Source organism: Gymnoscopelus braueri, assembly GCF_963280865.1.
Source record: "Gymnoscopelus braueri genome assembly, chromosome: 19".
NCBI classification, from domain to species: domain Eukaryota; kingdom Metazoa; phylum Chordata; class Actinopteri; order Myctophiformes; family Myctophidae; genus Gymnoscopelus; species Gymnoscopelus braueri.
In genome coordinates this window covers 16,406,611-16,478,699 of record NC_137621.1, presented here as the reverse complement: position 1 = coordinate 16,478,699, position 72,089 = coordinate 16,406,611, and the positions used below count along the sequence as shown (strand labels likewise).

Genomic DNA, 72,089 nt, shown 5'->3' with positions numbered 1-72,089 from the left:
TTTACAGAATCAAGCTTCCTGAACAATGTATTACCCCTGGTAACATGGGGCCACACACACTGCATAGGAAAATGCAATGTTCATTGATTGTGATATGTGACTCATAGGGCATGCAGTGTACCAGTGGTTCCCAGTGGTTTTATTTTTCAAATATCTCCATGACTCTGAGAGTGTACAAATGGAACCAACCCTACGGTTCCATTTGGTTCTCCAATTGTACACTCTCAGAGTTGCAGACCCGTGAGGGTCCATTTGGAACCCCTGTCGGGTCCCTCGACCAAACTTTGAGAACCACTGCATACGGAAAAGACCATGGAATGTTTTCTAAACTTAAAGGGGAAACCATTTTGAACATAACGGTACACCCGATATCACGATATGACAACGCTGTAGGCACATGCCATCAGCTTTCCGTATACACTTCCGCATTTCGTGCCGAAAAACACAGAAGACATAGGGTATTTCCCCCCCCCCCCCCCCCCCCGACACTATAAAGTATATGATCTCCTAACATCAAAATATGCAAAATTTCCCTTCAACTGTGGAAAAAAAGTCTTCTTTTAACAAAGCTTTCGGTTTCAGCTAATTGTTACGGTGTAGCCAAAACAGTGCAAAGTGTTCAAAAAAAAAGAAGCGATTAGACCAACAGGAAATCCAAGCAGCCAAATGCAGAGTCGTATCCAAGCATGTGTTCTTGTTTAGCTGCACTCTATTTGTGAGTCTTATACCTAAAGAGAGTTGGGGATTAACGTTAATTTCTGTGCCACTATACGGCCAAGTCGGATGTCAACACACATCAAAGTCTCGCGAAAGCGAATTCCTAAACAAATCTCAAATCTTTGATGAATGAGCTTGAAGTTAATGTGATTTGTGTTTTGATTGTACACACAGTCTAAAGCTCCCGAAAATGGAAAATGTGGCACGCATGCAGCGAACTGAACTGGTGAATGGCTGCGTCGCTCCCAGCATGCTGAACAAATTGCGTTGAGTCGAGTAAAATTTGGCCGTTAACATTTGGCACCGTATTAAAGATACGCTGATTACCAAAGGGAATTCCGCTGTGGTACATAGGCTAAATTGTGTAAGAAAAAGGGCTTTAAAAATGCTTTGCAAGGTCACACCCCTCTGAGAGAGACAGAATGGAAGGAATAAGTATGCATCAATAAAGGGTTTGTATTATTTGATGTGCTACTTTGTCGTCAACATGCAATAGCATTGCACAGACAACTATATAGGCTGCAACTATCCTTTATCTTCGTAGCGATTATTCCATCGATTCGTTTTCTGATTAATTGAAAAACCAAGAACCGTGTTTTATATATATATATATGTACTGTATATGCACTGTAAACAAATTAGATTTAGACAATGAATTGACTAAATTGATTAGTCTGATTAACCAATTTTTATTTTATACTATGAAAATAGCTGATCTACGCGTTGTGAGCTTGCAGATCTGCTATCTTCGCTATGTTGGAAAGAATTGTGAAAGAAAAAAAGTAAAACTTTAAGAATGCTCCTCCAAATTATATTATGTTTATCCAAATCGATTAAAAATAAATAATCAATTAAATCGATCAGTTCAATTAACCGTTGCACGCACACGCGCGCACACACACACACACACACACACACACACACACACACACACACACACACACACACACACACACACACACACACACACACACACACACACACACACACACACACACACACACACACACACACACACACACACACACACACACACACACACACACACACCTGCTGCTAAGTGCTAACTAAAACCTTGTCTGTTGGGAGGCATGTAGACATTTCCTCACATGCAGACAGAATAGCTGGAGGAGACAAACGTGGGATTCTCTTGTCGATCCCCGGAGAGACAGCCAGCGTGTGCAGGCTTCAGCTTTACCGTAAAGCAAACCCTCGTAACATGAAAACCCATGAGTTATCCCTCCACCACCGGAGGAAAAACCTTGTTCTGAGCGGGGTGGAGAGAGCACAACTCCAACAGAGGGGGGGGGGGCTTTCCTGGTACTCTTAAAGGGTGACGACCCAATATTTCACCTCCCCCTTTCGGAGAAAGATTTACGAGTCAGAGATTGGAGAACCCCCCCGCCCCCCAAAAAGAGTTCCCCCCAAGACAAACTCAGCAGTGGCGACATCAGGAGCACATGGCAGGCAGTACACACCTTGACAGACTGCAAAACAAGAACCAGAAGCGAGGTGAACCCGCCTGCCTCCCTCCCCAACGAACTGAACACTTTCTACGGCCGGTTTGAGATCAGCTCCAACCGCGGCAGCCAAGCGGGGCCATCAGCAGCACCAGCAGAGGAGAACCCTCCTCTAACCATCTCGGAGAGAGAAGTGCGTACAGCCTTCACACGGGTCAACATCCACAAGGCAGCCGGACCTGATGGGATTCCAGGCCGGGTCCTTAAGACATGTGCAGACCAGCTGGCGGGTGTCTTCGCTGACATCTTTAACCTCTCCCTCTCCCTGGCTGTGGTCCCTGCAGGGTTCAAAATGTCAACCATTGTGCCCATTCCCAAAAAGGCCAAAGTGACATGCCTGAACGACTGGAGACCTGTTGCTCTCACCCCGATCGTCAGCAAGTGTTTCGAGAAACTGGTGAGGGAATACATCAGCTCCACGCTACCTGCCTCGCTGGATCCGTGGCAGTATGCATACCGCAAAAACAGATCCACCGACGACGCTATTGCCATGGCTCTCCACACCGTCCTCTCGCACATGGACAACAAGCTGCTGAAGGACAAATATGTACGTATGCTGTTCGTGGACTACAGCTCAGCATTCAACACCATTGTCCCAGCAATACTTGACAAAAAGCTCAGACACCTAGGGCTACACCCAAGCATGTGCGACTGGATACAGGACTTCTTGTCCAACCGACATCAGGTGGTGAGAATGGGCAGCATCACATCCGACCCCCTGACCCTCAACACCGGAGCACCCCAGGGATGCGTGCTGAGCCCTCTCCTCTACTCCCTGTACACGTATGACTGCATAGCCACACATGTCTCCAACACCATCATAAAGTACGCGGACGACACGACAGTGATAGGCCGAATCGTCAACAACGACGAGTCTGACTACAGAGAGGAGATCAAATCACTGGCACACTGGTGCCGTGAGAACAACCTCTCTCTTAACGTCGACAAGACCAAAGAACTGATCGTGGACTTCAGGAGGCCGCGGAGAGACCATGCGCCCATCCTCATCGACGGTGCTGCAGTGGAAAGGGTCAGCGAGTTCAAGTTCCTCGGAGTACACATCGAGGAGGACCTCAAATGGGAGACGCACTCCACACACGTGAGGAAAAAGGCTCAGCAGCGACTGTACTGGCTCCGCCGCCTGAAGAAGCTCGGAGTAGGACGTCGCATCCTCAGGCTGTACTACAACAGTTCTGTCGAAGGCATCCTAACAGGCTGTGTCACGGCCTGGTACGGGAACTGCACTGCCCGAGAAAAGGTCAGCCTACAACGAGTAGTGCGATCGGCAGAGCGGATAATGGGAATCGAGCTCCCAGCGCTCCAGGAACTGTACAAAAAGCGGTGCGTGGTCAAAGCCAAGCGCATCATCAAGGACAAGCACCACCCAAGTCATAGACTGTTCAACCCCCTACAACGACCGCTATCTTGTCTATCATGCACAGTATAAGTATAACATGCACAGTACAATACATTGCTGCTATGCTCAGGCACCTTAGTTTAGTTTTTTTAGTTTTATTTATTATCTCAGGTAATTTGTAAATATGTAGATAACTTGTCTGGCCTTCTGTTGCTCTCTTGTTTTTGATCTCCTTCCCACCTGCCCCCCACCCTCTTCTTCTCCCCCCCCCCCTCTTCTTTCTATGGAAACTAACGTTGCGATGGGAACGATGTACAAAAAAGAATTTCACCCACTTTTTTACCTTGTAAACCTGTGATGTGACAATAAAACTGATTCTGATTCTGATTCTGATTCTGAGTGGAAAATTCCTCAATTTCGGGCATGTTCCAGTAAATCCGATGGGGTGTTCAACCAGTTTGTGTTTCATGTGCTATATTTGGGATTCTCCTCCATTTTTATGGCACGCTCGAGTCTCGTGTTCGTTTTCCACCGAGCGGCTCTCCCCCTCACCCACCGTGTGCAACATTGTTATGCGGCCAAAAGCTGCATAATATGATTTCAAGATATTCAGTCGGATAAGGATTATTGTGGAAATTCTCTGTCCATATGGGCACCATGTGGTTTGATACTTAATCATTGATATGTACAATAGTACAGTGGTTCTCAAACGTTGTCACGTCAAGGACCCCCAAATTGATATGTATTTGGCCTCGGAAAGAAATGCATTAAAACGGATCATTAAACCGCTTTTCAAGATTTTTGTTTCAAAAATAGCAGATCTGCAAGCTCGGTGTGATGCACCGTGAGCTTGTAGATCGGCTACTTTTGAATTAGCTGATGCTATATTAACTCATTTTTCTGGGGACCCCCTGGAACCCCCCCTCAAGGAACCCTGGGGATCCCCGGACCCCACTTTGGGGTCCTTCTAAAGCTGCAATCTGTATAATGTCATGTCCTATATACTTGGGATTGGAACCTGCGCGTCTTCACCATGGGAGACCAAGCATATACGACTCAGGCCAGAGGGAATCCCCACTTGGTCAGGGGAGATATTGTGCTCATTAGCTTCAGGCAGTACTACTTGTCAACCAGTGGGTGTCCTACCCAACACCAGGGTCTACATGTTTCAATGGGAGACCGCTAATTATATTATATTGTATTAACGTACCATGTCTTGTATAAGATCTACAGTACATGCTAACTACAAGTATGCATCGCATCACAATGCATTATGAGCTAGCCTACCGGAGCTAATTCAGGCAGACAATAATTTTGAATTTATTCTTTTTACACAAATCTTCTCTTCTGCGGGTCCCATGGCATAAAACATGTTCAGATGGGGGTGCCAGATATATACTTTTGGGAGTCCTTGATATGAAACCGTTTGAGAACCACGGGCAGTGGTGTAAAGTAACTAAGTACACTTACTCAAGTAATGTACTTACGTAACATTTTTAGGTACTTTTACTTTACTGGAGTATTTCCAGTTTTCAGTACTTTTACTTCTACTCCACCACATCTCAGAGGCAAATATTGTACTTTCACTCCATTACAATTATTTGAAAACTGCAGTTACTAGTTACTTCGCAGATATACAATATTACATTATAAAACATACATTAACCACTTTAGCCCTATTTTATACATAGGCTATTTTCAAACATTTTAGTACTTTTACTTTTGGTATTTCAAGTACATTTTGATACCAATACTTTTGTACTTTTACTCAAGTAAATTTTAAATTCCGGACTTTTGCTTGTAACGGAGTACTTCTACATTGCAGTATTGATACTTTTACGTAAGTAAAACATTTGAGTATACTTTTTACACCACTGACCACGGGTGTAACAAACAAAACGGAGTATTGTGGGCCGGCTGTCAGACCATGACAACAGCACTGAGACCATGTCAGTGAAACATCTGCTCCTGTGTTGCCGTATCCAACTAAACAAATAAGTGCAAAGTGATACATGGTCCCACAGAGACACATTAGACTGGGTGCTGCGATGACTTCACCGTTCACTACATGCATGCTGACCACGATGCAACCAGTGCAGAGGTCATCTACACACGGCTTGATCTATGAACCACTGGAATCCATCCTTTCACACTTAATAATATGCTTATTCATGGACATACGGGAAGGCCAGATCAATCTATGTCAGGCTATGGATAGTCAGGTCAGGAGAAGGCTACTCCATTCCAACAGATCTAGTCACAAATAACACCTGTTTTGTGTGTGTGTGTGTGTGTGTGTGTGTGTGTGTGTGTGTGTGTGTGTGTGTGTGTGTGTGTAGGGAATTAGTGGTGCATTTGTTAATCGAACTAATCAATTATAGAAAATAATCAATAATCGATCACTTAATGAAATAACCGATTCAAAATCGATCTCTATCTTTTCTTTAAATCCTTGAAGTATAGACCCCTTAACAGACGACGTCACACTGATGAGAACCGGTATGCGTGCAACCAGTATGCGTGCAATGAAACCCATTCTATCAGGTCTCGCTAGGACGCGCCTCACCAGCCAACACACAAGAGGGGGTTGGGGTGTGCTGAAACCAGCGCAACCGAAACAAAAGGGTTGAGAATTGATTGCATGAAACAATCACCTGTGCATCCAGTCTCAATGTTGGTAAACAAATAATTGGTCCATTAGTTTTCATTGTTATACTAATACATACAATTTATATAGCGCTTTTCTAGGTACTCAAAGTCGCTTAAATACTGATAATTCTCTGAAAATGAACCGGTTTTCAAGCGGGCCCTGATCCTGAAAAGGTTGAGAACCACTGATTTACAATACATTTTGAGGCAGGTAAGCAAACCAATCTATCGGCTATAATAAATTAGATTGATTGCCGGTGACATTGACGCTGTAAAGTCCCTGTAACCACAAACCGTACACTGTGCATGTACTGTACTGTGTGTGGTAGAAGCCAACTGACATCTGCTGCATATGGGGCGATAGGGAAATGATTTAAATGATTGCAACAGCAGTAATACTTGAACACTCTCGAGTATATCCATTTGAGTTGACAGTCGACAGCTCCGACAGTCCACTGGATAGTAAGCACTTTCTCGTAAGCCCGGTTCAGCCTGTTGGGCCAATTTCATTACACTTGCTAAAACAGAGGTTGTCAAAAGTGGGGTCCAGGGACCCCCTCAAGGGTTCCTTTAGGCTTTAGGGGCTTCCAAAGGGACACTTACGGGTCTGTAACTCTGAGAGCGTACAAATGGAACCCAAATGGACCCTGTGCACTCTCATTTTAGCATAGTGGTTCTCACGTTGAGAACCACTATGCTAAAATGATCCCTTAGCATACGACGTGATAACTCATGTTCATCCACACAGATAGAGGTGCACACACATGGGAGCGTTCGGCTCCATTTACATCCTAGCATTTCCTGATCCACCCCCCGCAGCTTGAAGCAGTGGCGGCAGGGTGAGCGTAGTGTGAGCCGAAAGGCAAATGGATGATAGATTTTCAAGATGTACTGTAGGAGCTACAACCAGTAGTCAGCAATTCCTCTTTAATTGATCTCCAAGCTGCTATAGTAAAGCCCTCACAGGCCTCAGCTGGAATCCTTGTTCATGTTAGAAATCATCTTGCGTGTAAAAGCCTGATTTATACTTCTGCTGTAAATTAGCAGATCTACAAGTTCACAGCACGCCACAGACACGCCACACACACACATGCATTGTGAGCTTGTTGATCTGCTAATTTCCGGCACGCTATACATGATGGAGTATCGCAATTAAGTATGACTTGGTGTGGGCTTTTCTTTTTTTGTGGGCTGTTCTGTGCTAATCCAATGTATAATGTTGTACTGATGTGTGTCTGTAACTTTGAGTTGCTTTGTTGGCCAGATCTCTCTTTTTTTACACAATGAATTTTTTAATCGCCAGATTAGATAAAATACAAATGAAATCCACCAAAGCCAGGACAAAGTGTGAGCACATTCCCAGACACCAGCAATGGCTTCTGTGACTCCTAGAAGAAGCACTGGCTTTGCCAATTTAGATTTAAAGCAGGGCCATGCAAGTGATACAGTCAGCGGATAGTTCCAAAAGGACAGAATGAAAGGTGAGTGTGGTTGACGGGAGTTTCCTGTCCATGTCACAGCAGACAAGTCGGAGAGAATATTCTCAACACAAAGCAATCATCTTGCAGGAGTAGAGACTATACCTCTGGAGAACGATCCATTTTGTCTATGTTGTATTATATCTCTGTGCCATATGGCAAAACAAACTGATTTTTGAACAGAAATTCATTCATTTGACGCTATACGGCCTGTGGGTCTTTGGCACTCCTTTAGCCACTGCCTGGAAGAAGTAGCGCAACAGACATTAAATAAAGAGAAGAGTTCTCTTTATAAAGAGCAAAACGAAGATAATAAAACAACTGTCGTTAATTAGCAAGCCCCACTGTGAACCTGACAAGACTTCGTAAGAGGCTGGTTTCCAAGAGGCAAAGCAGTGGAAATGATTGAAGATGGCACCCTCCCCAGAAACCCAGTGGACATTGTTCCACACAGAGAACTACTTTGAATAAACAATAAATATTGCACGCTACATTTAGAGAGCTTGGGAAAAGGATGCCAAAATAGTGAGAAGCAATCAAAAGTTTTAAAAAAAGCCCACAGAATTGGGCAAAGCGCATGCAGTTTCACTTCTTTTGCCGTGGAACTCCCAGAAAAAACTAGCAGGTCTGCAACAGCTCTGAGTTCTTTCAAATCAAAGCCGAGGACTGTTCCGTTTGCCGCCGCCTTTTGTTGAGTTTTATGATTAATTACTCGCACTGAACCGTAACTTTCTCTAGTATTCTTGCTTTCTATTCTCTTAACTCTTCAACCCGTTCAATTCGGGGTACGCATCTCGTGTCATTCTAGGTTTCTTTGGGCTGTTCAAAAATAGCAGATATACAAGCTCATAGCGCGGCACCGAGTGCCGCGCTATGAGCTTGTAGATCTGCTATTTTTTTTGAAAAATCGTGAAAATTAAGTGCAAATCTTTAAAGGTAGGGTAAGTGATATTTTTTGGTTAAAACAAAAAGTATTTTGTTAAAAGGTTCAAATACTATATTCTGATAGTAATCATTGCTATAGAGTGTTTTTTCAGTAACAGATGTCTCCCTGTCTCTCCAGCTCTTTAATAAACAGAAAATACATTTTTTGGTAGGTGTCAAAATCTCAGCCAATCAGGAGAAAGTACCCATTTTTAAGCTTAATTTGTATAGTGTTCCAGTTCCAATTTTGCATGCTCATTTCTTAGTGTCATCACTTCCAATTTCACTTGTTTAATCTGTATCCTGATTGAGTTCTCTGTCCTGGTTGGATAAAATTGGAAATGAAACTGAAACTGAAACGAAAATGCATTTTCTGTTTAATAAAGAGGTGGAGAGACAAGGAGACTCCTAATACTGAACAAACACTCTATAGCAATGAGTACTATCAGAATATAGAGCTATTTAACTATTATTTTAACCAACGCAAATCACTTACCCTACCTTTAAATATATATTTTTTAAAAGCAAACATTTGTAAAATATTTTGTACCAGGGACCCCCAGAGGCAAACATTTGAGTTACAAATGTTCACTTAAAAAAAATATATATATATATAAGATTTGCACACATTTTCACGATTTAAAAAAAAATTTGCAGATCTACAAGCTCATAGCGCCGCGCTATGTTATTTTTGAATAGCCAAAGAAATCTAAAATGACAGATGCGTCCCCGGACTGAATGGGGTAATAACTATATTTTCTGATCGCAAAATGTCCTTTTATAATGTTTCTTGTGATTTGTTGTTGAAATGTTCTTGCTATAGCTGCAAATAAACGTGCCTTGCCTTACATTGCTTTGCCTTGCATTGAATCTTTGTGGACAGAATGGGTGAAAACCAAGTTTAACTGCATGCTCATGCAGGGCTATATATCTTCAGTAGTTCAGTAAATTGCAGTTCTGAGAAACCTCTCGTATGTCAAAACGGGAGAACGGGAAACACGTGAGAGACAGAGAGAGACAACTTGAATGGTGTACATACTGTATATGAGCCCTGAATTCCCAGGATGGTAACTGTTTAACGCATTAAGACCTGAGGCCCATTCTAAGAATGTTTTCTGAAAAACTGATCTTGCCATCGGTGGTGCTCAAACTTTTTCATGTCAAGGACCCCCAAAATTATACGCATTTGGCCGCCGACCCACATCTCAAAGATATTTAAGTTCCAAGGACCCCCAGAAGCAAAGATTTGAGTTAAAAATGTTCACTTTAAAACATGTATTTAACCAAAGATTTGCATACATTTTCACGATTGTTCAAAAATAACAACAAATAATGCTATATATACAAATGACACAGTTGTTTTCCCAGTGTTTATGGGTTAAGTGTCAAGTATAACCTGCAGCTTGGGGGCAAATCTCCACAATAAATCTACGGGAAAATATTGGAAAACGCCACCTGGTTCTGCTGAGCAGAAACATCTGCAAGAATGCGAGGTATTCCACCGATAGCCGCTTTTTTTTTTTGCCCCCAAAACCTGGGATTTGGTGTCATAAAAATATTTGAATCAGTGGCTACTGTATGAATTACAACGTTGTTTGCTCAGTGACGGCAGAGACAGGCCAGACACTTAAGAAGCACAGACTGCTGCACGCCTGCAGGCAGTAATAAAGCTTGGAAGTAGGTCAGTCACGTGCCACTAACCATGGAGGAGAACGTGAGCGACACCACCTCACCTCCGACAGACCCCTCCTCCCTCCTAGGCTAGTGGCGGTGGTGGAGAAGAAGTACTCAAGATGTTTTACTTAAGTAAAAGTACGGATACCACAAGTAAGAGAGGCCTGTATTCAACGTTTTGCTTGAGTGAAAGTACACACACACACAAGTATTTGCATACATAATTACAGTAACAAGTAAAAGTACTCAAATGTTTCTAAATTTGTCAAAAAATCACAATGCGTCACAATGCCAATAGCATATCCAAAGTATAAAATAGAGCTGAAGTGGTTCATGCATGTTTTGTGATAACAAATCTAAATCTGCAAAGTAACTAGTAGTAAGTAAAGTTTTCAAGTTATTGCGGAGGAGGAGGAGTAAATATTACAATATTTGCCTCCAATATTTGCCTCCGCCGATTGTATGACGTTCTGTATAGTAGTGTGTATATCTGTCTGTCTTTTATATGTCATCATGATTTGTGTGCATGGGGATCTCATCTTAAACAAGCTTAGTGCTTTATGAGTCTTCCAGTTTAGTAGACCTTGTATTGTGAATTTGTACTTCCATGTACTGTTGTTCTCATGTCTTACTAAATAAAGTACATCGATCAATCAATCAATCCGGATGTAGCGGAGGAGAGGGATAAAGTACTAAGAAATGAACATTCTCAAGTAAAGTACCTCAGTACAATAAATGTACTGAGGTACTTACTTACGTTACTTTCCACCACTGACCCTATACAATAGGGAGAGGTGTGTGTGTGTGTGTGGGGGGGGGGATCCTATAGTTCAATCCTATAGTCTCAGTGGGAGATTCTCTCTGATCTCCTGGCCTAAATAATAAAGAATATGCTTCCTGTACATGAGCGATGATATTTTTCCGAGCATGTTTCCCAGGTTGATTTGTGCACGCCCCCGTAAACGTGAAGCACACGTGATGCGAGGAGGTAAATCCTGACACCTGGGATGAAAGGGGATCCCTGGGACGGCCTCTCGGACGGCCGTGGAATGCAAAGCTCTGGGACTCTGAGAGCGTGTACGAATGGAACCCCACGGACCCTTGCAGGTCCGTTGGGTTCCATTTGAACGCTGTCAGGGCTGAATTAACACTCAGGCTTTCACTGTGTGGCTGTATAACCGGCGGTCCTTGAGCACTTCCTTTCAAACTGAACCGTGTGTGACTTATGTGCACGTATACATGATGCATGGGCTCTGTATAAGCCTGTTCTTCTCCAAAGAGAGACATGTATGGATGGAATGGGTGTATCGTAAGGGACGCGCCACTGCGAAAGATTCATGTTTCCTAATTCTGTCAATGGCATGATGCATACGTTTTCCATCGCCTGCACTTCCATAAATTTAAATCCACGACGTCGACCTGCCTATATACTTTATATGCTGATGTCACGTAATGGAACAGAAATTACTTGCAAAAAGGCTGTTTTATTGCTTTTTTCTGCATGGGAGAAAGTAGATCTTTAAGATTATAACAGAGAGGCAAAACCTGCAACAACAAAAAAAAAGGTTATTTGTAATGATACCATTGGGGGAATTCCTTCTTTTTTTTTGCATTTGACTTAAAGGGTAAGACCACTTTGGTAGAGCTTTGGGTTGTGTATTTACCTTGCCATGATGTAACTCCAAAGGTGGACAAGAAATTAAAAAAAAAATCTCCAGTGATTAGAAATTGATAATTCAAAATATGCTCCCCATTGACTTACATTGTACACTGAAACAGCTCTCAAAGTCACTCTTTTAGCACATAAACGAACACAAACAAAGCTGATTCAGACATTATAGAACATCACCAAACCCAGTACTTTTTTTTTTTTAAATAAAAAATGTAACTTCCTGTTGATTTTACTATTTGGAGATCCGGATCCGGATCCACTGATCCAGTCCGGGTTTTCTTCCAAATCAAAATGGCAAAATCAACATGAAGTTGACATTTTTATAAAAAAAAAAAACAGTACTGGGTTTGGTGATGTTCTATTTTGTCTGAATTAACTTTATTTGCGTTTGTTTATGTGCTATAAGAGTGACTTTGAGAGCTGTTTCAGCGTACAATGTAAGTCAATGAGGAGCATATTTTGAATTATCAATTTCTAATCACTGGAGAAATTATTTTTGCTTTCTTGTCCACCTTTGGAGTTACATCATGGCAAGGTAACTACACAACCCAAACCTCTACCAAAGTGGTCTTGCCCTTTAAGCAGTGTGCTGCTCAGAGTGATTGCAAGGGGGAGCAGTTAGGTGTTAAAGGGATAGTTCACCCAAAAAAATACTTTTTTCAATCGATTAGTGACCCTATGGAGGCTTGAATTCATGGAGATTTTTTTGTTTTTGTTGCATTCCTAAGCCAATAATCTGATGACCGACGGCGGCTCCGGTAGGAGACACGAAGTGTCAACTTTGCCTCTCCTACCGGAGACATTAGCATCTTTCCGCCGGTCATCAAATTATTGGCTTAGGAATGCTACAAAAACAAAAGAAAATCCATGAATTCAAGGTGTGTAATTGATAGAAAATAAATCCTTTTTAGGGTGAACTATCCTTTTAAGTGTCTTGCTCACGGGCACTTCGACACGAAGCCCGGAGGAGCCGAGGATCAAACCCGGGGGAAAGTATACCGACCAAACCTCCGACTCCCAGGCGGCCGATCCTGAGCCTCTGGCCGCACCAGGGAAAAAAACGGCACTGCCTGCACGACCTCCCTGCTCACATTCAAACAGAAACTAGGTCAAGGGGTTGCATAGTTTAGTCCACATATAAATTATATTTGATTTCATCCAGAGCACGGTGCTGCCGTAAAGGGCCCAATGAAAAGCAATGGAAGTTGTTTAAGTCGTACTGTAGCAGTGCTGAGCGGCAGCTCACTCCGTCCTGGAGGAGTCATAACCAGATCCGTTGAGTGACTTTGACACAGAGCTAAAAACCTCTACATCAGCAGTATGATGTCATGGGAATGATGCAGGGACTGGCACACGGACGGTGGAGTGCCATGCTTTTAAATGGGTGCTTTGTGTCTGGTGGTGACAACATGGAGAGCTCCATTCTGTTTGACTGCTGCACAAGCATGGGTCTATCACAGTCTACAGTACACAGTAAAAATGCTCAGTGTTAATTTGTCCTTTTGTTTTTGCAATTTTTATTTATGTATTTTTTTGGTGAATGGTCTCAGACCTCAGATCCACCGTCCTGCTGATAGAACATATCTACATATCTACATCTGGGGAAAGTTACAATGCATTCCCTCCTTTTTTTGTTTGTTTGTTTTAGTTTTTTTAGTGAGATATTGGTAGTTGGTAGTCATGGCTCTCAGTTCCCACCTGATATTATGTGGGAGTTCTGACCACTTCAGACCGTACTGAATAACTGCTAGCTTGCATAACGTCTTAAGACTAGGACTTAAGTCCAATATGTGTAGGTTATTGGATGTTACTTCAAAGAGGATGCCACGATCTCCCACCATGCGACAGCGCATACCCTTTGAGGATGGGCCTTTCCCCTTGGGTTTAACTCTCTTCAAGGAGAAGGTCTCTGGATTGAATTTCCACAGATCATTGAAATTCTGGTCCTCGCTATCGCCACCAAATATGTCCTCGCTACCACCATATATGTACAGCTCTCCATTGTAGGCAAAGGCTGAATGACTCCAGTGTACTCCTGGAAGGCGTTGTGCAGAAGGTGTGCTCAGCCAGCTATTGGTCTCTGTGTCAAACACTCTGATGTTGCTGTACCAGTCCTCCTGGTACCCAAAGCCCCCAAATACAAACATCTTTGTCCCGATGATGGTGGCAGAGTGACATAGTGAAGCAGGGGGCAGAGTACCTCTGGTGTTAATTGAAGACCAGACCATTGTGGTGGTGTCCAGCTTGTAGATGTCATTATCAGGAGAATCCAAAAAGTGCCCGGAGACTCCTCCATGGATATACATGACCTTCCCCACGACACAGGCTGCGTGGCTCCACCTCGCCATTGGAACAGTCCCAGAAATCCTTGGCTTGAACCATCTGTGGGTGTCGATATCAAATGCATAAAGGGTGTTGTTGTTCAAACGGCGATGTATCATTCCGCCCCAGATGTAGATATGTTCTATCAGCACAGCTGTGTGGTTCTCAAGGTTGGAGGGAACCTTACGGTGACGTTCCCCTCTCACAGTTGTCACTTGGGGCAGCTTCCTCCAGTGTAAAGTCACTGTGTTGAAGACGTTCCCAGCCATCTGAAATGGCTGTTTTCCAAAACAGTACAACTCATGTCCCACAACAACAGCAGAATGTTTTATTTCCAGTTCCCAGAATGGTATTCTCTCCCATTCTTCTTTTTTGAGATGAACGGTCCACTTCAACATTTCACACACCTGCACCACTGTTGTGTCAAACTGGATAATTTCACTCTCGCTCTGAAAAAGAATGGATTCCACGTGTGTTTAACAGCCTAGCACAAATAGGGAGATATCCTTCTACAATGTGTTTAACATTGGCAATGCAGTCCGTCAATGCAGTGCTATTGTGTGTGTAATCACTTATATTGTTACAGCGTCACAAACATCATGGAACACTCGGCCAATCAACGAAGCCGATGACTAATTGTTTTCCCATATAATGGTGAATGGATCGCCATGGCAACCCCAGCCCAGACAGACTCTGGAAATCCCAGTGTTACGCAGCAGACAGACTCTTCATCAGTGAAGACTACGATGTTTCTCAATGTCAGATTCGGGGACCACCATCAGGGGGTCCAAATGGAGTGGGTCCACTTGGTTCCATTTGTATAGTTGCAGAGTTAAACTAGAAAAAGTGCTCCTCGGAGCACAGGTCTTCGTCAGGTCAGGTAGGTTATTGTGGCCTCCTGGTGGCGCTATAATAGGCCATGTGAAAAGGGTGCCATTTCTTCTTACGCAATCGGATGCTGCATTCATGATTTGAGGCATTTTGTTCAAAAAAAAATGTTTTGCAAAAGTTGACCTGCTGGTGGCAAACGAGAGTGAACAAGGGTAACCAGCAGGGTTGCGTTGGTCATGGGACGGGCTAACACGCCGTGCAACCGCTATTTTGAGCAGGAGCACGCGCACACAGCAGATGCATAGACAACCTTAAATTCACACCTCAACAAAGTTAACAAAGGCTACCGACTGCCGATTGTCACACCAGCATGAATTAACATAGGATTAAGATAGGAATGAGCCTAGATGCATATCAATTGTTCATTGTGTGACCTGTAGTGTGTGTGTTAAGCGACCTGCATGTGACGTCATTAAAATAGAGTGCAACCGCTTTCCAAATCAGCTATGCAACCCTGGTAACCAGGGTTGAAAAATCATGCTTCCAGTGTTGGAAGCTTGAGCTACGTTGGTCGGCTATTTTCGAATAGGTGAAGAATAGATAATAAAAATCTACAAAGTAACTAGTAACTAAAGTTACCAAGAAGCTGCAGTGGAGTAAGAAGTAAAACATTTGGCTCTGAGACATAGTGGAGAGTAGAAGTATCAAGACATGGAAATACTCAAGTAAAATAAAGGTTAAGTGGTACTTACGTAAAGTACTTGAGTAAATGTACTTAAAAGCTACTTCCCACCACTGGTGTGTATACAGTACATGTTGAGAATCTCGCACACTTCCTCAAATCAATGTGGAGCTCTGGAGGGGAGACGGGCCAAGAAAAGCAGGGCAGCGGAGCAAACCAAACTGGAAGTGTGTGTGTGGGTGTGTGTGTGTGTGTGTGTGTGTGTGTGTGTGTGTGTGTGTGTGTGTGTGTGTGTGTGAGAGAGAGAGAGAGATATAGTGCTGTTGACCTTTGGTTTCTTCTGTAAACCCCAATACACACACACACAACCATCAGACGAGCATTTACTCTGCTATACAAATCTGTGTTGCCAGCTTCCTATTGTGGAATTGTGGGAGCGACAGGCTCTGATGGTGTTCCGTAGTGAGCTGTGCAACGGGTTCTCTCCTCAGCAACCTCACCGCTTCGACCATGGAGGTGTTTCACTCCAATAAAATTGCTCATAATAATCGGTTGTGAGTTGTAAGCTTATATACGCCAGTGGTTCTCAAACTTTTTCATGTCAAGGACCCCCCAAATTGACACTTATTAGCCCGCGGACCCCCATTTGAAAAGATATGCCTCAGGGACCCCATAAGAGAAGATTTGTTACGGCTCTAGCAGTGATTCTCAACCATTTTAATTTCAAAGGATCCTCAGTTTTACATGCACTATAGCTACGGACCCCCATTTAATGGCATTTCTACCTCTGGGACCCCAATTTATATTGTAAAATCAATGTTAATTTAACGGGTCCATTTGGTTCCATTTGTACACTCTCTGAGTTACAGACCCATAAGGGTCAATTTGGTTCCTAACTATCATTTAGTTGGGGACCCCCTGGAACTCCCTCAAGGACCCCTGGGGGTCCCCGGACCCCACTTTGAGAACCATTGTTATACGCAACCCTCTGGTGGTTCTCTGCTCGCACAATCAGCAGTCAATCTGTTTCAAAAACAGTGGAAGATAAGACGTATTTCTTCAGGATATTGTGTATTTTACAGCGTTACTGGGATACGTTCCGAACAAAATCGATGATTCCAGCTGAAAGCATCCCCAGTTCCTGTCAGTGACCAAATTACGCATACTGTGTGCTTTACCGAGCGTGATACAGCTCCTACTTGCTGCCGAACATTTCCATTTGACCCGATCGTAAGTCATGTTCGACAGTAAATGACGATGATGGTAATACTTTTTTTTTTCGGTCGGTTTTCCAAAAAAAAAAGGCTCATGTTTATTGTGAGATGCGGCATGTGGACGACAGCTGACTGTTCCAAGGCGTGATTCAGCTCCGCCATTAACGTCATCAACACCTCCAAAAAAGGGGAAATCCACCAAACCCGCCTGAACGACAAGAGAATTATACTGTACGGGGTTCCATGTCCATGCATGTGACGTGGCAATTATCAGTGAACACGGACAGTTCCCTGGATTAGGACATTAAGAAAATAAGCAAGACGAGATCAAACGTGAATTGGTAATCAATTCTGAGGACTATAGTGGAATGTCTCATTTCGGGTGCAGTGTAAAGGAATCGTTAACCCGTTAAGACCGGGGAACGCATCTGTGTGTCATTTTAAGATTTCTTTGGGGCTATTCAAAAATAGCAGAAATACAAGCTCATAGCGCGGCACCGAGTGCCGCACTATGAGCTTGTAGATCTGCTATTTTCTTTGAAAAATCGTGGAAAATTTGTGCAAATCTTTGAATATATATATTTTTTTAAAGCGAACATTTTTAACTCTTGTTACAACTTCTGGGGGTCCCCTGGAACAAAATATTTTGAGATGGGGGTCCCACGACCAAATACATTTTTTTTTAAAAACTACACTACAAATGTTATAAAATATATATATATTCAAAGATTTGCACAGATTTTCCACGATTTTTCAAAGAAAATAGCAGATCTACAAGCTCGTAGCGCGGGCTATGAGCTTGTAGATCTGCTATTTTTGAATAGCCCCCAAAAAAAATCAAAAAATGACACAGATGTGTTCCCGGTTTGAATTGGTTAATGTGCCCCATACTCCCTGAAAACCACCCTGCATAATGAAGTCCTGATGTCTACACGGTCTCCTGTTCACCGTCAGTAGAGCAGCTCCTGTTTCTTTTCTCTCTTCCAGATATTATCAAGGGTCTTTGTGTACACACTAGCTCTCCCTGCCCTATTGCTTCTACTCCAACCCTTACTGTTTATAATGATAGCCTCAAAATGATATCATGTAAACTGCTTTAGATAGACTTTTATCTCCATGTCCAATCATCCACACAGCTGGTGTTGTTGACCTTCTTGTCTTATCTACGTGTTCATTTAACTCTACGAGGGTAAAATTTACAATCTACAAGCTCACGGCGCGTCACTTCGTGCCACGCTGCGAGCTTGTACATCTGCTATTTTTGAGAACCACTGTTCTAAATCCTAAGAGTTTGGTGGTGGAAAAAGTACTCAAATGTTTTAAAATAAAGGTATCAATACTGCAACGTAGAAATACTCTGTTACAAGTAAAAGTCAGAAATTCAGAATTTACTTGAGTGAAAGTACAAAGGCATTGGTATCAAAATGTACTTAAAGTACCAAAAGTAAAAGTACAAAAATGTTTGAAAATAGCAGATCTACAAGCTCATCGCGACACGTTGTGAGCTTGTAGATCGGCTATTTTCAAATAGCCCCTTTTCAAATAGCCTGGCACCAAACAATTTCAGATAGGGGGGTCACGCCGCCAAATACATATTATTTTGGGGGTCCTTGACACAAAAAGGTTTGAGAACTACTGATTAAGAATGCATTTGTAGAATTGGCCTCAGGTCTTAATGGGTTAAAATGTGGTTCCATTTGTACATTCTAAAGAGTTATGGGGGTCATTGAGCGTAAAACCTTTAAGAACCACTGCTCTAAAGGAACACTGTGCAGATGACAGCATGGCGGCATTCAGTGGTGCAAAGTAACTAAGTACATTCACTCAAGTACTGTACTTAAGTAACATTTTGAGGTATTTGTTTTACTTCACAGGAGTATTTCCATTTATCTGTACTTTGAAAAATAGTAAACTTTTACTCCACGATAATTTTTTGAAATCTTTAGTTACTAGTTACTTTGTAGATTTTGATTATAGTTACAAAACACACTAACCACTTCAGCCCTATATACAGTACATTTCAGCCATTTGAAAATGGCATTGTGAGCTTGTAGATCTGCTATTTTCAAAAGATTTTTATACATAATTATTATACATATGAAAACTTGAAATGGGACATTCTGCATAACGACTATACTTTCCACTTTTGGTACTTCAAGTACATTTTGATGCCAATACTTTTGTACTTGTACTCAACTACACTTTGAATTCCGGACGTTTACTTGTAGAGTATTTCTACATGGCAGCATTGGTCTTATTTTACTTAAGCACAAAATGTGAGTACTATTCCCCACCACTGGCGGTATTACTATGCTTTTTAAACAGTGGCACCATGTTCACGTACGGGTCCTTTCAAACAATGTCCACTATCCATAAGTCATTATCCACATGTGTGGTCGTTGCAAAGCTTCTATGCGATGACACCTCTCGTTGGCTGACATCTTGTAATGGCTCCATGAAGTGCATTCACAAACCACACTGTCTCTCACTCTCGCGTGTCTCTTTCAAAAAGACCTTTAACATTCCTGGCTACAGTTTTCCCCCCGAGGGCTGAGTGACATGTGGTTTGTCAGGTCATTAGTCAAAAGGTGTGCATTTAGCTGGAGCGCTACCAGTTACTGCACACAGTCACTGGCACACGAGCTCTTCATCCATTATCCTCGTCACTCACCAAATGTGAGGGTTCCGTGCGTGTAGTATACTGTAGTTGGCGTGCAAGGAGCACCACGGATGAGCCGGTGTCTGTCCGTAAACACTATGAGCGAAGACGAGCCTTTCGGAGCGAAGCGAAGTCCGTCCAACATAATCAGACTGTGACATCACTTGCCGGAACATGAGAGCAGAGTCACTGAAACGTATTAATCATCTTCTTTCCCACATTTTGTACATCCGAGGACATTTCTTTGCAAAATATCACCCCATTTTTTATATAGAGCTTGTGTGGTCATGTGCAATTGCTTCAACGTTTCCCTCGAAATATGTTCATGCACACGTTTCCCCATGTGCATGAACATGTACTGGAGCACCAAGATTTTAATACTTAACATGCTGGAAACAATGTGCAAAAGTGCAAGAAGATCCTGCATGTAGATATTGTACAGATGGACAAACGACATACAGTGTTTTTAAAAATCACAGTTTAACCATGGACTGCAGGTTCTCATAATGCTATTTCATAGTACATCATTTCCACCAAGCTATGTCAGCCTTAAAGCCACTGGTAACATCCATATTTCCCTCTTTAGCCTCTGGAGACCAGGCAGGGATTACCATCAATGATTTACCATGGCCACAGTGCTTCAAATTCATTTCAGGGTTCTGGCGTGTTATAAAACACAAACAGCTGAACAGAAAAAAACTGTTAGGCCAAGTCTGGCAAAACAACGGTCTTTAATTCCCCTCATAAATGAAGACTGCCGATTCCCAAACATCTATGGCAGGTCATACAGTACAAGCAAATCTGGCAGATAGGAAAGCGAGTGACTGATACTTTGACTCTGTGCTCCAAATCTATCTGGCCAACTAGGATTTGATATGGGAAAGGACAAGTACTTTGGCCATTACCGTCTTTGATTGCATGACCCCTTTTTTGGGTCATGCAACCTTTTTTATGGGTCACGAGTAAATATCCCCTTTTTTAAAGGTTGTTAAAAGGTATTATTTCAATAGATCTTTTCGCACGCACACGCGCGCTCACACACACAATTACAAAAATCTAAAAGTTCCATCAATTTTAAAAAGTTTTAAGAAATCGTGAAAATAGCACATCTACATCTTTTGGGTCTTAAGCCGAAACGTTTTGGGAATCTCTGATCTAGAAAGGTTGTCGTGGGGACCACCAGGGGTCCTTGAGGGCGTTCCAGGGGGTCCCCAGTAAAATGATTGAATGGACCCTTACAGTAACTCTGAGTGTACTAATGGAACCAAATGGAGCCTTAAGGGTCCATTTGGTTCCATTTCTTCACTCTCAAGAGTTATGGTGGTTCCGTGCAGTAATGCATAACCACACTGGGGGTCCTTGAAATTAAAAACAAGTTTGAGAACCATTGATCCAGAACACAGCGTTGGACTGACACATGTTGCATTCGATGTGTTGATGGTTTCACAATGGCCTGTTCCTTTGTCACTGAGTCATGTTCTTTAGGACTCAGTGTTCCGCTTAGAAGACATGAAGACCTCTTACTCAATAGCACAGTAATTTTTTCCCAAGGGATGACAAGCAGGAGATCAATCCCTCAGGCTGTTTCGAGGAAGAGAGAGTGATTTATAATGTGTAGATGGAGGAGGATACAGGACGGCCTCCGAGCCAAAACAAAGTTGTGAATAATACGTACACTGGCAGTGTTGCCATGTTCGCTAATTATAAGAGACTTTGGGCTTGTGTTTCTGTATAGTCGCTTGTAAATATTGGTAGTTGCGTTATTTTTGCGGGTTGTGGTTTCTAAAGTGTAGTTGCTAACTGGGGCTTGCTTTCTAAACGTTGTTTAAACCAGTGGTTCTCAAACATTTTTGTGTCAAGGACCCCCAAATTAATATGTAATTGTCCACGTATCCCCATCTGAAAACATGTTGTGCCAGGGACCCCCGTACCAGATTTGTGTTGTTAAAATGTTTCCAAAATATTTCAAATGTGTCACTTTTTCCCCCCAAGATTTTTTGGAAAATAGCAGATCTACAAGCTCACAGCGTTGAGAGCTTGTAGATCGGCTATTTTCAAATAACCGATGTGTATAGGTTTTTGGTTAAAAATGTTTTTAACCAAAGTCGGTTCATCAAGTCGGTATAGGTTTGAAGTGCTCACGTGTTATTCGCTTCTTTTGGACTTGCTTTCATAGACCTGGTTGCTAATTTCTCTCGCAAAAATCTGGCAACACCGACTGTACACTGGCCTTCGAGGCGTGGCTCTATTCGCGAGAAATGGTTTATTATAGCTGCAGGGGGACATGGATCGATTCCATCCATGGCTTGTGTTGGTGTAGGGAGTGAAAATGTTCCCTCTCTTACTCACAGTGCCTCCCATGCCTCCAGGGTGAAGGGTGAGACCGGTGCGTTGCCGGTGCGTTATTGCTCGCCTGCGCTGTCTAATCGGACCAATAAATTATAACCTACATCAGTTTCAGTTCCAGTTCAGTTTACGGCCTCCGGTCTGTCATAATGTGAGTGAAGTAGCTTAGCAGAAAACCCAGTAAAAAAGTCTAGAAATGGGTCATATGGCTCCGGGGGGGGACTGAAATCAAGGGGTGACATAAAGTGTCCAGACTTTTTGGACCCGTGCAGTATAAATAGAAAAGTTTAATTCAGTCTCACTTTTGCCAGCACAGGAAATCTATGAACTGTACTATTTCTATGTAATAACGTTAATACAAAATAGCAGTAATACAGCACAGTACTATGATTCTAACCAGTGTTGATTTCGTCGACTAAAACCATGACAAAAGATGTTCGTCGACTACTAAAACTAAGACTAAATATATTGACAGTTTTGTCAACAAATAAAAACTAGACTAAATGTTAGTGAGGGTTGAGTGGGCGTTGTGAGGTTGTAGATCTGCTATTTTCAGCATGATGCAACCAAGTGTAAAATCAGCCATTATGATGCCATCAAGGCCCGCCGAAATACATTTTGGTCGACTAAATCAACTGTAGACTTAGTCGACTAAAGTCTTATACTTAGTCGACTAAAACTAGACAAAAACTAAAACATTTCATATGCCAAAAATATGACTAAAAACTAAATCAAAGTTTGCAGTCAAAACCAACACTGATTCTAACTACAAATGATGGCGCATAATCCATGTTATAGTTGTTGGCTGTATACATTAGGTATACTGTATGTTTATATTAGTAACAGATGTGCACATACGCCCGCATAGCAGCCATACAGCATGCAGCCATTCGCTCCTATTGAACTATAATCCATCCCCTGCAAACAAACGGTGGATGGATGATCTGCTATATTATTCCCCTCAGCAGATTACTTCATCGTGGAGAGACCGTTTTGACCCACTTGTGTCAAGGTATATAGGCTAATAATTAATCTGCTAAACTGCTTAGCCTCCACCTGCATAAAGCATAAACTTTTACATATAAATGGTACCGGTATGGAATGTTTATTTAAGATGTCTTGATGTATCGCCCCCTCTTAGCAGTATTTGATTCATGGACTGCTTGATGTTTAGGAATGGCTGAGATGTACGCTATATGAGATAAATGGATGGTGTCAGTGGGAACTAGGGGATTTCTGTTTTGGAACACAGGCCCGAGACGGACTGCACAATCTGGAGTGTTCATTTGACTCTTGGTTCCATTTGCACACTCTGAGTTAAATTAACACCTTTACATTTGTTGTACAATTTTCATCTTACTGACAATTGCAAAACATGTCCACAACATGTCCACAAAATTACCGGATTACCTGGTTTAGTCACCATTATTAGGAAACGTGCCCATTATCAATCACATGTGTCTGCTTGCTCGTACATAGGTTAACATGAGTTTAACATGGAAGGTTAAGAGAACAGAATAAGGGCAACCATGGGAAAGGAATAGATCAGTAGTAAATCTTTTTTGATCTCTGGACCACTATATCTCACTTAAATAATAACTGTTAAGGGCTTGATTTAATTCACCTCGAATTAACAAACTAAATTAAACGGTCATTATTTAATTTCAAGCTTTTTTAACCCCACACCACACCCATATCCCCCCTCCCAACACCACAGAGGTCCCCAGGTTGATTCTCAGTCAGGGTGGTGGTCCCTGGTTCATAGTCAGTTGAAAGCCCCTGAAGTAGCGTGTTACACACGACAGTTTTTCTAACAAAAAAGTTAAGAATATGGAGATTTAGGCCTACGGTTTCTGCCCCGACAGCGACAATATCAAACTGGGGGAGGCTTGAAACAAAAAAAGATTGATCATTCTGCAATCAGTGTAGATCGGTGTCCAAAAGATTTTTTTTTTTTAACATTTTTGTCCATTTGGACGCCTGGGTGGGGACGTTGAGAAACAGTGAGTTTAACACTCCAGGTTTTTTTCTGTAGGTCTACTGTATGCACAGCAAGTGCAGAAGTGCAGCAAAGGAATTCCCGAAGGGAGACTGACCACAGAAACCCTCCTGTCTGCCTGCCTGCTGCCAGCCCACCCACATCACATCAGAGTGTACTTACTATCTATGGGCTGTTTCCGCTGGAGTTCCTTGGCTCTGTTTGGGGGCATATTCGTCAGAGTTTCTCGGCCCAACCCACTCGCACTTCTGTGCACTCCACTCCCTCATGTACCTGTCAACCGACACACATACACACACACCTACGCTGTGAGGTCACAAGCAAACGTACATAGAGACATGCCTGGTCACATCTTCCTATATGTTAGCCAAGTTTCCTACAACGTATAGCAAGCCCATCATCAATCACGACCTTACTTTCAACCTGGCAGCCCCATTTTGGCTTTTTTTTTTTACATTAAATTCAGTAAGAAAATATATACCCTATATATATAATGTGATTTTTAGAAGGAAAAAAAAAATATATATATATATATATATATATATATATATATATATATATTTTATAATAATATAATGTGGTATTTTTTTTAACAAATTTAACAAATTTCAAAAATAGAAAAATATTGGATCAAAGAGCTCACAAAGCATTGCATTGCGACCATATTTTCTGTTGAAATTAAATGATCAATAAGTTTCCAATGAAATGGCATCTTGAAAGTGTCAAGAGGATCGGCAGGTGGGACAGAACGTTGGGAGGAATTTCATTTGAGCGTAGAAAAGTGGCCATGCCATAACCAACAGAGAATTACCATTAAAAGTTTAAGACTGATTGACGGGTGGATGTCATCACCATAATTATTGACCATAATTATTGGCTTAAGCTGCTTGGTTCAAGCAGGCCTGTGTGAGCACATGTCATATTTTGTTTTACAGAAAGAAAACATGATTGTATTTTGATATAAGGATACAAAGAACTGCATTTTATTTTGTATTTTTTGGCATGTATTGTTGACCTTCGGTTAGCATATTGCCATGGTGAGTGTTGAGTAGGACCCAAATGCAGAAGACTGTGGCATAACAGTTCAATGTCTTTTGATAAAAACTAAACTAAAAGTTGTCCCTAAATAAGCCAGATCAATGCAGAAAACAGACAGCTTAGAACACACAGGTACTCACAACTAACAGAGTTTATGGACCAACCAGTTAGTCCAATCGGAAACAGAGGAGTATATATAGATAGGGACCTAACTGGCCACAGGTGAACTCAAAAGTACAATCAACACAAGGATTGGCTGGGGCGAACAGGGCACAGGTGACCAGAGTCAACAACAATCAGGGTGGTTAGATAAGACAGGTGTGAACAGCTACATGGGGAGACAGGAAAGCACAAGAACATCACTACAAAATAAGATACACAACACCTGGGGAAGAACAGAACAAACAGAAATATAAGACCTAGTAACACTAAATAATGAATGAACCGAACAGAGAGCTACAGAACTAAACACTCAGGAAACCATAACTTATAACACCAAAACACATGAGAAATAAATGTGACAGAATACAGTCAAAGTCCAAAAGCTGAGGAGCAGGCCGTGACAGATATGACCTGGGATGTGATCTAAAAACGACCAGCGGTTATTTTAATTGTTATAACTCTGAGAGTGTACAAATGGACGGGTCAATTCGGTTCCATTTGTACACTCTCAAGAGTTGCGGACCTGTGTGTGAGGGTCCATTTGGAACCCCTCCCCCCCCCCCAAGGAACCCTGAGAGTCCCTCGACCGCCGTTTGAGAAGCACCGATCCACGACTTTATAACTTCCAGTAACTCAAGGTGAGTGGGCCAACTACACGCAGTAAATCCTATAGACTATGGCGTATATACGCACATTCCAACGGTCTGTACACTGTTCCTGAAGAACAGCTGTCCAGATGTTGTGTCTTATCACCACGGGTCCACACATCTATAACCTATTTTTAGACGCCATCACTATTTTAGGGTGTAAGTCATCACAGTGTGTAGGCGGTGATGTGCTCTTGTGTTTCTCTCGCCCCCAGAATTTTTTTGTCACAAAAACAATTTGCTCCCCTTTCCCAGAGAGTTGCTGCTCCACATCCACACATCTGGTTGCTGGTTGTATTCCAAGCATTAGCTAACAGTGATGTTGGATGACAAAGGAGGCAAGTGGTTGTACCTCCGGCCAGGAGGTGAAACGCAGAGCAAAGTCTTTGTTAAGAGATGATGTGAGAGTATATGTCGTCATGACACGGCCCTGCTCTTCTGGAGGGGGCTGCTTGCTTTAATTGTTAGCACTGTTAAGAGGAACACCAGATGGAATGGTTGAGAGACATAGGAGATGCAGTGAATATATATATGAGAGAGAGAGAGAGAGAGAGAGAGAGAGAGAGAGAGAGCGAGAGAGAGAGAGAGAGAGAGAGAGAGATGGGGGTGACTCATAGCTTAAACCTTAAATGACAGTCCATCCACTTTCACTAGCTTGGTGGAATCATTACAAAGTTACAAGGAAAGAATCTAAGCAAGTTTAATTGTTGATCAAATATTTACATTGAACATTGTGGAAAATGCATCACTTCTATGTGCCTATACAAAATCAAAATGTTCATAAATGTTCAATAATTAGTTACTTACAGTACATCTATTATCTATCTGTGTGTGCGTGTGCGTGTGAGAGAGAGAGAGAGAGAGAGAGAGAGAGAGAGAGAGAGAGAATGTTGTCATAGTATATTAACTGACAGTAGATTCTAATGGAATGGAATGGATCACTCCAACTCATTCATTCTGAACAGGTTTGAGCCAAAGCTCAATGACGCCCCTGGTGGTTACATTCATAATTGCAAGATGAGAGGCTCTGTCTCCATAATAGAAGTGGCCTCACAATGCTATATAGAGCCTATATTACATTTATAGCCTGACCTGTTATTATAAACAATACATACATCACATACAAACATTTTGTGTTGGTTACATAATATAGTTGCATTTTAATGAGTCTAAGAAAACAGATGTAATTTTGTGTGTGTGTGTGTGTGTGTGTGTGTGTGTGTGTGTGTGTGTGTGTGTGTGTGTGTGTGTGTGTGTGTGTGTGTGTGTGTGTGTGTGTGTGTGTGTGTGTGTGTGTGTGTGTGTGTGTGTGTGTGTTTGTTTTTATATTCTGTGACTCACTAATGTAGGCTATTTTTGCCCACAATAAAACATAAAACTATTTATATAGAAAGCAACATTACAGAATGGAGAATATTTAACTAACAACCAAAGTTTACAGGAAACGACCCTTTGGCTCCAGTGCGTCTATGACATATTTCTCCGGTGATGGAAACCCAGCTCTGGAATGCATTTTTTCCTCTGTGTGATATTACTGAGACTAGATGTGTTGCCAGATCGAGTGAGAGAAACAAGCAACCATGCAGGTCTATGAAAAGAAGCCCAAAATAAGCAACTATTAGGCCACACGAGCACTTTAAACCTTTATACATCGGCTATTTGAAAATAGCAGATCTACAACCTCACAACGCGTCGCGTTGTGAGCTTGTAGATCTGCTATTTAAAAAAAATCTTCAAATAAAATGTGGAATATTTGGAAGATATTTGAAACATTTTCAGATGGGGGGGATAGGGACAAATACATATTAATGTGGGCGTCCATGACATGAAAGAAAATATTGAGAACCACTGGTTTTAATAATTAAGAAATTATGAAGCATGCCAAAATAAGCAACCACACTTTAAAAACAAGCCCAAATAAGCGACCACGCTTTAGAAACAAGCCTGAATAAGCGACCACACTTTAGAAAAAAGCCCAAATAAGCAACCACACTTTAGAAACAAGCCCCAAAAAACGCAACCAGCAACTATCGATATTTCTTTACAAACAACTTTACAGAAAAAAACAAGCCCAAAGTCGCTTATAATAAGTGGACATGGCAACCCCGGTGACTGTCTGTGAGGTCAGAGGATAAGTGCGTCCCTTCTCTCCTCCAGGCAGCTGATTGGCTGAGCCGTCGCTCTCAGGAATGCAATGAAAAAGTATTTAAACAGCCGCTATGTCTGGAGGTTCAGTAGAACAATCCCATCAGAGGAATAAAGACATACAGAGCAACTAAAGAGTTTCTCCGCGGAAAAGAAAAGAATAGAAACGTGATAGTGATAACTTGTTCAACCGCAAAGGGATTTCTGAATGGGAAAGAAGACAATTGGACAAAAATATCAAGGATAAAGCGAGGACTTTCTTCAAGACGAAATACTTTTAAATATTTTTTTTTTTTTTTTTTTCGCCAAGAGGTGTTTATTATTCATAAGGTTTGTAGCTTAACTTTATTAGGATTTTTTTTTTTTTTTTTTCTTGGATGGACATTTTAACCGTTTTAGATGCTGCTTGATAGCCTTTGGATCAAGACTATCATAGATATGTAGTCTATTTCATCGATTTTGACATTTGTATAACAAGTAAAAAGTCAGACTAGATAAAATACATCTACGATAGTCTTGATCCAAGGCTACTGTTGATGATGATGTCTGTAGCCATATTATTATTACTATTTTTTAAATGTCTCATTCTTTTTTGCTTTGAAATAAAGCAGATATATTCGGGCTTTGAAGATGATGATGCTGTGCGGCATCTTTCTGGTGCAACTGATGCTTTGGACGAGTTGTGAAGGCGCAAGACCAAGACTGGCAGGTGAGCAAGACAATCATATGGAAGAAATACTTTCAAAGAGCCATAATTACATGTTTAAACTGTCCTTGGTTCTCAAAGTGGGGTCCGGGGACCCCCAGGGGTCCCTGGGGGGGTTCCAGGGGGTCCCCAGCAAAATGTGTTAATTTAGCTTCACAATCATTTTAACCTTTTATACTTTGGCGATTCAAAAATAGCAGATCTACAAGCTCATAGCTATGAGCTTGTAGATCTGATATTTTTTAAACATAACATTTTGTGCAAATATTTGAATATATGTATTTTTTAAGCGAACATTTGAACTCAAATCTTTGCTTCTGGGGGTCCCTGGAACAACATATTTGAGATGGGGGTCCGCGACAAAATGCATATCATTTTGGGGGTCCTTGCGTGATAAAGTTTGAGAACAACTGGTTTAAATTGTCTTGGTTGAGTTTTCTATGTCATATTTAGGCTACTGTAACATCCTAACTCAGAGAGTGTACAAAATAACCAAATGGAGTTAAATGAACAGATTAGCCTATTTTACATGCAGTGGTGTGAAGTAACTATAAGTACATTTACAAGTTTGAGGTACTTTACTGGAGTATTTCCAATTCTCTGTACTTTTACTTCTACTCCACTACATCTCAGAGTCAAATATTGTACTTTTACTCCACTACAATTATTTGAAAACTTTAGTTACTATAGTAACTTTGTGGATTTTGATTATTATTTAAAAAAAACATACATTAACCACTTCAGCCCTATACATTTTGGGCATTTGCAAATAGCAGATGTACAAGCTCACAATGCGTCACATCTGCTATTTTCAAAAGATTTTTTGGACATTTCATACATTTGAAAACTTGTGAAATGGGACATTCTGCACGAGTACTTTCTTCTTTTTGTACTTTAAGTACATTTTGATACCAATACTTTTGTTCTCAAACATCTACATTGACCCTTACAAGTCTGTAACTCTGTGGCAGTGTACAAATGGAACCAAATGGTTCCATTTGTACACTGCCAGAGTTAATGAGGGTCCTTGAAATACAAATGTTTGAGAACTAGGCAGTGGTGGGAAAAGTACTAAAATTCTTTACTTAAGTAAAAGTACCAATACTGCAATGTAGAAATACTCTGTTACAAGTAAAAGTCCGGAATTCAAAATTTACTTGAGTAAAAGTACAAAAGTATTGGCATCAAAATATACTAAAATACAAAAAGTACAAACACGTTGTGAGCTTGTAGATCGGCTATTTTCAAATAGCCCAGGTATAAAATAGGGCTGAAGTGGTTAATGTATGTTTCATAATGTAATAATTTATATCTGAAAAGTAACTAGTAACTAAAGTGTTCATATAATTGTAGTGGAGTAAAAAGTACAATATTTGCCTCTGAGATGTAGTGCAGTAGGCCTAGAAGTAAAAGTATTGGAAATTGGAAATGCTCAAGCAAAGTACAAATACCTCAAAATTGTACTTAAGTACAGTACTTGAGTACATGTACTTAGTTACTTTACACCACTGGCCTATAGGCGTGTAGCGGTGAGCCCTTTTTAACGACCGTCTGCCTGTCTTGTTTATGATCACGTCATTATACAGAGAGCAGCGACATTGACAACGATGTGTACGACCTCTTCGAGCACGCGCGGGTCAAGAAGCGCGACCACGGCGTGACCCTGGTGAAGGGCTCCGACCCCTACAGCCCCGCCTACAAGATCCTGAACGCCGACCTGATCCCGCCCGTGCCCGACGCATCCTTCAGGGACCTGGTGGACTCCATCCAGGCCGAGCGGGGCTTTCTCCTCCTCGTCAACTTCAAGCAGTTCAAGAGGTTAGAGATTCAGTTCTATACTGCTGTATGCCATCACAAAATGTGGACCAACAGTCCACAGTGGTGGAAAGTAACTAAGTACCTAATGTACTCAAGTACTGTACTTAAGTACAATTGAGTTATTTGTACTTTACTTGAGTATTTCCAGTTTTCAGTACTTTTTATTTCTACTCCACTACATCTCAGGGGCAAATATTGCACTTTTACTCCACTACAATTATTTGAAAACTTTAGTTACTAGTTACTTTGCAGGTATAAATTATTACATTATAAAACATACATTAACCACTTTAGCCCTATTTCAAACGTAGGCTATTTGAAAATAGCCGATGTACAAGCTCACAACGTGTCGCATCGCGTTGTGAGCTTGTAGATCTGCTATTTTCAATTTTAGTACTTTTACTTTTGGTACTTTAAGTTCATTTTGATTCCAATACTTTTGTACTTTTACTCAAGTAACATTTTGAACACGGGCCTTTTACTTGTAACAGAGTACTTCTACATTGCAGCATTGATACTTTTACTTAAGTAGAAAACGTGAGTACTTTTTCCAACACTGTTGAATACACATGGACCCCAATGGAAACCAGCCACAGTGCTTTCTTGGGTTTTAATCGTTTTTAGCATCCTTTTGTATAGAACTGTCCTTTCTGTGCTTTTTTTTTTGGCGAACTGTCAATAAAGTATTCAATCAATCAATCAATCAAATCAATCCATCAATCAGGACCCGCGGCAGCCTGCTGACGGTGGAGCGGACCGACGGCTCCGGGCCCGTGTTCGAGGTGGTGTCCAATGGCAAGGCCAACACGCTGGACCTGGTCTACTCCACCGGAGACGGCAGCGGCCCGGACCACCGGCGCCAGCAGGTGGTCTCCATCGAGGACGCCAACCTGGCCACGGGCCACTGGAAGAACATCACGCTGTTCGTGCAGGACGACCGTGCCCAGCTGTTCGTGGGCTGCGAGGAGGTGAACGTGGCCGAGCTGGACCTGCCCATCTACAAGGTGCTGTCCCAGGAGATCACCGACAGCAGCCGGCTGAGGATCGGCAAGGGCGCTCTGAAGGACAGGTTCATGGTGAGTTTTTAATTGATCATGATGGAGCTTTTAATTGAAAACAGCTATAACCTATTATCAGGCTTATTACACTCACGTCAAAGTAGATTTAACCATTTATTGCAAAAAATGGAATACAGTTAAGTTTGACGAAAAAGGCTCCGCTCTTGGAGATGTTCCCAGAATTTTGTCGAAGCAGCATGCTAAGCAAAAACAGGGAATGCTAAGCCAAACCCCCATAGGGATACAATAGCAAACAATAAGCAATACATTGGAGTATGAAAGTGCGATGTAATGACCAGCAGCGCTGTGAATGGGGAATAGAAATTTGATGTTCACATCAGCTGACTGACAGCTTGTGTGTCCTGCATGAACTAACGCTATGCTTCATTTAGTTGCTTTAATTCATTATCGTTTTATGATGATGAGGCTATTATCATTGTTATTTTAACTTTCAAGTATTATTTTTGTTTTGTATGTTAACTTAAATCTTGCTGTGATTTGAGCGCTTGATCAAGGTTGAATGGTTTGAATTAAACTAGCCTATGTTGTTCCATTTAGGGAGTGCTTCAGAACGTTCGCTTTGTCTTTGGGACGACTCTGGACGCCATTCTGAGAAATAAGGGCTGTCAGAGTGGAGGTGAGTCTTGTTATGAAAGGTTGATTTAGATCAGATTAAAAAAAAACACTAAAATGTTTATTAATAGTTAGAGTTCACATTTCTGTGAGGTATATGGTATATAAAGTCAGTGGTTCTCAAAGTGGGGTCCTGGGACCCACAGGGGTCCTTGAGTTGGGTTCCAAATGGACCCTTACAGGTCTGTAACTCTGAGAGTGTACACATGGAACCAAATGGACCCGTAAGGGTCCATTTGGTTCCATGTGTACACTCTCAAGAGTTATGGGGGGTCCTTGAAATGTTTGTTTTTGTGATAACCACTGCCATAAAGCACAACATAATTGTGACAACGGATTGACAGTGATGTTAATGAATTAGTGTGTGTGTCTCTTCTGCCCTGCAGCCACTCTGACCGACGTGATGACCCTGGACAACCCTGTCAACGGCTCCAGACCCGCAATTAGGACTGATTACACCGGCCACAAAGCCAAAGGTGAGCCTCCCCTCCTCTCCTCACCTCACCTTCAGGGGTCACAGGGTTCACTGACCCTCCTCTGTGAGGCCTGTCCATTTGCAGTGGTGGAAAAACTATAACCAAGGAGCCCACATTTACTCAAGTACCTTACTTTTTTTTAAGTACAATTTGAGCATTTCTATTTGTTTGACACTTTACTCTTCTACTCCACTACTATCTCATGAGGCAGATATTGTACTTTTTTTTTACCCCTCTACAGTTCATTGAAAGCTTTAGTTACTTTTTACTTTGTAGATTTAGATTTTTATATTACAAAACATACATTAGCCACTTAAGCCCTATTTTACACTGCCGCCGTAGGAAAATAGTGATGATCTACAAGCTCACAACACGACGTGACGCGAGGCGTTGTGTGCTTGTGGATTGGCAATTTTCTTTTCTTTTCTTACATCTAAGTACTTTCAATTCGGTACTGTATCTTTTGATCCCAATGTCTTTGTAATTTGTACCCAAGTCAAATATTGAATACACACCTTTTACTTAGTATCTGAGTGTTTCTACATGGTGGTATTTCTACTTTTACTTAAAAAAAATAAAAGAATCTGAGTACTTCTTCCACCACTGGTAGGCGGTGAGGTAATTGACCTTTCCGGGCCTTTTCTCTCCATTTCTCTCTCTCTCTCTCAGATCTGCAGACAGTCTGTGGCTTCTCCTGTGAGGACATCGCTGGCATGTTCAAAGAGCTCAAAGGACTCGGCGTGGTCGTCAAGCAGCTGTCCGGCGAGCTGCGTAAAGTGGTAAGGAAGGGAAGGGGGGGGGGCCATCTGGGGTCTGCACTCTGTCATCTTTTCACTCTCTCTCTCTCTCTCTTCTCTTCCATCTTTCTTTTCCCCCCATGCCTCCAGTTTCACGTGTCTCTCCCCTCCCTGTGCTGCTGCAACACCCAGCCACTTGCTGCCGTAATGACAGTCAAATGGCCAAGTCCTCCTTAATGAGACCCATGTGAATACACAAAATATGTTTGGCTGTCGCCGTGCTTCTCTGTAACTGCTTCAGTAGAGTCAGAGTCAATGTCTTAATCACGGTGTCAGCCTGTGATTCATATGTATTGGAACCTTGGCAACCAGAATGTTTTCCATCCTCGTGTCTGAACGCCCCCCGCTCCCCCGCCCCCCCCACCCCCTCCCTCTCTCGCTCTCTCTCTCTCTCTCCAGATTCCAGATTTCAATCTTTAAACTTTTATTGTGCGTCGTCACATAGCGGTAGAAACTTGTCTTTTAGTTATGCCCGAGCTCCCAGACTTACATAAAAATTAACATAAATGCACTCATGAAAGACTCACATAAAATGACACTGAATCTCTCTCTCTCTCTCTCTTCTTTGTTTCTCTCCTTATAGTCTGAGGACAGCGAGCTCATTAAGAACCAGATGAAGATCCACGCCGGGGTGTGCATCCACAACGGCATGGTGCACAACGACAAGGACGAGTGGACCGTGGACGGATGCACCGAGTGTACCTGTCAGGTAATTATTCAGCCCATTCTCCAGGACCCCCCCCCCCCCCCCCGAACGACCCGAACGACCTGCTTGATCACACTACGGCGTCACGCAAAAGCATCAGATCTACAAGCTCAAAACGCGCCGCGTTTCGAGCTTGTCGATCTGATGCTTTTGATGCTTTTTTAATTTGAACCCTGAAAACTAACAGTTTTGGACATAATGAAGTTTCCGCCCGACAGAGACGATATGCATTAGACCACGGATCCCCCCTTTCGATACCATTTGTATCCCCGGGGACCCCGATCTTACACCGCAAAATCCTCAGTGTTAATTTAACTTTGAGAGTGTAACAATACGGGTCCATTCGGTTACATTTGAACCCTCCCAAGAGTTACAGAGCCGATTGAGGGTCCAACCTGGACCCCCCCGGTGGTCCCCGGACCCCCAACGTTGAGAAACAGTTGGGGGTCCCCCAGATGGACCCCCTCAGGGCTCTATACCTTTCTGTATTTTCTGTATTTTCAGTTTTGTGTTATTGTGGGGGAAAGCGTTCTCTGAAAATATCCACGGAAATCTGGATTTCTGTCGTGTGTACCGTTCAGCCTCGGTTTATACTTCGCCGTGCAACGGCGTTGCGCACGCTGAAAATAGCCCCCCGATCTACGAGGTCACGGAGCTCGTGGATTTGTCTGTTTTCCACCCATGCGTCACTGTCGCATGACAGAGTAATGCGTAAAGTTAAGTATTACGCTCCGATTGTCTGTTTCCATTTCCTAATGAGGTGATAATAGGCTCTGGTATTTACGTTTACCCTCGCATAACATCTGTCTGGCGGGGCCGGCGAGTGACCTTCCAATCTATCAGCGAAAGCAGCATGGGATGGAGGCTTCTCTTTTTTTTTTCCATTTGACCGTCAAAAACACCTACTAAGGGTGTTCATGTTTTGAAAGGAGATTTTTTTTATTTTCCATCAGCACACAGCAGGACCTCCCCCCCCCCCGTACGACTGATACAGATCGCCTCATTGTTAGGAAACATAGCAATTAGGCTTGGCACGGTCCTCAGCAACACTTCACTGCAGTGCATTTTTTCCAGTTGTGTAATCAGGCGGTCGGTCGGTTTCGGGTCCGATTCATTGGGCCTCGTTGTCAGTGGCGGAAAAAGTACTCAAATGTTTTACTTAAGTAAAAGTATCAATACTGCAATGTAGAAGTAGTCTACTCTGTTACAAGTAAAAGTCTGGAATTAAAATTTGACTTGAGTAAAAGTACAAAAGTATTGGCATCATAATGTACTTAAAGTACCAAAAGTAAAAGTACTAAAATGTTTGAAATTAGCAGATCTACAAGCTCACAACGCGTCGCGTTGTGAGCTTGTAGATCAGCTATTTTCAAATAGCCTATGTATAAAATAGGGCTGAAGTGGTGAATGTATGTTTCATAATATAATGATTTATATCTGCAAAGTAACTGGTAACTAAAGTTTTCAAATAATTGTAGCGAAGTAAAAGTACAATATTTGCCTCTGAGATGTAGTGGAGTAGAAGTAAAAGAACTGAAAACTGGAAATACTCCAGTAAAGTAAAAAAATACCAAAAAATGGTACTTAAGTACGGTACTTGAGTAAATATACTTAGTTACTTTCCACCACTGCTTGTCGTACTAATTCAACCGTTTCCCTCTCTGCACACAGAACTCTGCTACTATTTGTCGCAAGATCTCCTGCCCTCTGATCCCCTGTGCCAACGCCACGGTGCCCGACGGAGAGTGCTGCCCGCGCTGTGGAACCCGTAAGTTGTTGCATCGTTTTGGCAAACTTTCTTTGCCAAGCATATTCGTTATTATCTGATCGATGGTTTTCTGTGTGTAATATAGGCCTCAATTTAACTCATTTAAATTAAGTCGCATGGCCACGACACGATGTGAGCTTGTAGATCTGCTATTTAAAAAAATGATGTGCATGACACCATATAAAATAAAGTATAAACAAAGCAATAAAATAATGCTTAAGTGGTTAATTGATTTGTTGACATAGATACACACACACACACACGTCTTGATTATTTGATTAATTGAACACGTAATCTACAGAATAACTGCTAAGAAAATAATCGATAGTTGTAGGCCTAGGTTGTATAGCCCTCACTCATAACGTATGTCTCGTCTCTCCGCAGCGAGCGACTACGCAGAAGACGGATGGTCCCCCTGGTCTGAATGGACGCCTTGTTCGGTGACCTGTGGGCGGGGCATCCAGCAGCGTGGACGGTCCTGCGACCGCATCAACAGCAACTGTGAGGGCACCTCTGTGCAGACGCGTGACTGCTACCCCAAAGAATGTGACAAACGCTGTAAGTCATACTTTCACATTCTTTTAACAAGTCCCATTGTCATAATAATAATAAGTTCTCAGTGTGACCACGTCATAAATCATGGATGAATCATAAAAATCGCTGAAATAATCGGGGACTGAATGTGTCCATTTTTTTTCTTTCTCTACAGTCAAGCAGGACGGCGGTTGGAGCCACTGGTCTCCCTGGTCCTCGTGCTCGGTGACGTGCGGCGAGGGCGTCATCACCCGCATCCGTCTCTGTAACTCCCCCACGCCCCAGATGGGCGGCATGGACTGCCAGGGACAGGGACGTCAAACCGAGATCTGCCAGAAGTCGCCTTGTCCTAGTGAGTTTTGAGCTGCAAAGTATAGTGTTGACATGAGAGTATTAAAAAAAAATACATTGGTCTTAAAAATGCTTATTCTAAAATGGCATTGCGTCCTTCTTTCATAGTCAACGGCGGCTGGGGACCCTGGTCCCTCTGGGACACCTGCACGGTCACCTGCGGCGGAGGAATCCAGACCCGCAAACGTCTCTGCACCGACCCCGCCCCCAGATACGGAGGGAAGGAGTGCGTCGGTGGCGGCGCCATGTCTCAAGTGTGCAACAAGCAGGACTGCCCCGTCGGTAAGCACAGGCACATTCAACAGTTGTTAAAACAAGAAATGATTTTAATACCAGGTTGCTCTCTCCAGCGTCCCCGCACGGAACCAAATGGACCCGTGGTCCTGTACCCTTTTGCTCGCGAAGTAACAAATCGATGTTGGAGGCGGCGCTGTGTGTGTGTGTGTATGAGGAGTCAAGTCAATAGTTTGTTTGGTGGCGACGACGACCACAACCGTTTTTTTTTTATAGTTTGTTTGGTGGCGACGACCACACTTTTGTTTTTGTTCTGGGCTATGATCCCATAGCATGGGAGGACGCCCGTCGTTCAGAGTATGGGGAAGTCTCGGTGAAGTCTCCCCATTGGCTTAAAGGATTGAAGGACAGCCAATGATGAAAAGGTCGCTAGAAAGTGTCGAGAAAGTGTCGAGAAAGTGTTGAGTAGTTGATGCAGTCTCTTCCTAGACCAGGCTGCAAGCAACCTGGTAAAAAGCAAGCTACTCCGACTCCATAACTGTTCAGCCGTTTTAAACACAATCCCTGTTTCCCTCGCTCGCTCTACAGACGGCTGTCTCTCCAGCCCCTGCTTCCCCGGAGCCAGGTGCACCAGCTTCCAGGACGGCACCTTCAAGTGCGGCCGGTGCCCCGTCGGCTACAGCGGGAACGGCGTGGCCTGCAGGGACATCGACGAGTGCAAAGAGGTGCCCGACGCCTGCTTCACGGTCAACGGCGTCCACCGCTGCGAGAACACGGAGCCCGGTTACAACTGCCTGCCCTGCCCCGCCCGCTACTCCGGTCCCCAGCCCTTCGGGAGAGGCGTGGAACAGGCCACCGCCAAGAAACAGGTTAGGGGGAATTTTAACTGTCTCGTTGTTATTGTTAGTGCAAGTGTTGTACATGCATGCAGTTGATGCTAATGTGCTAGGCCAGTGTCTATCAACCTTTTTTGTGCCAAGGCACACCTGGCATAGCCAAAAAATCCCAGGGAACACCTAGATATACGGTATATATATATATATAGAAAAAAAGCAAATGCAAACAAATATTTCTGTTTTTGCATTATTCAGACATGCAAACTTGTAGCTTTTCAGCTTCCACTAGCCGTTTTTAATCCAAATAGGGCAATAGTGTGACACCTGACCCGAAAAAAACAGCATGTTGTCACCCTTTTCACCTCGGGGCTGTTTGCATGCCTGATTATTATTATTGTTAAAATTGTTAAAAAAAAAAAAAAAATTTTTTTTTTTTTTTTTTTTTTTTTCAAAATTATATTTTTTCAAACCTTCTTCAAACGGCGCGGCACACCTCAGCAGTAGCCCCGGCCCAAAATTGGGACGTTTGCCAGGGTTGATATACACTGTGCTAGGCGCTAGCGTTTCCTAAATCGTGTGTACCGTGTTGTTGTTCTATAGGTCTGCACGCCTCGTAACCCGTGCTTGGACGGCAGCCACGACTGCAACAAGAACGCCAACTGCATCTACCTGGGCATCTTCTCCGACGCGCTGTTCCGCTGCGAGTGCAAGCCGGGCTACGCCGGGAACGGCTACATCTGCGGGGAGGACTCGGACCTGGACGGAGTGCCCAACAAGGACCTGCTCTGTGTGGAGAACGCCACCTACCACTGCAAGAAGGTTAGCCAGACCCCCAGTGTGGTGTAAAGTCACTCAAGTACATTCACTCAAGTACTGTACTTATAAGTACGATTCTGAGTTGTTGTTTTTTACTCCACTTCATCTACAGAGGCAGATGTTGTACTTTTTACTCCACTACAATTATTTGAAAACTTTAGTTACTAGTTACTTATATACTTATAGTTACTTATATTACTGTATACTGTATTTATATTATTATTACAAAAACATGCATTAACCACTTCAGCCCTATGTTGTATGCTTTGGCTATTTAAAAATAGCCGATCTACAAGCTTGTAGATCTGCTATTTTCAAAAGATTTTTATACATTTAAAAACTTGTGAAATTGGGCATTCTGCATAATGAATACTCTTACTTTTGGTACTTTTAGTATATTCTGATGCGAATACTTATATACTTTTACTCAAGTACATTTTGATTACCGGACTTTTACTTGCAACAGAGCATTTCTACATTTCAGTATTGCTACTTTTACTTAAGTAACAAATGTGAGTACTTCTTCCACCCCTGGGCCCGACCCCACATGGCCAGATGTTCTTCTAGAAGGCCATTATCACTCATCTCCTCTCTCTCTGCATTGTTGTTGTTAATTGCCCCCCTAGGCTAACCATAACGTTTGGTTTCTTTATAGGATAACTGTCCTTCACTGCCCAACTCCGGCCAGGAAGACCACGACAAAGATGGCTTTGGTGACGAATGTGACCAGGATGATGACAACGATGGGATCCCTGATGACAGGGTGAGTCATCACAAAGGCATTTTTTTACTTCCCCAGATCTTGGGTTTCCTTTAGCGGCCAGACATAGCAATCAGGAGTCAAAACCTCTTCCCTCCGAATAGCGACAGCGATCCTCCAGTGTCTGCGTCTATCTCTCTGTTTTCCAGTGGTGTAAAGTAACCAAGTACATTTACTCAAGTATACTGTACTTAAGTACAGTTTTGAGGTACTTTTGCTTTACTGGAGTATTTCCGATTGTCTTTACTTTTACTTCTACTCCACTACATCGCGGAGGCAAATATTGTACTTTTTACTCCACTGCAATTACTTGAAAACTTGAGTTACTAGTTACTTTGCAGGTATAAATTATTACATCATAAAACATACATTAACCACTTTAGCCCTATTTTACACCAAGGCTATTTGAAAATAGCCGATGTACAAGCTCGCAACGCGACGCGTTGTGAGCTTGTAGATCTGCTATTTTCAAACATTTTAGTACTTTTACTTTTGGTACTTTAAGTTCAATTGGATACCAATACTTTTGTTCTTTCACTCAAGTACATTTTGAATTGCGGACTTTTACTTGTAACAGAGCACTTCTACATTGCAGTATTGATACTTTTACTTAAGTAAAACATTTGAGTACTTTTTTCCCACCACTGCTGTTTTCCACCAGAGACACCCACTGGAAAGCCAGTATAGCAGCGTATAAATAGGATAATATCATTTTGGGGGGGCGTGGCGTGGAGCCAGGCGCTCAGGACAACGTGGCTCGTTGCCCCGTAATTCATAGTGTGGATGGAGAGAGTCAGGGAAGAAAACCGCTGTGGTGGTGAGGAAATGTTAGGTTCTCACAGGGGAAGATCACGTTTCAGCGCAAAGGCCATAATGTTGCTGCTGTCGGGCAGAAACCTCTTATCTCCATATTCTAACTTTTTGTGTTTTTTTTGTCATTTAACGCCCTACTTGATCACACTACAGCGTCGCACAGAAGCATCAAAAGTAAGCAGATCGCGATGCGTTTCGAGTTTGTAGATCTGCTACTTTTGATACTTTTGAATTTGAATCCTGAAAAGTAACAGTTTTGGACATATGAGGTTTTCCACCCGACAGAGACCATATCCAAACCCCGCCATGAATTACCTTCCCTATGACTAGAGACTCCCAACCTGTGGGTCGGGGCGCGCTGTTGGGCCGTGAGAATATTGCAAGTGGGGCCCCCACATAATTGGCAAAACGCAAAGATTTTAATGAAAAAATATAACTTTTATGTAAAAAGAAATATGTAAAAAAAAATGATATGGATAAATAGGAGTACACTCGATTGATTTATCATTAACCCATTAAGACCTGAAGCCGATTCTACAAATGTCTTCTAAATCCCAACAGTTTTCTAAAAAACATATATGTTGCTATATCAGTGGTTCTCAAACTTTTTCATAATAGCCAAGGACCCCCAAAATTATATGTATTTGGCAGCGGACCCCCATCTCAAAATATGTTGTTCCAGGGACCCCCAGGAGCAAAGATTTGAGTAAAAAAAACTGCTTTGAAAGAATATATATTCAAAGATTTGCACACATTTTCAAGATTTTTTAAAAATAGCAGATCTACAAGCTCATAGCGCGGCACTCGGTGCCGCGCTATGAGCTTGTATATCTGCTATTTTTGAATAGCCAAAATGTAAAATAATACTTTTTAGCTAAAATCTAGGACAGATGCGTCCCAGGTCTTAATGGGTTAAAATAAACATGCTGTGAAAATGCACACAGCCCACCCATCTGAATTGGGTTAGGTTAGCAACCGCAGTGCCATGAATGTCATTTCTGAAGGAACATTCCTCATTGTACAGTAACCGTTTAGTAACCTGAACGCCGTTTCTTTGAACATTCAGGACAACTGCCCAAAGGTGTACAACCCCGCCCAGTATGACGCGGACAGGGACGACATCGGCGACCGCTGCGATAACTGCGTGTTCGAGGCCAACACCGATCAAGCAGACACGGACAACAACGGCGAGGGCGACGCTTGTGCCATCGACATCGACGGTGACGGTAAGTCGCCTCTTCGAAAGCACACCGCAGCCATGTAAATGACACCGTGCCTTCCGCATGACGGAACGCCTCGATCCATACCAGGGCTAATAAGCCAATTATACGTTTCCCCCCCCCCCTCGACAGGCATTCTGAACGAGAGCGACAACTGCCCGTACGTTTACAACGTGGACCAAAGAGATTCGGACGGGGACGGCGTTGGAGACCACTGTGACAACTGCCCTCTGGAGCACAACCCTGACCAGGTAAACGTCTCATCTCACCTTTAAAGATCTGAACCTTTCTTAATACAAGTAATAAAGCCCCTCCCTGTGGGGGGGAGGGGAGAGATAGCGAGAGCCTTCATATAACTATGCATACATGAATTCTCAAGGATCAAGGCGATGCTTTGCACCTGTGTTCTGCCTTTAATGAAAGGAAAGAATGTGAGAGCTTTCAGGAAGACTCTGTGCAGTGCCCCCTTCCCCCCCCCCCCTCCCTCTACTTGTCAATTAACCCACCTATTTGAACAGATATGAATGCATGTGTATAGCGTTTGCCAAAGCCACAAGGACACTGGATTCTTTGCGGGGGCAGGACATTACTAGCATGCCTGAAGACAAGGGAGTACATTTAAACATGCTGAGAATAGAAGCTCATATCGAAAGGCTGGGTGAAATACCACGACGGCGTATTGAAGTGAGGAGGACAAGCAATCCTATAGTTGTGAGAGTCTCTCAGAACTCTTTCACAATATAAACGAAAACGTTCTTCTCCCACAGATCGACTCCGACTCGGACCGCGTGGGCGACAAGTGCGACAGCAACCAGGACATCGACGAGGACGGTCACCAGAACAACTTGGACAACTGTCCTTACATCGCCAACGCCAACCAGGCGGACCACGACAAAGACGGCAAGGGCGACGCGTGCGACCACGACGACGACAACGACGGCGTCCCCGACGACAAGGACAACTGTCGCCTGTCCTACAACCCGGACCAGGTGGACTCTGATGGTGAGTCGCTTTCCCCCACCGACCGTTCCCCTAACATCGGACCCCCGCCTCAACTAGGGTTTGGGATCCTCCAGGATTTTAACGATTCTGGTTCCTTAACACCTTTACCGCCGGGCCCGTAGTTCTACGGGCCGTTAAATCCAACGGTTAAGCGCCGAGCCCGTAGTCCTACGGGCTGCGGTCTTTTCGCGCATGCGCGGTCCGGGTGCACTTTCGGATTTTTTTTGATCCACTTCCGTTTCCGGTTTGATGACAGGAAATAGAATTATTTGGGATCCGGTTTCGACGATCACGCCCGCTCCCATTCTACAGACGAAACTGAAACTCAATTCTCTTCCTGTAGTTTTTTCTCCTCGCATTTCACTGTTTAACGTAATCCGCTCTAACTACAGTCATGGAAGTCCGTTTGACATGCGGTCTTCACTGGGAGATACAGGGAGATCTCGCGGATGTAAACAGACCGTTCACGGCTCAATCTTAAGGATTTTAACAAGATCTATGGCGACATGAAAAAAACAAAAAAACAACAAAAACACCTTGGCACTGGTGAGTACATTATGAGATTAACCTCTGGCGGTGGATGTGTTAACGGTCCGATTCCTTAACGGTTCCCTTTAAAGATTCCTAAAGGGGGTTCCAAATGGACCCTTAGAAGTCTAACTCTGAGAGGGTACAAATGGAACCAAATGGACACTTACGAGTCCATTTGGTTCTATTTGTACCCTTACGGACCCTTAGAAGTCTGTAACTCTGAGAGTGTACGATTGGAATTAAAACGTTTGAGAACCACCGGAATTGTAATTGTATAGCAGACGTTAAGTCCACATACCAGCTCTTGACCGTGTGATCAAACCCGGTTCCGGAAACGGTTCCAAATGTGATGGAAACCGATTCAATGTTGGATCCGGGTTCCTTTCGGTGCCTCCGGTTTCCGGATCCCAACCCTAACCCTCAACTGACCAATGCACACGACACAAAGCTATGTTAAAGGGATAGTTCACCCCCAAAATGATTAGTCACCCCATGGAGACTTGAATTCATCGATATTTTTTTGTTTTTGTCGCATTCCTAAGCCAATAATTTGATGACTGGCAGCGGTTCTGGTAGGAGACACAAAGAGTCTCCTTTGTGTCTCCTACCAGAACCGCTGCCTACTGGTCCGCTGGTCATAACATTATTGGCTTAGGAATGTGACAAGAACAAAAATAATCCATGAATTCAAGTCTCCATGGGGTGAAAAGTAATCTTTTGGGTGAACTATCCCTTTAAAGTGATCGTTTACATCACTGTATTGTATTAATCCCCATTGATCTTTTCCTCCTCAGGTGACGGTCGTGGTGACGTGTGCAAAGACGACTTTGACGGAGACAAAGTGCTCGACATCGACGACGTGTGCCCGGAGAACTTTGAGATCAGCGAGACGGACTTCCGCAGGTTCCAGATGGTTCCCCTGGACCCCAAGGGCACCTCCCAGATCGACCCCAACTGGGTGGTCCGTCACCAGGGCAAGGAGCTGGTGCAGACTGTCAACTGTGACCCCGGCATCGCTGTTGGTACGTATTAAACACGTGATCTTGTACTAAAGATGGGAATAGCTCAGCAGTTCTCTCACATTGTTTTACTTGAGTAAAAGTGTCAATACCGCAATGTAGAAATACTCTGTTACAAGTAAAAGGCCTGTGTTCCAAATTTTACTTGAGTAAAAGGGCAAGAGTATCGGTATCAAAATGTACTTAAAGTAACAAAAGTAAAAGTACTCATTGTGCAGAATGTCCCATTTCACAAGTGCAAAATGTTTTGAAAAATGTTTTGAAAACAGCCGATCTACAAGCTCACAATGCGTCGCATCAAAGTAACTAGTAACTAAGGTTTTCAAATAATTGTAGTGGGATAAAAGTACAATATTTGCCTCTGAGATGTAGTGGAGTAGAAGTAAAAAGTACTGAAAATTGGAAATACTTCAGGAAAAAAAAAAATACCTAAAAATTGTACTCAAGTACAGTACTTGAGTAAATGTACTTAGTTACTTTACACCACTATGTGAAGCACAGTAGCCGTAACTCTAAACCGTCTCCTCCTCCTCCTAATGCTTCCGACCAGGCTACGACGAGTTCAACTCGGTGGACTTCAGCGGAACGTTCTTCATCAACACGGACCGAGACGACGACTACGCCGGCTTCGTGTTCGGCTACCAGTCCAGCGCCCGCTTCTACACGGTGATGTGGAAGCAGATCACGCAGACCTACTGGTCCCACACGCCCACCCGGGCCCAGGGCTACGCCGGCCTGTCCATCAAGGTGGTCAACTCCACCACGGGGCCCGGCGAGCACCTGAGGAACGCCCTCTGGCACACGGGAGACACTCCGGGACAGGTGGGTGATGATGTTTGTTGACTGATGTATTATACCAGTGGTTATCTCATCATTTTGGGTGGTCCTTGACATGACAAAGTTTATGTATTTGGCCGCGGACCCCCATCTTAAATATTTTGTTCCAGGGACCCCCAGAAGCAAAGATTTGAGTTAAAATGTTCGCTTGAAAACATATATATATATATATTCAAAGGTTTGCACACATTTTCACGATTTTTCAAAAATAGCAGATCTACAAGCTCATAGCGCGGCACTCGGTGCCGTGCTATGAGCTTGTATATCTGCTATTTTTGAATAGCCAAAGTATAAAAGGTTAAAATTATTATGACGCTATATTAACACATTTTGCTGGGGACCCCCCAAGGACCTCTGGGGTTCCTTGGGGGGGACCCCCAGGGGTCCTTGGGGACCCACTTTGAGACCCAATGATATATATACGGAGCAAAATGGCTCGACCGGTTTATTTTGGTGGACGGTCGGTTGGATCTGGGTTTTTTTTCTCACGTTTCAACCGTTTGCGGTTCCTTTTCTCCAGGTCCGCACCCTGTGGCACGACCCCAAGAACATCGGCTGGAAGGACTACACCGCTTACAGATGGAACCTGATCCACAGACCCAAGACCGGACTCATCAGGTACTATACCACGTTCTTTTTCTTTCTTTTACTTCAGTAAAAGTAGCAATACCACAATGTAGAAGTACAAGTCAAAAAGTCCTGTATTCAAAAGGTTGCTCGAGTAAAAGTACAAAGTATTGGCGTCAAAGTATACTTTAAGTACCAACAGTAAAAGCACTCAAAATCTTTTGATAATAGCAGATTTACAAGCTCACAGCGGGTGGCATCTTGACGCGCTGTGAGCTTGTAGATCTGCTATTTTCGAATAGACGAAATATAAAATAAGGCTTAAGTGGTTAATGTATGTTTAGTATTAAGTCTAAATCTAGTAAATCTAAGTAACTAAAGTTTACAAATAATTGTAGTGGAGTTGTAGTTACTTTCCACCACTGGTTTTAGGTCTGACCCAAAAATCACACTAGTTTGTTGTGTGTTTTTTCTCTACTATTTGATGTGCTGATATATGAACGTGGTTTGCTCATTCTTATTCAGAGTGGTGATGTATGAAGGCAAGAGAATCATGGCAGATTCCGGAAACATCTACGACAAGACGTACGCGGGTGGAAGGCTAGGTCTCTACGTGTTCTCTCAGGAGATGGTTTACTTCTCGGACCTCAAATACGAATGCAGAGGTAAGTCCTGCACCCTCAGTCAGCACCCTATGCCTACCTTTTTAAAGCACCAATAATATTCATCAGGGTCGGCCTGTCACAATTATTACATAATCGTCCAATCGCAATTATTTGAGATAATCGCAATTATTTTTGCATAGTCGTCATAATCGTTTCCATGTTGAAAAATGTTCACACATTTTCAAATATCAAAAAAATCAGAAATAGCAGATCTACAAGCTTACAACGCGTCACTTTGTGACGCGTTGTAAGCTTGTAGATCAGCTATTTCTGCTATTTTTACAAATTATTAAATGGAAATAATTATTTTTTATATATTTAAGTGATCTGATTTGTCATATATATTTTTTTTACGAAGCATAAAAGGCAAACAAAAATATTTTGTATTCATGTTCAATGCCAAACACACAATTAAGTCGTTATTCGCAATTATTTGAGTGACAATTACAATTACTCTTGCACTTTGATTGTAACATCTTCCTTCTTTTTTTTTTGTATCCGTTTCAGATGCATAAACGGACTGCAGATGTCCTGCCATGAAGAATGTAATCTATCCGCGTCAACACGACCATGCTTTAAGTTAAGACCTGGGAACAATGATCTTTGTTAGCTCTTCCCTTTGAGACGTGCACATTGGTGGAAATGGAGAGCGAGTGAGCTGATGTGAGGTGAAGGGACCTCAGGACTTTAAAGACTGTTCTATGACGACTCTACACCACTGCACCACACACAGATTGAGCATAGCGACATCCCCCCCGCCCCCCCGTCCCCCGTCCCCTGTCCCCCCCGTCACTCCCCTGCGCCGACCGGCGTGGGAAGGAGGGCCACACACGTCGCTATGCACCCTTCGACTACAGCTGGTCGGTGGTATTCCTCTCCAGATGGGGGTCCAAATGGAAGAGCATTGTTTGTCTTTTTAGTTTTAGTTTTTGTTTTGGGACTCATTTTCTAGCGTTAATTCAGATCTGCTGTGGACTCGAGAAGACTTATTTCAATATGAAGAAAGTAGTAGGGCGACGTTGCTTAGGACCGGGCCGATCATTTGGCCCTTGAAGGAACTGTTGAGGGACCATGGACAGTATGGACTGACTGTTACAATCAAAGAGAGTGAATGTTTGCCTGTGTGAGTGTGTTTTCCCGTGAAGAGCATTGTACAGCCTTTTTTTTTGTATTTCTTTTGACCGCCCCACTCCCCCCCCCCCCCCCCCCCCCCGAACCGATCCCTACAGACCTACAAGGTCTTCAGATCAGCCAAGCCACAGGGCAGTTCCGCGAATAGGGAAGAACATGAGAAGATTTCTCACTAATGATTAATTTGTGCAAAGAGCACATGATCCAGGACAGCACAGGACTCCAAAGCCAGCACGAGTTATATTATATATATGTTATATATATATATATATATATATGATCTTTACTGAAAGCATTGAGGGACATAAACAGAAAGGGCCAGTCTATATCCTGCCATGAGGGGCCAATTGGTATTAGGGGAGTACATACGTTCTTATTTATTTAGTCACCAGAGGTTATGGGCAGTGAAACATCTTTAGTTCTCTTTTCTGCCAAAAGAAGAAAAAAAAAACCTGTACTAACAGGTTCCAAATAACTGGAATCTTGAATACCGTAAAACCTTTCATGGCGAGGTGTCGTATCGTATCCGACCAAAATCTTTCAGAAAAGAACAAATTAGGTCTCCTTAATCTTCTTCTGCACAGTATGCATGATTGTTTGGCTGGGCATGTGTGTACATTTTTGACAAGGGAAGGTCCAAGGAAACCCTTGATGTGCAAATATTACCTCATGACTATTATATCATATTTGTATTGAGGCCAACAAAACAAGGATGTCTTTTCTCAACAGCAGAGTATACATTTGGTTGGCTTCCAAGCAAATCCTTTTTGAGCAAAAACTTTAGTACAATCAATTATATACTGTATATAAGATATTTTTGTAGAAGTAAAAAAAGTCCCCAAGAGGAGCGTAATGGATGAGAAATGTTTTTATGTTGTGCAATTTGTACGTCCTGTCCATTTTGTTGATAAATTATTATGTTTGTCTTATGTAAAGAGGTTATTTCATTTGTGTAGATACATGCTATTTAAATAATTTATGTGGAAAGGTTTTTGTCTGTATAAACTTGTTTGCACACTGACATGAGGATGTCTTTGTTTGTTTTTTGTTTTTTGTATTTCTGTCTTTTTTTTATCATTAGTGAAGCATTTCTATAAACATTTGTACCATAGTTTTTACCCACAAAGTGATGTTTATACTCAAACCAGTTATTTTGTAATGCCAACTGAACAATAAACACTTCAGGAAATAAATCAATGTCTTGAAATATCTGTCATTGTGGCTTTTTCCTTTGAGCCAAATGGATGCTAATTTAACCCATTAAAACAGGGGAAGCATTTTAGATTTTAGTTATGAGCTTGTAGATCTGATTTTTTAGAACAATCTTGAAAATTTGTGCAACTCTTTGAATATTATATACGTTTAAAGCAAACATTTTTAACTCAGGTCTTTGCTTTTGGGGGGTCCCTGGAACAGAATATTTTGAGATGGGGGTCCGCGGCCAAATGCATGTAATTTTGGGGCTCCCTGACAAAAAAGTTTGAGCACCACTGATATAGCAAGAGAGGTTTTTCAGAAAACTCTTAGGATTTAGAAGACATGTGTAGAATCGGCCTCAGGTCTTAAGGGGTTAAGCGGCTGCACAAATAGTTTGGGGCCTTAGCTTATCGTTCAGTGATTCTTGGCCCACGATGTTGTGCTTTGACTGAAACCTACTCCCTAGAAAAGCAGGAGGAGCAGTTTAGTTGAGTCTAGTGAAGCCTCGGACAAAGGGAGGATCCCTTAAAGGAAACCAACAGCAGGACAACTCAAATGTGAAGCAGACCTGAAGTTAGACCCTCCAGAAAAACGCGGACAAAAATCCTTGATTATGCGGGCTAAAACTCTTGATTATGCGGGCTAAAATCCCTGATTTTGCGATGAAATATGCGGGTTTTTTTGCAATTTTATGCGGTGAAATTGCGGGAAGTTGCGAAATATGCGTAAATTTGTGAAATATGCGGCAATATGCGAAAAATGCGATATGCGAAAAATGCGAAATATGTTAAGTTGCGAAATATGCGGAAATATGCGATGCGAATCGCATATTGTGCGATACGATGCGTGTATTATGCGTTGCGATGCGCATATTATGCGATGCGATGCGCATATTATGCGATGCGATGCGCATATTATGCGATGCGATGCTATGCGATTTGCTGATTATGCGGTAAATTCTGCGATCGCATAAACACATTTTTCTGGCGGGTCTATGAAGTAGTGTGGCGACTATCAAATATGTTATTTGCCAATATTCCATCGATAACCTTTTGCATTAATCGACAAATCGAGAAACACGTTTTTTTTATATATATACACAAAAGAAAAAAAGATCCAATGTAGGCCTACTCTTCTGGCAAAAATGTTGAAAAGGTTTATTCGTATTTATCCATTATTAAAAAATATATAAAATTGTGCATGATAGAACAGATCTGGGTTATAAATAGTGACCCAGTGACCCAAAAATCACACTAGTTTGTTGTGTGTTTTTTCTCTACTATTTGATGTGCTGATATATGAACGTGGTTTGCTCATTCTTATTCAGAGTGGTGATGTATGAAGGCAAGAGAATCATGGCAGATTCCGGAAACATCTACGACAAGACGTACGCGGGTGGAAGGCTAGGTCTCTACGTGTTCTCTCAGGAGATGGTTTACTTCTCGGACCTCAAATACGAATGCAGAGGTAAGTCCTGCACCCTCAGTCAGCACCCTATGCCTACCTTTTTAAAGCACCAATAATATTCATCAGGGTCGGCCTGTCACAATTATTACATAATCGTCCAATCGCAATTATTTGAGATAATCGCAATTATTTTTGCATAGTCGTCATAATCGTTTCCATGTTGAAAAATGTTCACACATTTTCAAATATCAAAAAAATCAGAAATAGCAGATCTACAAGCTTACAACGCGTCACTTTGTGACGCGTTGTAAGCTTGTAGATCAGCTATTTCTGCTATTTTTACAAATTATTAAATGGAAATAATTATTTTTTATATATTTAAGTGATCTGATTTGTCATATATATTTTTTTTACGAAGCATAAAAGGCAAACAAAAATATTTTGTATTCATGTTCAATGCCAAACACACAATTAAGTCGTTATTCGCAATTATTTGAGTGACAATTACAATTACTCTTGCACTTTGATTGTAACATCTTCCTTCTTTTTTTTTTGTATCCGTTTCAGATGCATAAACGGACTGCAGATGTCCTGCCATGAAGAATGTAATCTATCCGCGTCAACACGACCATGCTTTAAGTTAAGACCTGGGAACAATGATCTTTGTTAGCTCTTCCCTTTGAGACGTGCACATTGGTGGAAATGGAGAGCGAGTGAGCTGATGTGAGGTGAAGGGACCTCAGGACTTTAAAGACTGTTCTATGACGACTCTACACCACTGCACCACACACAGATTGAGCATAGCGACATCCCCCCCGCCCCCCCGTCCCCCGTCCCCTGTCCCCCCCGTCACTCCCCTGCGCCGACCGGCGTGGGAAGGAGGGCCACACACGTCGCTATGCACCCTTCGACTACAGCTGGTCGGTGGTATTCCTCTCCAGATGGGGGTCCAAATGGAAGAGCATTGTTTGTCTTTTTAGTTTTAGTTTTTGTTTTGGGACTCATTTTCTAGCGTTAATTCAGATCTGCTGTGGACTCGAGAAGACTTATTTCAATATGAAGAAAGTAGTAGGGCGACGTTGCTTAGGACCGGGCCGATCATTTGGCCCTTGAAGGAACTGTTGAGGGACCATGGACAGTATGGACTGACTGTTACAATCAAAGAGAGTGAATGTTTGCCTGTGTGAGTGTGTTTTCCCGTGAAGAGCATTGTACAGCCTTTTTTTTTGTATTTCTTTTGACCGCCCCACTCCCCCCCCCCCCCCCCCCCCCCCCGAACCGATCCCTACAGACCTACAAGGTCTTCAGATCAGCCAAGCCACAGGGCAGTTCCGCGAATAGGGAAGAACATGAGAAGATTTCTCACTAATGATTAATTTGTGCAAAGAGCACATGATCCAGGACAGCACAGGACTCCAAAGCCAGCACGAGTTATATTATATATATGTTATATATATATATATATATATATGATCTTTACTGAAAGCATTGAGGGACATAAACAGAAAGGGCCAGTCTATATCCTGCCATGAGGGGCCAATTGGTATTAGGGGAGTACATACGTTCTTATTTATTTAGTCACCAGAGGTTATGGGCAGTGAAACATCTTTAGTTCTCTTTTCTGCCAAAAGAAGAAAAAAAAAACCTGTACTAACAGGTTCCAAATAACTGGAATCTTGAATACCGTAAAACCTTTCATGGCGAGGTGTCGTATCGTATCCGACCAAAATCTTTCAGAAAAGAACAAATTAGGTCTCCTTAATCTTCTTCTGCACAGTATGCATGATTGTTTGGCTGGGCATGTGTGTACATTTTTGACAAGGGAAGGTCCAAGGAAACCCTTGATGTGCAAATATTACCTCATGACTATTATATCATATTTGTATTGAGGCCAACAAAACAAGGATGTCTTTTCTCAACAGCAGAGTATACATTTGGTTGGCTTCCAAGCAAATCCTTTTTGAGCAAAAACTTTAGTACAATCAATTATATACTGTATATAAGATATTTTTGTAGAAGTAAAAAAAGTCCCCAAGAGGAGCGTAATGGATGAGAAATGTTTTTATGTTGTGCAATTTGTACGTCCTGTCCATTTTGTTGATAAATTATTATGTTTGTCTTATGTAAAGAGGTTATTTCATTTGTGTAGATACATGCTATTTAAATAATTTATGTGGAAAGGTTTTTGTCTGTATAAACTTGTTTGCACACTGACATGAGGATGTCTTTGTTTGTTTTTTGTTTTTTGTATTTCTGTCTTTTTTTTATCATTAGTGAAGCATTTCTATAAACATTTGTACCATAGTTTTTACCCACAAAGTGATGTTTATACTCAAACCAGTTATTTTGTAATGCCAACTGAACAATAAACACTTCAGGAAATAAATCAATGTCTTGAAATATCTGTCATTGTGGCTTTTTCCTTTGAGCCAAATGGATGCTAATTTAACCCATTAAAACAGGGGAAGCATTTTAGATTTTAGTTATGAGCTTGTAGATCTGATTTTTTAGAACAATCTTGAAAATTTGTGCAACTCTTTGAATATTATATACGTTTAAAGCAAACATTTTTAACTCAGGTCTTTGCTTTTGGGGGGTCCCTGGAACAGAATATTTTGAGATGGGGGTCCGCGGCCAAATGCATGTAATTTTGGGGCTCCCTGACAAAAAAGTTTGAGCACCACTGATATAGCAAGAGAGGTTTTTCAGAAAACTCTTAGGATTTAGAAGACATGTGTAGAATCGGCCTCAGGTCTTAAGGGGTTAAGCGGCTGCACAAATAGTTTGGGGCCTTAGCTTATCGTTCAGTGATTCTTGGCCCACGATGTTGTGCTTTGACTGAAACCTACTCCCTAGAAAAGCAGGAGGAGCAGTTTAGTTGAGTCTAGTGAAGCCTCGGACAAAGGGAGGATCCCTTAAAGGAAACCAACAGCAGGACAACTCAAATGTGAAGCAGACCTGAAGTTAGACCCTCCAGAAAAACGCGGACAAAAATCCTTGATTATGCGGGCTAAAACTCTTGATTATGCGGGCTAAAATCCCTGATTTTGCGATGAAATATGCGGGTTTTTTTGCAATTTTATGCGGTGAAATTGCGGGAAGTTGCGAAATATGCGTAAATTTGTGAAATATGCGGCAATATGCGAAAAATGCGATATGCGAAAAATGCGAAATATGTTAAGTTGCGAAATATGCGGAAATATGCGATGCGAATCGCATATTGTGCGATACGATGCGTGTATTATGCGTTGCGATGCGCATATTATGCGATGCGATGCGCATATTATGCGATGCGATGCGCATATTATGCGATGCGATGCTATGCGATTTGCTGATTATGCGGTAAATTCTGCGATCGCATAAACACATTTTTCTGGCGGGTCTATGAAGTAGTGTGGCGACTATCAAATATGTTATTTGCCAATATTCCATCGATAACCTTTTGCATTAATCGACAAATCGAGAAACACGTTTTTTTTATATATATACACAAAAGAAAAAAAGATCCAATGTAGGCCTACTCTTCTGGCAAAAATGTTGAAAAGGTTTATTCGTATTTATCCATTATTAAAAAATATATAAAATTGTGCATGATAGAACAGATCTGGGTTATAAATAGTGACCCAGTGACCCAAAAATCACACTAGTTTGTTGTGTGTTTTTTCTCTACTATTTGATGTGCTGATATATGAACGTGGTTTGCTCATTCTTATTCAGAGTGGTGATGTATGAAGGCAAGAGAATCATGGCAGATTCCGGAAACATCTACGACAAGACGTACGCGGGTGGAAGGCTAGGTCTCTACGTGTTCTCTCAGGAGATGGTTTACTTCTCGGACCTCAAATACGAATGCAGAGGTAAGTCCTGCACCCTCAGTCAGCACCCTATGCCTACCTTTTTAAAGCACCAATAATATTCATCAGGGTCGGCCTGTCACAATTATTACATAATCGTCCAATCGCAATTATTTGAGATAATCGCAATTATTTTTGCATAGTCGTCATAATCGTTTCCATGTTGAAAAATGTTCACACATTTTCAAATATCAAAAAAATCAGAAATAGCAGATCTACAAGCTTACAACGCGTCACTTTGTGACGCGTTGTAAGCTTGTAGATCAGCTATTTCTGCTATTTTTACAAATTATTAAATGGAAATAATTATTTTTTATATATTTAAGTGATCTGATTTGTCATATATATTTTTTTTACGAAGCATAAAAGGCAAACAAAAATATTTTGTATTCATGTTCAATGCCAAACACACAATTAAGTCGTTATTCGCAATTATTTGAGTGACAATTACAATTACTCTTGCACTTTGATTGTAACATCTTCCTTCTTTTTTTTTTGTATCCGTTTCAGATGCATAAACGGACTGCAGATGTCCTGCCATGAAGAATGTAATCTATCCGCGTCAACACGACCATGCTTTAAGTTAAGACCTGGGAACAATGATCTTTGTTAGCTCTTCCCTTTGAGACGTGCACATTGGTGGAAATGGAGAGCGAGTGAGCTGATGTGAGGTGAAGGGACCTCAGGACTTTAAAGACTGTTCTATGACGACTCTACACCACTGCACCACACACAGATTGAGCATAGCGACATCCCCCCCGCCCCCCCGTCCCCCGTCCCCTGTCCCCCCCGTCACTCCCCTGCGCCGACCGGCGTGGGAAGGAGGGCCACACACGTCGCTATGCACCCTTCGACTACAGCTGGTCGGTGGTATTCCTCTCCAGATGGGGGTCCAAATGGAAGAGCATTGTTTGTCTTTTTAGTTTTAGTTTTTGTTTTGGCACTCATTTTCTAGCGTTAATTCAGATCTGCTGTGGACTCGAGAAGACTTATTTCAATATGAAGAAAGTAGTAGGGCGACGTTGCTTAGGACCGGGCCGATCATTTGGCCCTTGAAGGAACTGTTGAGGGACCATGGACAGTATGGACTGACTGTTACAATCAAAGAGAGTGAATGTTTGCCTGTGTGAGTGTGTTTTCCCGTGAAGAGCATTGTACAGCCTTTTTTTTTGTATTTCTTTTGACCGCCCCACTCCCCCCCCCCGCCCCCCCCCGAACCGATCCCTACAGACCTACAAGGTCTTCAGATCAGCCAAGCCACAGGGCAGTTCCGCGAATAGGGAAGAACATGAGAAGATTTCTCACTAATGATTAATTTGTGCAAAGAGCACATGATCCAGGACAGCACAGGACTCCAAAGCCAGCACGAGTTATATTATATATATGTTATATATATATATATATATATATATGATCTTTACTGAAAGCATTGAGGGACATAAACAGAAAGGGCCAGTCTATATCCTGCCATGAGGGGCCAATTGGTATTAGGGGAGTACATACGTTCTTATTTATTTAGTCACCAGAGGTTATGGGCAGTGAAACATCTTTAGTTCTCTTTTCTGCCAAAAGAAGAAAAAAAAAACCTGTACTAACAGGTTCCAAATAACTGGAATCTTGAATACCGTAAAACCTTTCATGGCGAGGTGTCGTATCGTATCCGACCAAAATCTTTCAGAAAAGAACAAATTAGGTCTCCTTAATCTTCTTCTGCACAGTATGCATGATTGTTTGGCTGGGCATGTGTGTACATTTTTGACAAGGGAAGGTCCAAGGAAACCCTTGATGTGCAAATATTACCTCATGACTATTATATCATATTTGTATTGAGGCCAACAAAACAAGGATGTCTTTTCTCAACAGCAGAGTATACATTTGGTTGGCTTCCAAGCAAATCCTTTTTGAGCAAAAACTTTAGTACAATCAATTATATACTGTATATAAGATATTTTTGTAGAAGTAAAAAAAGTCCCCAAGAGGAGCGTAATGGATGAGAAATGTTTTTATGTTGTGCAATTTGTACGTCCTGTCCATTTTGTTGATAAATTATTATGTTTGTCTTATGTAAAGAGGTTATTTCATTTGTGTAGATACATGCTATTTAAATAATTTATGTGGAAAGGTTTTTGTCTGTATAAACTTGTTTGCACACTGACATGAGGATGTCTTTGTTTGTTTTTTGTTTTTTGTATTTCTGTCTTTTTTTTATCATTAGTGAAGCATTTCTATAAACATTTGTACCATAGTTTTTACCCACAAAGTGATGTTTATACTCAAACCAGTTATTTTGTAATGCCAACTGAACAATAAACACTTCAGGAAATAAATCAATGTCTTGAAATATCTGTCATTGTGGCTTTTTCCTTTGAGCCAAATGGATGCTAATTTAACCCATTAAAACAGGGGAAGCATTTTAGATTTTAGTTATGAGCTTGTAGATCTGATTTTTTAGAACAATCTTGAAAATTTGTGCAACTCTTTGAATATTATATACGTTTAAAGCAAACATTTTTAACTCAGGTCTTTGCTTTTGGGGGGTCCCTGGAACAGAATATTTTGAGATGGGGGTCCGCGGCCAAATGCATGTAATTTTGGGGCTCCCTGACAAAAAAGTTTGAGCACCACTGATATAGCAAGAGAGGTTTTTCAGAAAACTCTTAGGATTTAGAAGACATGTGTAGAATCGGCCTCAGGTCTTAAGGGGTTAAGCGGCTGCACAAATAGTTTGGGGCCTTAGCTTATCGTTCAGTGATTCTTGGCCCACGATGTTGTGCTTTGACTGAAACCTACTCCCTAGAAAAGCAGGAGGAGCAGTTTAGTTGAGTCTAGTGAAGCCTCGGACAAAGGGAGGATCCCTTAAAGGAAACCAACAGCAGGACAACTCAAATGTGAAGCAGACCTGAAGTTAGACCCTCCAGAAAAACGCGGGCAAAAATCCTTGATTATGCGGGCTAAAACTCTTGATTATGCGGGCTAAAATCCCTGATTTTGCGATGAAATATGCGTTTTTTTTTGCAATTTTATGCGTTGAAATTGCGGGAAGTTGCGAAATATGCGTAAATTTGTGAAATATGCGGCAATATGCGAAAAATGCGATATGCGAAAAATGCGAAATATGTTAAGTTGCGAAATATGCGGAAATATGCGATGCGAATCGCATATTGTGCGATACGATGCGTGTATTATGCGTTGCGATGCGCATATTATGCGATGCGATGCGCATATTATGCGATGCGATGCGCATATTATGCGATGCGATGCTATGCGATTTGCTGATTATGCGGTAAATTCTGCGATCGCATAAACACATTTTTCTGGCGGGTCTATGAAGTAGTGTGGCGACTATCAAATATGTTATTTGCCAATATTCCATCGATAACCTTTTGCATTAATCGACAAATCGAGAAACACGTTTTTTTTATATATATACACAAAAGAAAAAAAGATCCAATGTAGGCCTACTCTTCTGGCAAAAATGTTGAAAAGGTTTATTCGTATTTATCCATTATTAAAAAATATATAAAATTGTGCATGATAGAACAGATCTGGGTTATAAATAGTGACCCAGTTGAACATGCAGTCTGTCTATCTGTCTCTCTATCTCTAGATTCTAGATTTCTCTCAACGTCTGCACCACCTCATCTATAGGCTGAGCAGAGCTGTAGTCAGACAACACACACACGCAGCACAAAACCATTGTCATGCATGACAATGCATGACCTCATACTGCGTGTCCAAATCCCTGGCACAAAATATTTTTTGAGATGGGGGGTCCGCAGCCAAATACATATCATTTTGGGGGTCCTTGACATGAAAAAAGTTCGAGAACCACTGTGCTAAACGAAGAAGTTGCACTGGGTTTTATCGTCTCATCTGCACAACACAATTACATTATGTTCTGAACGGAGCCAAAGGAGCAGTGCGGTGTGTCAGGCCATGCTCACAGTCAGTGGTGGAAAGAAAACAAACATTTAACTCAAGAACTGTATTTAAGTAACATTTTGAGGCACTTTGCTTGGGTTTTTCAATTTTTTGGATGGCCTACTTTAAACTTCTAATTCCACGTAGCTCAGAGGCAAATATAGTTTTTTTTTATAACTCCACTACACTTATTTGACAGCTTTAGTTACAAGTAATTTGACAGATTTAGATTATTAATACAAAACATGCATTAACCACTTAAGCCCAATTTTATACATATGCTGGATATTCAAAAACAACACGTCGCATCACGACGCATTGTGAGCTTGTAGATCTGCTACTTTTGATGCTTTCGTGTGACACACGTAGTATGATCGAGTAAGGCGTTAATTTATGGGGGAAAAAAACACAAAAAAGTTAGAATAAGAGGTTTCTGCCCGACAGCAACTATTTTCTATATTGTGGTACTGCTACTCAGTGGTGGAAAGTAACTAAGTAAATTTACTTAAGTACTGTACTTAAGTACAATTTTGAGGTATTTGTACTTTACTTGAGTATTTCCAATTTCCAATACTTTTACTTCTACTCCACTACTACATCTCAGAGGTAAATATTGTACTTTTACTCCACTACAATTAGTTGAAAACTTTAGTTACTAGTTACTTTTCAGGTATAAATTATGATAATATTAAACGCATACATTAACGACTTTAGCCCTATTTTATACAAAGGCTATTTGAAAATAGCAGATCTACAAGCTCACAACGCGTCGCGATGCGACGCGTTGTGAGCTTGTAGATCGGCTATTTTCATACATTTTTGTACTTTTACTTTTGGTACTTTAAATAGATTTTGATGCCAATACTTTTGTACTTTTACTCAAGTAAATTTTGAATTCTGGACTTTTACTTGTAACGGAGTGTTTCTACGTATATTGCAGTATTGGTACTTTTACTTGAGTAAAGAATTTGAGTACTTTTTCCACCACTGCTGATAACAGGCTAACCGGGCTGAGATCTGACCTTGAAGGTTCACCTGACGAGTGTGAGTGTGTGTGTGTGTGTGTGTGTGTGTGTGTGTGTGTGTGTGTGTGTGTGTGTGTGTGTGTGTGTGTGTGTGTGTGTGTGTGTGTGTGTGCGCGCCAGTGTTTGGGTGCCAGTGGAATGTGAGATAATTCCTGTAGCTTTGGAGTTAAGAGCACGGGGGTCAGAATGCAGAACGCTGGGGTGAAGAGAGAGAGAGCGTAACAGGCCCGTAGGTGTCCAGTGTTAGCCGAGCGGAGAGCGGGCAGTGACCTCTGGGCCAAAAAGGTCATCCAGGTGCAGACAGTCTGCTTGTAGATCTGCAAGCCATGGGACCGTGTCAACAACAACATCCCAAAACCACCCCAAGAGACGTTGATTCTCTGAGCTATAGGCAGCCTTTTGTTACATTGCAAAATCCTGGCGCTCAAAATAATGCATCCGTGTACATTCTAGATGTCTTTGGCTATTGAAAAATTAGCAGATCTACAAGCTCATAGCGCGGCACCGAGAGCTTGTAGATCGGCTATTTTTGAAAAATCGCGAGAATGTGTGCAAATCTTTGAATATATATATTTTTAAAGCGAACATTTGTACAATATGTTGTTCCGTTGACCTCCAGAAGCAAAGATTTGAGTTACAAAAAAATATATATGTATTCAAAGATTTGCACAAATGTTGAAGATTTTTCAAAAATAGCAGATCTACAGGCTTGTAGCGCGGCACTCGGTGCCGCGCTACGAGCTTGTAGATCTGCTATTTTTGAATAGCCAAGATGTTTGAATTTGAATCCTGAAAAGTTTTGAAGATATGAGGTTTCCACTGGACAATGAAACTGGGGTGGGTGGGGGCTGGAGGGGGGGGGGGGTCCCACAGGGTCTAGTTTCAGAAACCTACACTAATCTGATGCTATTCTTTGAGGGAGAGCACCTATGGAGAGGCTGGAATGAATGGAATGCAGCGTATATCGGGGTGGAGGTATAGGAGTTGAACTGGGCTTGGCTATCGCCAGTGGTGGACAAAGTACTCGACCTCTGAGCCCGAGGCAAAGTATGGATACTCCTGGTCAAATATGACTCAATTCAAGCGAAAGTTGCACAGTCAAATTCGTACTATAAGAGTTAATAGTGTTCAGAGAAGTTGTCAAAAACATAAAAACAAATATGCCAGTGAAATATTATCAAAACTAACTTTTAATTGAAAAGGTTATGACTTTAATGCTTAGTTAAATTTCCTCACGTGGAGCCAAGCACACAAATCTAACTAGAGGAGAAAGTAATGATACGGACAGAATCAAACATTTCAAACCTCTATTCCAAGCTGAATCTAAAAAAAAAACATTCCATATGAAAATACAAGGGTGTACTAGTAGGTCTGCTATTTTCAACCAATGTCCACCCCAGAATACGGACGCTAGTTCGTCACAAAGAGTCTCCTTTGTGTCTCCTACCGGATCCCACTGCTCGTCATCAAATAATTGGCTTAGGCATGTGACAAAAACAAACATCCATGAATTCAAGTCTCCATGGGGTGAGCAATCAACAGAAAATAAGATTATTTTGGGGTGAACTATCCCTTTAATTTCTGCAGAGTGCAGTGGTTGTTGTGTGCCGGCAGTGATGCTCCTCTCACACAGCTCCACATTATTAACCCTATATACTACACAGCTCCACATTACTGTCTGGCCTACTGAAGCTGGTGGTGCATTCATCTGTGAGCAGCTCTGACAGCAGGGCCTCAGAGAGAGAGGTGAGGCTCTGATGATGACCCTCTGTGTCTCTGTCAGACTCGGGACCCCTTGGTGTCATGTCCCACGTCTCCTCGCCGCTCTGATGACCCTCTGTGTCTCTGTCAGACTCGGGACCCCTTGGCGTCATGTCCCACGTCTCCTCAGTGTGTGTCAACATGCACTCCTCTAGCAGGGTGTGTAACTGGTCCTCTGAGAGTGTTGGTGGTGACATAGGCTACGAGGAGACAACATGAGGACCTGCTCTTAGAGTCGTTGTTGTTCCAAGATACTGTACAACCCCTTTTACTTCCAAGACAATATTTCCTCCAGAAGACAGACAGACAGACAGACAGACAGACAGACAGACAGACAGACAGACAGACACACACAGAGGGGCAGACATTTCTAAAAGGGCACTTTTGGCAAAATCAAGTGTTTACTGGAGATGCGGCGTATGGCAGGGATTAGTACACAGAGGGCAATTATTTCAACATAAAATGCTGCGTTCAAGTTCAGGAGAGTTACGAAAAGGCATATTTCTCTGTACGGCATGGCATTTGCCTTTCTTTCACCATAGTATGCTGAATTCATGGTCTGGAGAGCCAGGGCACTTTTTACAGACGTGTAAAACGTCACGGGCTCAAGCCCCGCCTGGTCAAAAGCACCCTATAGAGCAGTGGTTCTCAAGACTTTTTCGTGGCAAGGACCCCCAAAATTATATGTATTTGGCCGCGGACCCCCATCTCAAAATATTTTGTTCCAAGGACCCCCCAGAAGCATAGATTTGAGTTACAAATGTTCGCTTTAAAAATATATATATTCAAAGTTTTGCACACATTTTCACGATAGAAAAAAAATAGCAGATCTACAAGCTTTCATAGCGCAGCACTCGGTGCCGCGCTATGAGCTTGTATATCTGCTATTTTTGAACCCCAATTTGAGAACCAAGGCCCTGGAGCTCCCTAAAACACTTCCAGTTGGAGAGGACGGATGTTTTTCTACTGATAAGTTCAGACTCCTGACAGGCAGCCGTTTAGGACTGCACGCAAATTCAAGGGAAGAAAGCCAGCCTTCTGAAACTACAGTGTGCTGTTTTGTAAACTATGTCACAGAAGAGGAAAGGCTTGAAAACAACCTCAGGCGTCAATATTTACTTAGAGTGATATCCGAGACGGAGCTATTTGGCAACGGCCGTAGCACCAATTTCAACGCTCACATTTACTTGAACAGGGAAATATTTTATTTCTCTATCTTACTGATAAGATGGCGGATCGCGTGAGGTTTCAAAGATGGTTGCAATTTCACAGTGTAGGGAGACGGTGCTTTGTTTTGGCAGCTGTAACTAAAGAACCAATTTGTTCCAATAATAGCAATTCATTGCCTTGCATAACATCAAAAAAAGTTTGCAAAAATAGAATCTAGAAGCTCACAACAAGTCTTGATGCAATGGGTTGTGTGCATGTACTGTAGATCGTCGTTTATTTCGTTGTGGCTATTTTTTGTGCGCCTGCAACCTACAAACAGGCACTCTGCCCCACGCGGGTGCAGTCAGTGAGATTCCACCATGCCATAGCCCGAAGGGATGGAACCTTCTGATTGGTTCGCGAGGCCGTTTCAGACTGAAACTTCAAAAGAAAATGACCGAAAATGTCATTTCACTACGTCTTTAAGTGGTTATGTCATGGTTTCAGCCCAGCATGCACAGCCATCCTTCTCCCTCTCCTTCTGACCCTGAACAGAGTGTGCGTGCCCTTTAGTGACCTTTCTGCTGGTCTCTCCACTAGTGATAGCCATCTCAGGCCCTCCGTCCCGAGACCAGACAGAAGATGATGTCCATACAGATGCCTTCATTCCATCGTGGGATCCCGTCGAGCTACTCCAGACAAATTCACATTCCTGTGTCTCGTCTTACACCCCCCCCCCTCCTCCTCCCAAAAAAAAAAGCGAATACTCGTTATCGATCAATCTGTAATCCTGAAACTCCTCGCTTGTCTTGCCAGTTGTTTATACACACATCTATACAACCTCGCTTGTCCATGTTCAAAGGCCTCCAGAATGTAAGGATACTACGCGGCCCGAACCTCTAGAGTTCGACACCGCAGGTTGAAGGGCTCGCTTCTTTTGGGCTTGTTTTCATAAACCTGGTTGCTTGTTTCTCGTTCACAATCTGGAAACACTGATCCCGAACGTCGGTGTAGAATACCGCACGGACAAACCGCGAAAGTACAAAGGCACAGTAACAAACACACACGCACAGACACAGGACGTACACACGCGCACAACGTTGAAAGAATTAAAAAGCAGCTACTGTATGAATACCTTTTTGTGCGTGAGCGAAAGGGCAGTGATGTCCGGTTGAGGTGGAGATGGAGCCATTTCAATGGGTGGCGTTCGTTTTCGCTCGGCTCTAGTCGGCTGCACTCGGCTGAAAAGGACCCGTATGAGAGTAGACGACCGACCGACCGGCCGACAGTACACCGACCGTACACCGACCGCCGCGCATGCGTGGGACTCTCAATTGTATATTAGGATACCTTAGGCCACAGAGGGTTATATAGGCCAGAGGTCTTCAACAGGGGGTCCGGCACCCCTAGGGGGTCCTCGGTGTTACTACAAGGGGGGCCGCCAAATTCTTTTTTTTTTCAAAAAAAAATCTGAAAATACACATGAACATGAATCCAACGTACATATTACTAGCAAAGATAATGTATAAGTAAACAAAAAAAATACATTTAATTCACACAACACTGATGATAGTGCCGTCAAATGAATCTACGAGGCTTCAATGCTACAGCATCACTTGGAAAGACAACCCATACTCACAGTAAAACCTGGGAAATACTTCCAAGCTAGTCTGTAATCACAGTCAAGAGACATTGATGAGACAATATGATACATACGGTGAACTATAGCTTTGAAAGCCTTGTGCGAAGTTGCATGGAACTCAATAAGATAAGAGAAAAAAGTGGGGGTCCCTTCTTCACGTCTCTCTCGGCTAATAAGGGGTCCTTGGGCTGAAAAAAATGTTGAATACCTACCGGTAAGGCAGTTACTTATGACACGCCTGCCATCACCTATCGGAGCAGAGACCAGAATGGCACCATGGATCTGCCTCCACCTTTTAGGGAATTTTAACCCATTAAATCCGGGGAGAGCATCTGTGTCATTTTAGATTTTTGCGTTGGCGATGCAAAAATAGCAGATGCACAAGCTCACGGCGCGTCACTTCGTGCCGCGCCGTGAGCTTGTGCATCTGCTATTTTTGAACATTTCTTCTATCATCTTTTTCACCCAGTGGCATAAGTGATCCTGGGCGCTACACTCCCCCCGCCAGCCTAGGGAGCCGCCTAGAGCCGAGCTCATGCTCTCCAATTTTAACATTTCTTGAAAAATCTTGAAAAAGTGTTTGAGAAAATGTTGAGTAATTATAAATTACGGAAAAAGGTTTGAGAACTACTGATTTAGAAGGCATTTGTAGAATCGGCCTCAGGTCTTAACGGGTTAAAAGCATGCTAAAGACCCGTCTATTTACTGAGGATTGTTGTCACTATTGTCATTTTATGCGAGTCGTATAATTGTGCTTGTTTAGTTCTACTCCCTCGCTTGCTGCGACCGCAGATTCACACAGATTGACTCTTTTTGAGCGCTCCCTTTCCTCGGGCTGCGCCCAGGGCCAGTGTAATAGCTGGATGGGGGGGAGGGGCATTCAAAATACATAACCTATGAACCTATGGATGGACCTCTCCATGAACCCCCCCCCCCCCCCCAGCACTCACTCACACAGGCGCGCACGTGCAGACTTGACCCTCACATCTCCCCCCTATAGCCAACGCATACTGTGTGTGCAGACTGTGCACGTGTGCACACACACAGTATGTGTGTGAGCTTAATAAACCCCACATCGTCTCCGTCGGGTGGAAACCTCATATCTCCAAAGCCGTAACTTTTCATGATTCAAATTCAAAAGCATCAAAAGTAGCAGCTCTAACGAGCTCGAAACCGCGATACGTTTTTGAGCTCGTTAGATCTGCTACTTTTGAGTGACGCTGTATGATCAAGTAGGGCGTTCATTTACGAAAAAACACAAAAAGTTAGAATATGATAAGAGATTTCTCTCGCTCTACACCAGGGGTCTTCAACAGGGGGTCCGTGACCCCTAGGGGGTCCTCAGAGCTACTACAGGGGGGCCGCCGAATATTGTGTGATAGGAACATTTCTTTTCCTTTTTTTTACATTAACCACTTGAATCCTAGCATCCGTTTTCTGAGGAGAACGTTTGCCAAAAAGAGCCGATCTACAAGAGTTTGCAGATCGGCTCTTTTTGGCAGAGGTTTGGTGAAGAGGGAAAAAAGAGCAGACTAAGTACAGAGTGAGACGTCAATTTTAAACGTAAACTTTTTAAACCTTAAAGTATTGACGGTTTAAGTTTTTCAAACACTTTCAAGATTTTTCAAAAATGCTCAAACATAGCAGACGTACACGCTCGCAGCGTGGCACGAAGTGACGCACTGCAAGATTGTACATCTGCTATTTTTGAATAGCCAAAGTATAAAATAAACTCTCCCCCCCCCCCCACTTTGAGAGCCAATGGCTTAACGGACCAAGCTGTCGTGAGGAGAACGTGTGGAGTGTAGCACGCATGTTTATGACATGGTTATGACACGTTTATTACAAATACAGTACAGTACATGTGCACATTTACAGGAATGTGCCGTTTAAAATCCACTGTTCAGTTAAGACACCACGTGACGAGTGTCTGCAGCGTTCTTGAATGCGCGTGGGCAATAAAACAGAAGTAGTACCCCACAGGTCTGGCTTTCTAATGGGAACGCATCCTAACCAATGCCAGGCATGTTGAACGCAAAAACCACAGCCTCTCCTCCAGTTGGTGGAAAAAGTACTCAAATGTTTTGCTTAAGTAAAAGTATCAACACTGCAATGTAGAAGTACTCTGTTAAGAGTAAAAGTCCGGAATTCAAAATTTACTTGAGTAAAAGTACAAAAGTATTGGTATCAAAATGAACTTAAAAGTACAAAAATGTTTGAAAATAGCAGATATACAAGCTCACAACGCGTAGATTGGCCATTTTCAAATAGCCTACGTATAAAATAGGGCTGAAGTGGTTAAATATGTTTTATAATGTAATCATTTATATCCGTTTTCAAATAATTGTAGTGGAGTAAAAGTTAAAGTATTAGACAATTGGAAATACTCCAGTAAAGTAAAAGTACCTAAAAATTGTACTTAAGTAGTACTTGAGTAAATGTACTTAGTTACTTTACACCACTGCTCTCCTCTATAGAGAGACAGACAGACAAAAAAAAACCTACTGCTACTTGTGCGCAATTTTAAACACATTTGAAACATGTGCCAATTGTCCCACAGGTTTTATACCAAGTGAATGCAAAACATTGAAATATTTAAACTATTTATGACGGCAAAAGCACAATTCGTTATGTTTTGTAAGCTTGTTTTCCTAAGTTGCAATGTAAGACACAGCTCTGTTTACCACATGTCTTCTTTATTCCCTGTTAATTGTCATGCATTATTTTGCTTAGACTGTTTTGTTCCACTTTTACTCTGGCAATGTAAACGTGTGTTTTCTCATGCCAAAACAAAGCCCCTTTGAATTGACTTGAATTGTACAAGGGAGAAGGAGAAGACGCGAGGCACAGAGACAGAAGAGAGGAGGGGTACTGAGGCACAGAGACAGAAGAGAGGAGGGGTACTGAGGCACAGAGACAGAAGAGAGGAGGGGTAGTGAGGCACAGAGACAGAAGAGAGGAGGGGTAGTGAGGCACAGAGACAGAAGAGAGGAGGGGTAGTGAGGCACAGAGACAGAAGAGAGGAGGGGTACTGAGGCACAGAGACAGAAGAGAGGAGGGGTACTGAGGCACAGAGACAGAAGAGAGGAGGGGTAGTGAGGCACAGAGACAGAAGAGAGGAGGGGTACTGAGGCACAGAGACAGAAGAGAGGAGGGGTAGTGAGGCACAGAGACAGAAGAGAGGAGGGGTAGTGAGGCACAGAGACAGAAGAGAGGAGGGGTAGTGAGGCACAGAGACAGAAGAGAGGAGGGGTACTGAGGCACAGAGACAGAAGAGAGGAGGGGTACTGAGGCACAGAGACAGAAGAGAGGAGGGGTACTGAGGCACAGAGACAGAAGAGAGGAGGGGTACTGAGGCACAGAGACAGAAGAGAGGAGGGGTACTGAAAGACAGAGCAGTTATTTTACAGCAATGCTAAAGCGCTACAGCTCTTTAAAGGAGGATGACCTCAGGAGACCCCCTGCTGAGGAGACATGGGGTGCTACTGGCTGAGTGATGTGCCCCCCCCCCCTTCCCCCCCTCCTCACTACATGCCTTTCTTTCCGTGTTGGCAAAGAACTCAATTTGTAAAAAGTATAGGTCTACATGTAAAAAGTACAAAACTATTGGCATCAAAATATACTTTACAGTAGTAAAAGCTAAAGTACGCATTATGCGGAAAAGCCTTCCGGTTCGGACGGGCTTTCCAAACTGCAGTAGTTGGGACAGTCAGGACATGTGGGGGGGGAAGGCGTTCTGAGAAAGTTCCGAGACCGTCCATCAGAGGTTCTGAATGACGTCAATGTTGTAGTTACTAGAGGTTGGGGACGCTATACGCGGCCTTCACATCTAGAGTCGGTCACTGCCAAATCTGACCGACATGCCCATGTATGGAGAGTCCTTGTCCCTTTAATGCCCATATATGGAGATCCCTGATGTCATCAGTCTATGCCCATATATGGGCATGCCCCCTTTTGTGCCCATATATGGAGCTGACCGATTTGTTTGCGCCTGATGTCATGACGACACATTGAAAGTTAGACAACAACACACTCCATAATGGGCGTGTACTGTAGCTGCATTGGGAACTCCTTATATGGTTATGGCTGAGTCATTGTGACATGCAGCGTGACGACGTGGTCCGCCCGCTGGCCGGCCGGCCAATTTTAATATAGGACATCAACTCCCTCTCCGGAAACTTGGGAAGGAGCATGTATTGAAACTTGGGAAGGAGCATGTATTGAAACTTGGGAAGGAGCATGTATTGAAACTTGGGAAGGAGAATGTATTGAAACTTGGGAAGGAGCATGTATTGAAACTTGGGAAGGAGCATGTATTGAAACTTGGGAAGGAGCATGTATTGAAACTTGGGAAGGAGAACGTATTGAAACTTGGGAAGGAGCATGTATTGAAACTTGGGAAGGAGCATGTATTGAAACTTGGGAAGGAGCATGTATTGAAACTTGGGAAGGAGCATGTATTGAAACTTGGGAAGGAGCATGTATTGAAACTTGGGAAGGAGCATGTATTGAAACTTGGGAAGGAGAATGTATTGTGCTTTAGCTCCGCTTGGGTCCAGGACTGCAGCAGACAGTCCTCCGGGCCGGGCTCCAGCACAACCAGATGCCACATTCATTCCAGCAAACAGCAGAGACAAGTGCTGTGTTGACAGAATAGCCGTCCAAAGGAAACAAGAAGTGGCTTGTTTCATGGAGGTGATTCTTGACATTTTCGCCCTCTCCTCTCGTATGGCTATCGCCCAGTCTGGATGGAAGGGATACAGGCACCTAAAATCTTGTGGACATTTCAATGTTAAATTGACAATTTGTTTCCAAAATGTAAAACAATAAATAGTTTGGAAAATGGTCTGAAGTATACATGACGTAAACAAAATGATCAGACCTAAATTTACCCTTATTGTTTATGTCCATAATAACTGGCTAGCCACAGAGATGGCGAATATTTTACTGGCAGAAACCTTGTATCTCCATATTTTTATTTCCATAACTTTTTATGTTTTTTCTCATACTACACAAAAGTGTCACACAAAAGTTGCAAAAAATAGCAGATCTACAAGCTCAAAATGTGTCTCATACAGTAGCAGCATTTTCTTTGCTTGTAAATCTGCTATTTTTGCTACTTTTGGAATATGAATCCTGACAACGTTTTTTTCAAGCTACTCATCACCACTGAGCATGCCCAGTGATTCTTCTGTATTCATTCGACAATGGCAGGCTACACCCGTGGTTCTCAAACTTTTCAGGCTGTTTTTATGGGTCGTGACCTGAGTGAATTTCAAAATTGTTTACGGTTGCTACATTTATATTGTCTGGGTAGCTCAGTTGGTAACGCAACCGCAAGGTCATGGCTTCGCTCGCGTGCACCGCCAACTCCGCCAACGAGTAGCACGGTGCGACAAGTCGTGCGGTAAGTACTGGGAGCTGATGGTAAGTGTTGCACTCCACCTCAGCACTCCATCTCCCAGGGGTCTAGCGCACTGGGAAATGGGGTTTGGCTTTGGCCGATAGCAACAATAAGTCTCTCCGACCGACTTACTTACTACTACTTATAAAGAAATGTACTAAATAAAGCATTAGTCAAAAGAGTTTGGGTCCTGCATGGGGTTACAACGCAATCATCTTTTGGGTCTGCAGGTGAATAGAAAGGAACCCCTGTCATAAGTAATGCTTATATAACAATTAAACATTCTTTTAACATTAAAACCTCAACTTTAAACATTACCCTTGTTGATGACCAGGGGTCTTCAACAGGGAGTCCGGGACCCCTAGAGTTACTACAGTGGGGGGGGCTGCCAAATCTTTGCGTGACAGGATGTATATTTTTCACATGAACCACTTGAACCCTAACATCCCTATTCTGAGGAGAACTTTAGCCAAAGATATCAGATCTACAAGCTCGCGTTGTGAGCTTTTGGCAAAGAGGGTTTAGTGTAGAGTGAACAAAGAGCAGACCAAATACAGAGCCAAAGGTCAAGTTTACGAAGTATTGTCGGTGGTTAAATGTCTGAAAATACACATTAACATGAATCCAACACACACTGATGATAGCGCTGTCAAACAGGTCTATATGAAGCTCTCTATGAAATCTATGAAAAAATTTAATTTGCAATACAATTTGATCCAACATGTACTCGGGGTCCCTGCTTCTTCATTCTCTCAGCTAAGGGGTCCTTGGCCTGAAAATAGCCGAAGACCCTTAGACACACTATTCCTCCCAGTTACGCTCCCCACTGACCAGCTATGAGACAAAGCTGGAATTATTGCCCGAAGCACCACAGCTGTATTAAAATTACAGTGGAAACACTGCTTTCCAAGTGTGGGGGGGGGGGGTGGGGGGGGGGATGTTGAGGACATGACTGGAATCTACTCAAGGACGGAATGATCTGTAACGGCACAATTCAGGACGTTTATGGGAAATTGTTTCTGATCGTTTTGGAAATGGGTTGTTTTAGCGAGATATGGATCATTGTCTGAAGTTGGGAGAGGCAACGAGGTACTGAATACCAGAATCCTATTATTCTCAGCAGTGGTGGACATTAGTAACATTTACTTATAGTATAGTCTCTTTTTTTTTTTGTATCTGTCCTGTTATAATGTGTTTCCTTTGCTTAATGTTTTATAAAAAGCACTGTTTCTCAAACCTTTTCATGTCAAGGACCCCCAAAATTATATTTATTTGGCTCAGGACCCCGATATCAAATATATTTAGTGCCAGGGACCCCCAGTAGCAAAGATTTGAGCAAAACAAATTTGCATCGGTTTAAAAAAAAAAAATATATATATATATATATATATATATATATATATATATATATATATATATATATATATATATATATATATATATATATATATATATATATATATATATATATATATATATATATATATATATATATATATATATACATACACACACACATACACACACACACACACACACACACACAGAGTATATATATATATATATTCAAAGATTCACGATTTTTCAGCAGATATACAAGCTCATAGCGCGGCACAAAGTGACGCACTATGAGCTTGTATATCTGCTATTTTTGAGCCAAAGTATAAAATAATGGTTAAAATGTTTGTGATCTATAATACTTGGACATGAAGTATACTGGGCTTCAGTACCACCGGTGGATATACAGTATGTGTCCCTGCTATGGACCCTATATGGACTCTGCAGAGCTCGCCGCTGGGCTGCTGTACACACTGGGTTCAGGGCCAGTTTACAACAAGAAGCGTGGGCCGCTCATGTTACAGGGTCATCCACTTCAGTCACATACCTCAGCTTCTCTCGGCCACAGCGGAGACCTGAGGGCCAGTGGTGCTGCGCTGATAAAGAGAGGGGAATTCTATTGACTATACCTGCCATATCAGTGGTGTAAAGTAACTAAGTACATTTACTGAAGTACTGTACTTAAGTATACTTTTGAGGATTTCTTTTTTACTTTACTGGAGTATTTCCAATTTTCTGTACTTTTACTTCTACTCCACTAGCCTACATCTCAGAGGCAAAATGTTGTACTTTTATTCCACTACAATAATTTGACAGCTTTAGTTACTAGTTACTTTGCAGAGGAACCCAAGGACTTTTTTGGACGGACCTTTTAGACAAAGTGTTTTTAACTGTACTGTTTTACATTTCTGCCTAATAAAATATTCAATCAAAATTCAATCAAAATCAAAACAAACTCCCCATTGCAGTCAGCGCTGCAGACTCACTCCTCATTTTCTACAGTAATATGAAGACTCACCTCTTCAGACTCCACCTCACACCCTAATACTTACAGTACTGTAACTCTCTCTATACCCCTTCCTGCCACCCTTTTCTCTTGATTGATGCTAGCAAATGACCAAGAACTACCATTGAGAATGTCACCCGTACTCATGTTTTTGTTTCTTATGCCTGTTTTCTTGACCAAAAATGTAATTTAGATAGTACGTACGTTATTTAAAGAGATGCTAGGTTCTTGGTTTACCTGGTATCCTATAGTTTTGAATGCATTCTATGTATGTGATTATTGACCTCCAGTCACTCTGGATAAGAGCGTCTGCTCTAAATACCCAAATTGTACATTGTAAATAGTTGTGTCTGGGCTTGGAATAACTTGGTTTGTGTCCACGTGGCCCAGCTCCCACGCAGGAATATATTAGCAACCGTGAACGGCTGGAAAATCAGAGGTGAGAGAGAGGGGATTCCTTGGCAAGGAGAAGAATTTCCCTGGTAGCTGGGAGGATTGTGTGTGCCTGCGTGTGTGTGTGTGCGTGCGGAGGGGTAGGGGATGGGGGGGGGGAGGGGTCGACATTTCAGGTCTTGGAAAAGGGAGAAGCAGCGATCATGACTCACATTAATGTCTCAGATCTGTTTCCAATGCGTCTATTGTATACATAAATCTCTGCGAAGAAGTAAATCACGCAGATATCTCTCCACTAATACCCGACTCCTGATGTGTGACCTTAAAGCCCCATTTACACTGCGTCGCAGGACGGTGTCGCGCGTTAAAAATAGCCGAACCAACAAGCTCACTTTCTGGCGTGGGATTTTGGCCATTCATTTGGCTGAACGCTTCAATGGAATCAATCAAGCACGGGGAAGGATCTCTGCTCATCCAACCCTGCCTTTGAGTCAAACAATTTTGAGAGACTGACCTTTTCAGTATTTTCCACCTTTTACCAAATAGAGTGCTGCCCTCCAGCAAGCCAGACTAAACACCATACCACACCAAGACACCAGAACCATGCACTCCAGGTAGCTAATAACCATATTTATTTTTATTTTTATTTGCCAAATATATTTTCACTTTGTAACACAG

General features: G+C 42.4%; 1 protein-coding gene across 2 annotated transcripts; it reads left to right on the top strand.

The window, feature by feature from the left end:
• Positions 1 to 28,147: 28,147 nt before the first annotated feature.
• Positions 28,148 to 48,501, top strand: thbs1a (thrombospondin 1a). Of its 2 annotated transcripts, none has more exons than XM_080413976.1 (23): positions 28,148 to 28,366; positions 28,648 to 28,745; positions 30,329 to 30,560; positions 31,285 to 31,636; positions 32,177 to 32,255; positions 32,638 to 32,727; positions 33,397 to 33,506; positions 34,108 to 34,233; positions 35,902 to 35,998; positions 36,383 to 36,556; positions 36,708 to 36,884; positions 36,992 to 37,165; positions 37,706 to 37,986; positions 38,554 to 38,772; positions 39,425 to 39,532; positions 41,409 to 41,568; positions 41,695 to 41,813; positions 42,330 to 42,564; positions 43,890 to 44,117; positions 44,665 to 44,936; positions 45,472 to 45,569; positions 46,044 to 46,183; positions 46,691 to 48,501. In XM_080413976.1, exons 2-23 carry the CDS (start codon positions 28,667 to 28,669, stop codon positions 46,696 to 46,698), a joined length of 3,558 nt encoding a protein of 1,185 aa, XP_080270102.1. In that variant the 5' UTR covers positions 28,148 to 28,366; positions 28,648 to 28,666; the 3' UTR covers positions 46,699 to 48,501. The 2 variants fall into 2 exon arrangements, with proteins under 2 accessions (XP_080270102.1, XP_080270103.1); XM_080413977.1 differs by having other exon boundaries at positions 28,645 to 28,745.
• The last annotated feature ends 23,588 nt before the right edge of the window (positions 48,502 to 72,089 follow it).

Excerpts from the sequence above, each read along its gene's own strand:
- thbs1a (XM_080413976.1), top strand. The coding sequence starts at position 28,667 with ATGATGATGCTGTGCGGCATCTTTCTGGTGCAACTGATGCTTTGGACG. Across the intron at positions 28,746-30,328 it reads CGCAAGACCAAGACTGGCAG|AGAGCAGCGACATTGACAAC; the intron begins GTGAGCAAGACA and ends GTCATTATACAG. Across the intron at positions 38,773-39,424 it reads CCACCTACCACTGCAAGAAG|GATAACTGTCCTTCACTGCC; the intron begins GTTAGCCAGACC and ends GTTTCTTTATAG.